This window comes from Eucalyptus grandis, chromosome 10, assembly GCF_016545825.1.
Source record: "Eucalyptus grandis isolate ANBG69807.140 chromosome 10, ASM1654582v1, whole genome shotgun sequence".
Taxonomy (NCBI): Eukaryota; Viridiplantae; Streptophyta; class Magnoliopsida; order Myrtales; family Myrtaceae; genus Eucalyptus; species Eucalyptus grandis.
In genome coordinates, this window is record NC_052621.1 from 10,937,223 (window position 1) to 10,993,587 (window position 56,365).

Here is a 56,365-nt window from a genome sequence, read left to right on the forward strand (position 1 = left end):
TCTGGCAGCGTGTGGCTTTCCCTGAAACTCACCTTTGCCATGGTGGCTCGAGGCCCTCTTTGGCCTGAGGCTCTTTGGTCTGACTCTCTTGCTTTGCCAAATGCCTCAGCTATGATAGTTAACCAAAGATTAATAGTGAATCTCGATAGGAACTTCTCTTGAAGCAACCTGATTTCGCATAAAATTTTCTGCAATCCATGCTTCCATTCGTTGAATTGCCTGCGGCTCTATTTGAATATTGATCGCTGGATGCGACCATATGGTAGTGGTCCATGGACAGAGCAGAAAAATATGCTCTACTGTTTCTAGTGTTCTATTAAGACAGAGAGTGCACACTGGTTCTTAGGTTATTTTTCGATAAAATAGATTGGCTTTAGTGGGTAAGGCATTGTGGCATAGTGTCCAAAGAAAGATTCTGATTTTCGGTGCTATCTTCAACTTCCAGAGTTGTTTCCATAGCACCTCTGGGGTTTGGTAAGAAGACGAAGCTTGCTGTTGATTCTTGCTGATTGTTGTTTTCTTGAGTGCTTGATAACCACTTTTGACGGTATAGATGCCATGTGTGGTTTCTGTCCAAATCAATTTATCTACTGCATGAGAGGGACTTATCAGGATGGTAAGGATCTCCTTGACAATATGAATGTCATAGAATCTATGAAGTAGTGGAATATTCCAGGCATTAGCTTGCATATCTAGGAGTTCAACGACTTTTATAGGTTCATCGCGATTCGCCGGGCCGCCCAATATCCCTTTGGGTAACCAACGGTCTTCCCTGATTCTGATACTTTGCCCATCACCAACTGACCATTGAAGTCTTGGAAGAATTGAATCCCATCCTAATAACAGACCTTGCTAGCCCCAAGACGGTCTTGTTCCTTTATCGGCATGTAAAAAATCCCGAGAATGAAAATAAATACCTTTGAAAAGCTTGCTCCAGAGTGTCGTAGGGTGCTGAATTAGATGTCAGGCCTGTTTTCTGAGCATGGCCTTGTTGAAATCCATGAGGTCTCAAAAGCCGAGACCTCCCTTAATCTTGCTCGTCTTAAGCTCTTCCCATCGTTTCCAATGGATTCCAGACTTACTAGAATCATTCTGCCACCAAAACCACGCAATCTTCTTTTTAATGGATATACAAATAGATACCGGAATTTTAAATATGGACATAGTGTATTATGGGATAGCTTGAACAACGGATTTAATCAGGATTTCCTTTCCACCCTTGGATATTAAGTTTTCTTTCCATCCTTCTAGTTTTGTGTTCACTCTCCCCATTATCCAAGCAAACATATCCTTCTTGGATCGTCCCCAATCTAAGGGAATTCCCAAATATTTTCCAGTTCTGGCTAACACTAGGATTCTCAATGCATTTGCCAAATTTTCCTGTAAGGCAAGAGGACAAGCCTTGGAGAAAAATATCCCAGATTTATTCTTATTGATAGTCTATCCCGTAGATAAACAATATTGATTCAATAAATTGGCAAGATTTTGGCATTCCTGAAGTTTACCATCTAGGAAGAAAATGGCGTCATCAGTGAAGAATAAATGAGATAGGATAGGACATCACCTGTTGAGCTGAATGCCTTTGACATTGCCTATGTCGATAGCTTGATGTATAAGGATAGATAAAACATTTGCCAGGAGGATAAATAAATATGGAGAAAGTGGGTTGCCCTGTCTAAGGCCTTGGGTCGGATGGAAGTAGGTTAGCTACTCACCGTTAAATCTTACACTAAGAGAGACCGTTGTTATACATTGCATCACCCACCTTACCCAAGTGGTATGAAATCCTAACTTCAGTAGATAATCTTCTAAAAAATCTCACTCCACTCGGTCATAAGCCTTTTGCATATCCATTTTCAGTGATGCTTGAAATTTTTTCTTGCGTTTTCTAGTTCGCAGTTGATGTAGCACCTTCTAGACAATGAGAATGTTGTCTTGGATCTAACGACCGCTTACAAAGGCACTCTGTTCAATGAACCGTAGCCTATGTCTTGTGCTAGATTTGGAAAGCGCGGAATAACTTTATTTTCCGCCGCCAGCATTTGAATGCGCTTCAAGTTGTGGATACTGCCATAGCCAATGCTCGAACGACTTTGTATTCCAATCGCAATCTAGCAGACAAAGGCTGTCAGCAACTCAACCCCGACGAACTATGGAGACCTCCAAATCCGGTGTCTTCAAGGTGAATATAGATGGGGCTTTTTAGTCACACAACAATCAAGGGACAATGGCCAGTATTTGCCGTGATCAGAACAGGAAAATGATCGATGGCCTTACTAGGAGTTTTGTTGCATCTTCGGCATTGCAGACAGAGTTCATGGCGTTAATAATCACTCTACGCCATTTGCTGGAGATCGGCAGAGCCCATGATCAGTTGGTAATCAAATCAGACTGTTTGGTTTTGGTTGATTCAGTTCATGCTTCCACCCTGACGTCGTAGGAGGTCTGAACTATCTCTGAAGAAGCCAACCATCTCCTTCTCCGTTTCTCTCACATTAGGGTTAGACTGCTTGGTTTTGGGTTGGCAAATGTTGTAGCTGATTGGGCTGTGAAGGCCCATAGAAATGGTACCCTACCCAAAAATTGGGCCATTTCGCCTCGTTCCATTTTGCTAGACCTTCTTGTTTCGGATGCTTTAGCAGCTGGCTGTACTTTTCTTTTATAGTGAATGTATTTCCCTGTTATGATAAAAAAAAAAAATGTTGGCTCATCATTGCTTCTCTTGCATTTGATTATTTGAATGTGAAGGCCAAATTGGATTTCTTCTCTTCTGCTGACTTTTGTTGTTTTCTTTTTCTGACCGATTGTCAGAGTTATTCAAGAAGCAATCAAGTGCAATATGGACTTTGCAAGCTGGCGCCTACTTCTTGGCCGCTGATGGAGAGGTGTAGAGTCTCCAACAGAGAATCCCTGGAATCGAAGCTCCTACGATGATCCAACATGACACACAACCTCAACATGCAGCAGGGAAGCCAATTTGTTTAGTCACGTTAATGAGCAATGTCGTGAAACAATTGGGACCCTGGCAATGAAAGCAATCGTTGTCTGTGAAAGGCTTTGGACCAAACAATGTCCGCAACTGGCAACTGTACTACTCACTCCTTAAATAGTTGTCAGTTTTTTCCTGATGTGTATGGGGTGTGGAGTTGCGTCTCTGCATTAACTCCTTATTGTGTGCTTAGAAACAGTTGATTTCATCCTCAAAGTCGGTAGCGATTGTGGATATAGTAGAGCGACTGTCGAATTCAGGTACAAAGAAGGTTCCAGACTGGGTACATTGTCTAAAGTCGAATGGGCTATAACTGGTTAGATCTCAGCTGAAACGACAGGAAATGCTAAGCAACTTATGATAATCGAAACGGTAATGACCAGCATATGCGATGCCTTTTCACTATCTTGTAGAGAAATCTTATACGGTTAAAGATTAATCAGCAATCTCATTATGTACTTCTCATGCAAAAAGTCTAGTCCTAGAGAAATAGTGTGAGGACCGATTGCGGCATTGCTTGATGTCCTCATGGTCGTGGAAACTCCTTCAATCCCTGGTCAATTTAACCAATCAAGAATTCCAAAGAGATGCGGAAAAGGGAGACTGTGTAGTGTCTAAAGAAAAGAGTTAGCAAGGGCTAACGTTTTTATTTCTCTCGATTTTTGTTATTTTGTTCTCGAAACAAAAAAAGAACAAAAATTCATTGAGTAACGCCAATATATTTTTCTATTTTTCATAATAGAAAAGTGGTAGAGAATAGATTTGGAACAAAAACAAGAAAAAAAATAGCTTATTTTTCCAGGAACAATTTCTAAAAATAAATCATTTTTTTCTTTTGTTTTTCTTTCTTGTTGTGGCCACCGCTAGCCGCTTGCTAACCGCCGGTCAACTTCGGCCGCCTGCAGCCACCGTCGGTTAACCGTCGCCACTAGACCACCACCACCGCCTGATCACCGGCGATCGTCATTGGCGCCTCTTGACCATCGACGATCGTTGCCGTTGCCCACAAGTGCATTGGTCGACGATCGCCACCGACCATTGTCAGTCACCGCACGACCACTAGTCACTGTGGGGCTGCCTCCTGATCGCCGGCGACGGTCGTTGCCACCCATAGTGCACCAATTGACGACAGCCACCTACCATCGCCGCCATCGCCTGATCGTTGTTAGCCTACTGTTGTTGCCGCTGCCAATCGTTGCCTGCCGCCGCACAACCATTGGTGGCCGGTGGGCTATGGGCGGCCGTCTTTGCTATGGCGGTTGGCGGCGACGGTTGACGGTTGTGCGGCAGCAGGCGGTGGTTGGCGGTCCGTGAGTAAGAAAAAGAAAAGAATAAATACAAAAATTTATAAATTGTACTAAACTCATTTCTATTCTTTTTTTTTATTTCAAGAATATAAATTTTGCATAGTTATTAAATATCTTATTTTACTCAAAAATTGTTCCTCGGTAAAAATAGAAGATAACTATTTCTGAAAAGAAATAATTTTCAGAATAGAAACGTTGTTATAAGTACCCCAAATTTTCATCTTACCACGCTGTCATCTCTGAAAATATGGCCCAGTTCGGGTCCCACAACACTTCCTTGTACCATTATAAAAAGGAAGTCATATCGACACGCAAGCACACATACACACACAAGACCCGGCACACACCAGTAAAAAGCAGAAAACAAGTTTGTTCATGGAGGATCCGAGAATTAGTCCGGTGAAGCCGAGATCGGGCCGTGAAATCGTCCTCTTCCCACTTCCCTTGCAAGGCCACATAACTCCAATGCTTCAGCTTGCGAACATCCTCTACTCTCGAGGCTTCTCCATCACCATAGTCCACACCCACTTCAACTCTCCTAAATCCTCCAACTACCCTCACTTCAACTTCCAACCGATCCCGGACGGCTTGCTGGAAGGCCAGGCCTCGACTGTGGACTTCATAGCTCTTGTGACGCTGATGAACGTTACTTGCGTGGGGCCGTTCCGAGATTGCTTGGCTAAGCTGTTTTCTGATGCTTCAAATGATCGGATTCCATGCTGCTTGATAACTGACCCGGTGTGGCACTTCACTCAGGCGGTTGCTGACGAGCTTAACATCCCAAGGATGGCGCTGCGGACCAGCAGCATCTCGTCTTTTCTCGCATTTTGCGCAATGCCGCTCATGCGAGAGAAGGGTTACCTCCCGCTCCAAGGTAAGCTTCTCCCACATCTCCCCACATAAATCCCCAGAAAAATGAACTTAGTCCTCTTATTATGTGTACTAGATTTAACTGTCATTTGTGACTGAGTTTAAATGACTATATGGCAAATTGGAAGGCCATGGATCTATTATTCTTCTGCAGACTATAGAAATTTCAAACCAGAGCATGATTCTTTCTGATGTACGAGTGGTCTCTCAGATCTTTCAGTTTGCAGAATATCCGCTGATTAATTCTTCAGTCATCATTATTTAAGTGTTTGAGCAAACATAGGATGGTTACCTTCGCATGCACTTGAATGTCCAAGTAACAATTATTTCCCCTGTTGAAGAATGAAGAAAACACAAATCATTTGATTCATGAAGATTTGGATGGTCATTTTCCATGGGACCTAGTAGAAACATTATGAGCATTGTCCTGATGCTCCACTGCTTTAGGATCAACTTGAATTCGTGCAATCAGTCTGTCCCCTCTGCTTGTCGGATTTCGGTGCAAGCCCTTGTGTTGTCTGACTCATTTACGTACTGAGGCATCGCATCAAACCTGACATATCCACTGCTGAGTGCTGATCAAGAAATTGTTGAACATGGACAGGACAATTTTCATACGCCCTTGTGCTCGAATTGGCTTTAGCACCTCGGTCTGTCGCCATTGGGCGTAGATATTTTATTAGATAACGGGAATCGTGAAGAGACGTTGATAAATTACAGTGTTATCGTATTGTTAAAATTCATTTCCCCGTTAATCAAGATCTTTGGTATTTGGGTGGAATCTGATACTTGTTTGATTGTCATCATAAACTATTATGGTCTTTCTTATTTATGTCATTATCTGTGGCATTACTGTTTGCAATTTTGTGAAGAAATAAGATGCTTTTCGGCTTGTGGGGCCTGTGGTCGTGGGAAACGGAGAGAGCCCCGTCCAAAATAATTTTTTAACCTAAACTTGGAATCAGCTTAACTGCTATTGTAAATTTTCCATGTCGCCTTGCTGGAATGGATTTGTTATTGATGTGGAAATGCCTTGTCAAGTTGGGACCGGATGACGGGGTATATTTGAGAATATATTAAAAGTTGATGATTTTTTTAGACAAAACAAAATTAAGGATAAATTTGAGATTAAATCTGAAGTTTGGGGTTTCTTTCTAAGACAAAAAAAGAGAGTTTGGAACAGATTTGTGATTGGATCTAAAGTTAATAATTTTTTTCTAATACCAAAAAAGGTTTGGGATAAAATTAAGATTGAACTTAAAATTTGAAGTTTATTTTTTTATTTATTTATAGAATTAGGCCTGTAGATTCGGTAGCTCTTGTTTTATAGGAAGCAGACTAATGTACAGTTAAACAGCTCTGATGTGTCCCCGAGGTTTCATCGTTTTCTGCATTTCATTCCACACAGACTCCCGGCTAGAGGAAGCAGTGCCCGAACTTCCTCCGCTCAAAGTGAAAGACCTGCACGTCATCAACTCAAAAGACCCCGAGGATGTCCTCAGGCTCATCATCGCCATGGCCGAAACGATGCGGGCCTCTTCCGGCCTCATCTTCAACTCCTTTGAAGAGCTTGAACCAACCAAACTGGCCGAATGTCGCCGACGCTTCCCGGTCCCAATCTTCACGGTCGGCCCATTCCACAAGCAGTCCGTAGAGACATCAACCAGCTTGTTGCCTCAAGATAGGAGCTCTATTTCGTGGCTTGACAAGCAAGAAAAGCCCAAATCTGTCCTCTACGTGAGCTTCGGGAGCCTCTCTATAGTCAGCGAGGCCCAATTCCTGGAAATAGCCTCGGGGCTTGCGAACAGTGGCCGGCCCTTCCTTTGGGTGGTCCGGCCCGGGTCGGTCCGTGGCTCAGAATGGCTTGAGGCCCTGCCGAGTGGGTTTCTAGAGGGCCTGGATGGGAGGGGCCACATCGTAAAGTGGGCCCCGCAGCATGAGGTCCTGGCCCACCTCGCTGTTGGCGGATTCTGGACGCACAACGGGTGGAACTCGACCCTAGAGGCCATCTGCGAAGGCGTCCCGTTGATGTGCATGCCGTTCTTCGGCGACCAGAGGGTGAACGCGAGGTATGTATGCAACGAGTGGAGAGTCGGGTTGCATCTGGAATACAAGGTGGAGAGGAAAGAGATTGAGGATTCGATCAAGAGATTGATGGTGAGCGATGAGGGAGACGAGATGAGGGAGAAGATGAAGTCTTTGAAGAGGGAGGCGGACGAGTGTCTCCAGGATGGTGGTTCTTCATACCGGTCCCTTCGGAAATTGACTGAGTACTTAGTCTCATTCTAGGAAATTCCTAGATTCTCTATTTCTATCTTTGAATAACGATCCTAATGGGATTTTCCAAATGTTGATTCATCACAAGGGCAATTGAACTTTAGTTGGTGAAGATTTGATCATTGACTTCTTAATTGGACACTAAATGCACTGTTCTTGTCCCTTCGCTCCATTCTTGGATTTTTACTGACATGATCTTAGTCCTTTAATAAAAATGTCTGTGGGTAACATATTTTATTGCAATTAACTCATTGTGTTTGTTCACAAGATTGGACCATCTTTGGTAAACGAAATGGCAAATTCCTCAGTACATGATCACCTCACCTAACTTTCATCACTGAGGGCCGCTCTCAAATGCCAACGTAGATCGTGTTTATCTTCCTTGTTCACCACCCTGTGAATAGAGGACAGTAAAACCAGTGGATAGGAGAGAGTGAGCGACGCTCCCGATTAAGTCTAGTGATCAACTGGGATGTCGCTTGATGTCCTCGTGGTCGTGGAAACTCCTTCCAAGGATCAAGAAAGCCGAAGAGATGCAATGAAGCGAGACTAGGAAGCGGAAGAAAAGAATCACCAAATTATCATCTTGCCACGCTCTTAACTTAATCATGTATCAATTAAGAAAAATGATTGTGTGATAATCTTTAATGTACTGTGAGAATAACAATCTATTTTGGATTACAAAAAATCAAATCACAAATACTTATAGATTATCGTAGGATTTGTGACTTATAATAGATTATTATTCTCACAATACCCAAAATAATTGATATGCTAGCAAAATCCATCAATTAAATAGTCACAACGTAACTTTCTATATTTCCCCTTATGCCATTGTATAAAGAAAGTCATATCAACACGCACACAAGACATACAACACCCCAGAAAAAAGCAGCAAACGAATTTGTCCATGGAGGATCCAGTGAAGCCGAAATCAAGCCACAAAATCATACTCTTCCCACTTCCTTTGCAAGGCCACATAACTCCAATGCTTCAGCTTGCCAGCATCCTCTACTTTCAAGGCTTCTCCATCACCATAGTCCACAGTCCCAATCCACTTCAACCCTCCTAAATCCTCCGACCACCCTCACTTCACCTTCCTACCGATCCCGACTGGCTTGTTAGAGGGCCAAGCGTCAACCGTAGACTTAATAGCTCTCGATAAGCTGTTGAACTCACTTGCGTGGGACCATTCCGGGACTGCTTGTCCAAGCTGTTGTCCGAAGCCTCAAAGGATCGGATTCCGTGCTGCTTGGTAACGGATCCGTTGTGGGACTTCACTCGGGTGATTGCCGACGAGCCTCACGTCCCAAGGATGGTGCTGCGGACTAGCAGCATCTCCTCTTTTCTCGCTTTCTGCGCATTGCCGTTCATGCAAGAGAAGGGTTACCTCCCACTCTAAAGTAAGGTTCTTCCGTATTTCCGCCACATAAATTCCTAAATATCTTAACTTAATTCTTTTATGAAGTGTGCCGGATATTACTTCACGTCATATGTAACTTGACTTTAAATGGCTGTACAACAAATTGGAAGGCCATAGATTTATTATTTTCCTGCAGATAATGCAATTTCAAGCCAGAGTACGATATTTTCTTTGAAAACGACTTCGAAAGAATATATTTTCTTTTATGAAAGTTTCTTACCTACTGCTGATGCATGTGAGGCCTGACATGGACTCCACCTAATAAGAGGATAAATATAAAGTAGGGTTCGCTCAATCAAACCATGCAAGAACGGCGTACCCAGTCATTATCTTTGGCATTGCTGTTCGTCATTTTGTGAAGAAATAAGATGCTTTTTGGCTTGTTAGACCTTGCGATCGTGGGAGATGGAGAGTGCCGCGTCAAAAATGCCTTTTCACCTTAGCTGATTTGTGAAAAACTATATGGCAATAATAGCTTTGTGTATGACAAGAAAAAATAGAGAAGAAAAACAATTGATAATTTTTATGTGAAAGCCTTTCCCAAAATCAAGAAGAGAAAAACCAGTGTCACACAAGGCAATCTCTTCACTAGCTGTATTAGTATTATAAGCTTTAGGGTTACAAGCTTCAACGTCACAACTATAAAAGATTTTGCCCCGATATATGGAGGGAGGAATTTAGGGCATACATAATTATGATAGAAACTACATGTATGCCATTAACAACAATAAAAACCCTATTATCTAATTTAGCATGACAAGATAGGTGACCTACAGGGAAGTACTTGCTGCCAACAAACTATTTCTACACTTGAACATTATTTTCCTCTATCAAATTTCACAACTCCATCAATCTCTCATTTGGAGGCTAATCTTCAAAAAACAACAATAATCTTTCACGGTCTGTCTTTATAAGCCGATTTCTCCTAGTGCGGCCCCTCTCATCACTTACCATGGAGGCCAACTGAGGCAATGCATAGTCTTAGTTTCTCAGTGGTAACAACCTTTGTTAACATATTTGCCAAATTTTCTGCACCAAGAATTTTCTTCAATGACAATGTCTCGTCATTTATCAATTGACAAATTTGATGATATTTTAACTCAATAGGTTTTGTCTTTGAATGAAATATAGGATTTTTTTGCAAGACAAATAGTACTCTGTCATTGAAAAGAACACTATTATCCTACTTCTTGCCAATGCCTTAGTGGTTGAGAGAGACACATATGTCTAAAGTCTAGACATCCAACTGATTGCAATGCCACCTAAGATAAAAACGTAACCCTAGGTGCTCTTCCTATGATCTAAGTCACCACCAAAACTTGCATCAATAAAGTCTTGTAAAGTTATACCATTTTTTTTATAAAACATAATGACATATCTAAAATGCTTCTCAAGTATCTTAATAATTACTTTACAGATTTTGAATGCTTTATTCTCGAATTTTCCATGTATCTGCTTACAACTCTCACTACATGAGCTATGTTTGGTCTGGTACACACCATAGCATACAATAAACTACCAACAACTGATGCATAAGGTACCTTAGCCATATACTCTCACTCTTCATTTGTCTTTGGTAATTGCTTTTTTGAGAGCTTGAAGTGGCTTCCTAAATGAGAACTTATGGGCTTTGTATTATGAACACTAATTATGTCTAGCACTTTTTTGATGTACTTTTCTTGAGATAACTTTAAAATTCGTTTGGATATATCTCGAGTGATTCTCATCTCAAGATTCTGATTCGCTAAATCCAAGTCTTTCATCTCAAACTCTTTTGACAATTGCTACTTCAATATGTTCATCTCCTTCATATTGGATCCTACAATGAACATATCATCCACATACAACGGCAAAATAATATAGTAGTCATCAAATTTCTTGAAATAATAACAGTGATTTATATCACTTCTAGTGAACTTGTTGTCACACGTAAAAGTGTCAAATTTCTTGTACCATATTAAGAGCCTGTTTCAAGCCATATCCTTTTCTTCAATTTGTAGACATAATTTTCTTTTCTAGAAACTTGAAAAACTTTTGGTTATATCATATAGATATCCTCCTCCAAATTACCATGGAGTAATGTAGTATCAATATCTAATTGCTCTAGATATAAATTTTCAGCAACAACGATACTTAATATTAGCTTGATAGCAATTAATTTTACAACTAAAGAAAAAATCTATTTGTAGTCAATTCCTTTCTTTTGCTGAAAACCCTACTAGCCCTGCTTTATACCTCTTATTGCCATCGGGTTCTTCTTTGATTTGATATACCCACTTGTTCTACAATGCCTTCTTCCCATCTAGTAACTGAGTTAACATCTAAAAATTATGTTCTTTTCAAGTGAATTTAACTCTTCCTGCATTATTAACTCCCACTTAACAGAATCGTTAGCCTACACTGCTTTAGAAAAATTTTCTAGTTCGCCACCGTTAGTCAAAAGCAAATAATGCAATGACGGAGAATAGGTGTAGATATTCTATTAGATTTTCTTAAAGTGGGTTCAGGTGCGTGTGCTTTTTGTTTTGATTTTTTTTATCAGAGTCTACAATAATAGTTTCATGAATTTTAACTAGCATACTCTCAAAAACCTCCCCTATTTCAATCTCTCTAATCTCCATTGTTTGTTTCTTTACACTAGATTCTACCACAAATTTATCCTTATACAACATGTTTTCATTGAATGTAACATTAGCAGTCCTTTTTTTTTTCCTATTTTGTTCATCCTAAAATTGATAGTCAAAATAATCAGAACCATATCCATTGAAAAAAAAAATCTTTTAACTTTTGCATCAAGCTTATCTCTATTTTCAGAATCTATGTGAACATACAAAACACAACAAAAAACTTTCAAATGAGAGAGATTTACCTTCTTTCCGCTCTATTCTTCTTCTGGTAGCTTAAAATCAAGTGGAACTAAAGGTCATCTATTAATCAAATATGCTATTATATCAATTACATCCACCTAAAATGTCTTGGGTAATCCTGCATACATCCTCATACTTCTTGCACGCTCATTTAGAGTTCTATTCATCCTCTCGGCAACTCTGTTATGTTGTGATCTGTTGGTAACAATTATTGTCATTCCGATTCCTTTTTCTATAGAAAATTGCTTGAAAACCTTGCTATCATACTCACCACCATTATTGAACCTTAAACATTTAATCTCTAGGCCGATCTCAATATTCGCCTCATCTTTTCATCTCTTAAAAGTAGCAAACGCGTCAAATTTATTTTTAAGAAAATAAACCCATACCTTTCTGGTGGAGTCATTAAAAAACGTGACATAATAGCACGAAACTCTAAGGGAATGCACACAAGCTGGTTTCCACTCATCCGTATGCACCAACTCTAATTTTTCTTTCTTTGGTTCTTTCCTAATTTTTGAAAAATTGACACGTTTCTACTTACTCATAACACAATCTCCACATAGACCAATATCTATGGACTTCAAATCAAGTAGTTTTCCCTTAGATGCTAACAACTTCATCCCATTTTTGCTCATGTGCCCAAGCCTATGGTGCCATAATTTGGAATCGGCTTTTGACTTAGCAACTGCTGCGATTTCTCTTCTGCTTTCATTTATGTATAACATTCTTGACTTTATCCCCTGTGTTACAATCAAACCACCTTTAACTATTTTCCAAAGTTATCATCAAAAATAGTTTGTATCTTGTGCTATCTAATTGACTTATAGAGTTCAAATTTCTCTGAAGACCTAGAACATATCTAGCATCATGCAACTTCCATTAATATCCGTTAGTAGATTTTATGTAATCATCACCCCTTCTCATAATATCCAAAGGTTTATCATTAGCAAAATAAATCTTTCCAAACTTTCTAGCAACAAAATTGTGCATTAATTCTTTGCACGAAGTAGATTGAAATGACACACTTGTGTCAAGAATTCAAGACTCAATTGGATTGTCAATGCTCAAAATTAAGGCATCACTATTTTGTGTTTCTTCAAGAGTTGTGTTCACAGATTTCTCTTCATCTTGATTTCGATGTTGGTACTGAGTTTTCTTTTTGGGGGTTCTACATCTCGTTTCAGATGGCCCTTCTTTTTGCAATTCTAGCAAATAATTTCACCACATGGTCTAGATTTGCTTCTCCCTCTAGACTTCAATTTACCACGATACTGGTTTCGCTCTCATTGATTGCTTCTCCCTCTACCTTTGGTATTTAAAGCAACATCCAAAAATTCACACGATTCTCTTCTGCAAATATCCTCGCTAATAAATCAAATCTCGGATTGCTTAAAGCTTCGACATTTTCTTACCGGACAAACTGCTCATTGTAGTCACTGTTGCACTCTAGCTTTTAGGAGGAGAAGATAATAAAATTAAAATTTTTACGTCGTCATTGAATTTGATATCTACTGAACTCAACTGATTTGTGATCATGTTGAATTCATTAATGTGATTTGTCATGGAAGCACCTTCGTCCATCTTCAAATTGAAAATAGGATGCATCAAATATACCTTGTTTGATGCAGAAGGCTTCTCGTACATGTTGGACGACACCACCATCAAATCCATTGTTGTCATCTCATTGGCAATGTTGAAAGAAACGTTCTGTGTCAATTTGAGACGAATCAAACCCAAAGCTTGCCGATCTAACAATTCCCGCTTTGCTTGTTGCATAGAATCTGGCTTCTCTTGAGAAAGAGGCTGATGCAAGTCCTTTTGATGCAACATATCCTCAATCTGCATCTTCCAAAAATCAAAATCCTTGCCATCAAATCAATTGATCTTCATCTTCCCTTTGTCCGTATTTGCTCCCACTATTTTGCCAAAACCAGGCTCTTATACCAGTTGTTAGGAACACGAATATATGAAGAGAAAAAATAGAGAAGAAAAAAAATGAGAATTTTTATGTGGAAAACATTTCCCAAAATCAAGATGGGAAAAACCACGGTACTACACTACGCAATCTCTCCATTATTAGTATCAATGTTACAAGTCCTAGGGTTACAAACTTCAACGTCACAACTATAAAATATATTACCCCTATATAGCAGGAGTCTAGGGGAGACATAATTATGACAGAAATTACGTGTATGCCATTGGCAAAAGTAAAAGCCATATAATATGTTTTAGCATGACAGTATGGGCGACTTACTAGGAAGTGCTTGCCCCCAACAAATTGTTTCTACACTTGAACATTATTTTCCTTTATTAGGCTCCACAACTCCATCAAGCTTTTATGTTTTAGGAAGTAGATAAATGTATACTTCAAACAGCTTTAATGTGCCTTCAAGTTTTATTGTTTTCAACATTTCATTCATCATAGATTCTCGATCAGAGGAGGCATGCCTGAACTTCCTCCGCTCAAAGTGAAAAACCTTTACATCTTCCTAAGTAGTACTGATATTGACACGCGACACATAACACGATATGCCATGACACGCTAATATGTCGTTTCTAAAAAAATAAAGAATTCCGATACATTGGGACATGTTGTATATCAACTATACATTTTTATATATACATAATAAATTATCATTTTTATGATTATTTCAATCAAATTAATTTGATTCAAATTCACAATAAATAAATAATAAATAAAGCTTGGAATGGATTTATACTAAAAATATTAATTCATTATTTATTAATATCATTCATTGTTTCAATTTGATAAATTCAATTCCATTCTAATAATCCATAAAACTTGGAAAAAATAAGTAATTCATATTTTGAACTCACATGCCATATGTGTTGAAAGAGAAAAGCAAAAAATAATAATTAGAGAGTGAATTGTGTATCACAGGAAGTGAGAGCTTAAAGAGAAGAGAATATTATGTTTTTCTTCTTTCATTATTTATCATTATTTATTATTATTTTTAATTTTTTCACATATATACATTTTGCCCCCCATTTATTGAAAATTTTTAAAATTGATCTAGCATGTTGGAATCGCGTGTTAGAAACTCGAATGTCAAAATTCCGACTTAAGTGTCAAAAAGTGTCGGGAAAGTTGAACAAGTGTCGAATTTTTCCAACACGTGTTGACGGAGTGTCAAATGGTGTCCGAGAGTGTTGGAGAGTGTGAGACACGTGATGGAGTGTCGGACACGACACGAAGGCTCCCGGAGAGTGTTGGTGCTTTTTAGATGTCTTCAACACAAAATACCCCGAGGATGTCCTCATGCTTATCATTGCCATGGCCGAAACCATCCAGGCCTCTTTCGGGATCATCTTCAACTCCTTCGAAGAGCTTGAACTGACCAAACTAGCCAAATGTCGCCGGCACTTCCCTATCCTGATCTTCACGGTTGACCCATTCCACAAGCTCTTTGTAGCGTCATCAAGCAGCTTGTTGCCTCAAGATAGGAGCTGCATTTCGTGGCTTGACAAGCAAGAAAAGCTCAAACCGGTCCTCTACATGAGCTTCAGGAGCCTCTTAATAGTCAGCGAGGCCCAATTCCTGAAAATAGCTTGGGGACTAGTGAATAGTGGCCAGCCCTTCCTTTGGGTGGTGCTGCTTGGGACGATTTGCGGGTTGGAATGGCTCGAGGCCCTGCTTGGTGGGTTCCTAGATGGGAGGGGCCATATTGTGAAGTGGGCCTTGCAGCATGAGGTCTTAGTCCACCCCGTAGTTGGCGGTATTTGGACGCACACCAAGTGGAACTTGACACTGAAGGTTGTTTGCAAGGGCATTGCCGATGATGTGCATGTTGTTCTTTGGGTACCAGAGGGTGAACTCGAGGTACATAAGCAATGAGTGGAGAGTCGGGTTGCATTTGGAATACAAGGTGGAGAGGAGAGATATTAAGGATGCGATTAGGAGATTAATGGTGAGCTATGATGGAGAGGAGATGAGGGAGAAAATGAAGGCTTTTGAAGAGGAAGGTGGACGAGTGTCTCCAAGATTGGTGGTTCTTCATACCAGTCTCTTCAGAAATTGACTAAGTACTTAAGACGCGTTTGATAACGATTCTGTTTCCAGGAACAAATTCTGATCTGAAATGATTCTTTTTTATTTTGTTCCGGAAACAATTTTTAAGCATTTTAAGCCGTTTGGTAACTGTCCAAATTTTTTTATTCTGGAATAGAATTGCGTTTGATACCTTGTGCTCATTGATTCTATTCCAAATCAATTTCTTTTAATTTTTAAATATTTTTTTACTTTTTTTTTTTTTCCTTTTTCTCCTATTCTTCTTCTTCTTCTTCTTTTGATTAGCCATCGACTAGATGAGGGCCGGCAACCTCACCGGAGTGTCGTCGGCCCTCGGCGAGGTCGGCCCTTATCGGTCGAGCCTTGCCGACAGCTGGGCGAGGCTTGCCCAGCCCCGCCGAGGCTCAGCCTCGTTGGTGGCCAGGCCGGCCTCGCCGAGGCCGGGTGAGCCTTGGCGGCGGCTAGGCAAGGCCCGCCCTGGCCACCGGCGGGGCTAGGCGTCGTGAGGCAAGCCCGGCCTCGACGAGGCTAGGTGAGCCTCGTCGGTGGCCGGGCTTGCCTCCGGCGAGCTTGCCAGACCTCACCCTAGCCGGCGAGCCTTCGGTGATCTTGCCGGACCTATTTCGGCAACCGGCGGGGGTGGCGGACGGCGGTGTACGATGGTGGACGGCGGCGGATGGTGGCGGCGGGATGAAGAAGAAGAAAAGAGAAAGAAGACAAAATAGAATAATAATAAAAGTTGGTTTTGATTTTTAGATTTGTTCCCGGAACAATAATCAACTTTTTTTGTAATTCTTGATTCTGTTCCAAATCTACTTAGGGAACAAAAAAATAGAAATTTATTTTCGAGAACAAAAATTTTACCAAACGCGATTTTATTCTAAAACTACTCCCGGGAACAAAAAATCAGAATCGAGTACTGTTTGGATGGTTACCAAACAACCCCTTAGTCTCATTTTAGGACATTTTTAGTGCTTATTTAGTAACCATCCAAATAGTGGCGATTCGATTTTTTGTTCCCTGGGAGTAGTTTGGAAACAGAATCGCATTTGGTAAAATTTTTGTTCCGGGGAACAAATTTCTATTTTTTTTGTTTCAAGAAGTAGATTTGGAATAGAATCAAGAATAAAAAAGTTGATTCTTGTTCGGGAACAAATCTAAGAATCAAAATCAACTATTCTTCTTCCATTTTCTCTTCTTCTTCTTTGACCGCCATCTTCGCTACTGCCCGCTATCGCCAGTCATCGGAGGCAAGCCCGGGTGGGCCTCGCCCAGCTATGGTGAGGCTCGTCCAGCTCCGTCGTTGGCCAGGCAGGCCTTGCCAACCTCGGCGAGGCTGGGCGAGGGCTGGGCAAGCCTTGCCTAGCTGCTAGCGAGGCTTAGTCGACGAGGGCCGGCACGACACTCCAGTGAGGTCATCGGCCCTCGTTTAGCTGGTTGCTTGTTCGGCAATCGGCCTAAAGAAGAAGAAGAAGAAGAAAAAAAAGAAAAGAAGAAAAGAAAAGAAAAAAAAAAAAAAAAAAAAAAAAAAAAAAAAAAAAAAAAAAAAAAAAAAAGGAAAAAGTATAAAATTATTTAAAAATTAAAAGAAATTGATTTGGAACAGAATCAATGAGCATGGTACCAAACACAATTCTATTCCAGAATAAAAAAAAATTTTGGACAGTTACCAAACGGCTTAAAATGCTTAGAATCTATTCTTGGGAATAGAATAAAAAAGAATCATTTCTGATTAGAATTTACTATCGGGAACAAAATTGTTACCAAATGTGCCCTTAGCTTCTTTATTACTATCCTTGAATAATGATCTTGATGGGATTTTCAAAATGTTGATTCATCATAAGGGGCAATTGAACTGCGGTTGGTAAAGACTTGATCAATGACTTACGATTGGATACTAAATGCATTATTCTTGTCCCTTCACTCCATTCATGTATTTTATTGACATGATCCTGATCCTTTTATAAAGATGTGTGTCGGTTGACATATTTTGTTGCAATTAACTCACCATGTTTATTCACAAGATTGGATAGTATTAGGTATACCAAGTTCCTTTGTACATGATCATGATCTTGTGTATGAAGTACGGCAAAACCAGAGGACAAGAGAGTGTGAGACAGACTCCAGATCAAGTCTAGGGTTAGAGAAATTGTAGTTCTTTAGCTGGTACGCCCATGATGGGGTGCGATTGGAACGCACCGTTTCGTCTTGATGTGTTACGATGGAAAAACACTAATGGAGGGGTACGAATGGAGACGTATAAAAGGCTCCCGAATACAACCGTTGGTATGGTTGGCAATTCATTCGCACCAGATTTTCTCTCCTTTTCCATCAAAGAAGAAAAAAGGAATTCCATTTCACTTTTACAAGAACGATCGGCATTTACACTGTGGAAATCGGGTGTTTTTCTTGTGATTGCATCCAGACTAACGTGAGGAAGTGTTGATTGTGTTTCATCGGCAATTCAACGTTCCTTCCGGGGCTATTTGTTGTTTGCGCATCGGAATCAAGTAAGTCGCTTCCGCCGACTCGAATTCCTACATTGGTATCAGAGCTCGGTCGTGATTTCTGTCTTATTTTTCATCGAGTTTTCTCATTTACCATTTGATATTGAGATCAAGAGATTGTATTCTACATTGTCTGGATCTCTGAAAGTCGGAATTGCTATATGAAAAACTCGAAATTGAATCGGAGCAAAGAACGGGTTTGGGGTCGCGTGCATCCGTGAGGTTTTGGCCATTTTTCGAAATAATTTTTTGGTCAAAATTAATTTTTGAACAAATAGGGTGAAAGAGCACGTCGAGACGAGTCCGGCGATGGGTTGAGCGCCGTCGGGAGACATCGGATGCGCCCACACGCGTGGCCAGAAGCCGTTGCACGTGGGCGCCACACGCCTGAAGCGTTGGCACAGCTAGTGCGTGCACCACACGCACTGGTCAGCGAACCGGCATGTGCGCGATGCGCGCTAGCTGGCGAACCGGCGCGTGATGACGTCACCCAAAGGTCGGTAACCGTTAGGATGACGTCAGCGCTAGCGACAGTTGGCCAGCCGGTCACCGGTCGGCGACCCGACCCGACCTGGCGACTCGACCCGAGACCCGACCCGACCATTGATCGGTCAACGGTCGGACCGGTCGGATCGGTTGGTCCAGTTGGACTGGTCACCGGTTGGACCGATCGGACCGGCCAGGAGCTGTTTGGCTCGCTGGCATGTGTGCAACTCAGGCGGCACGTGAGGGTGCATGCGAGCTTCGATTGGAGCGTAGTCGGTGGCGTTTGGTTCGTATGAGTGTTCTCTACACAGTGGTATAATTATTTTATATTTTTGAATTTTATAAATATATAAAAATGCGTAGGAAACCCTATGTACGCGTATTTTTGGGGTTTAATGCAGCTTATTCATTTGTAACTTGTATTTTCTGTGATTAGGGAAATACAGTAGCTAGCTTGTGTACAAATGATGTTATATATGCTGTGTAGAGCTTGGTTCAATGATATGATGTATATATTTTAATATACTTGCAATTTTCTAGCTGCTAGAAAATTAGAACAATGGTAGGAAATCTATTACATGTTGAATTGCAATTTTAATTATAGTTGAAGCATGATTGTTGTTTATACGTTGATTATTATCATGCTATGTTTTTGTGTTAAGGAAAAATGTAGAAATTACATAAGATCATGTAATTATTTTTCCTAGTGGGAGTTCATAGGTTGGTAGAATTGAAAGAAGTTCTCACCTAGAACTTAAAATTTGCGTAAATTAAATTAATTAATGATAATAGAACAGTTGTACATAGAAGTTGATTGGGAACATTGTGAACTTTTGTTTTTGTGTCTTTTGTTGAATTATCATTAATTTAATTTGTCTTTGCTGCAAATTAAATATGTGTGTTACTCTGTATAGTGTGCTAGTATTGATTCTGCGTTTATTATGTCAATGTGTTATAGCAATTGATTATGGCTTCGGCATCCAAAACCATTGTGGCTAACCTCAATAAGGGTGATAAGCTAAAATGTGACAATTATGATATTTGGCATTGAAAGTTTCAATACATCCTTGAGGAGTAAGAGGTTTTGGAAACCCTCAACCATACCATGGATGAACCTGAGCATGGAACTTCAGCTCAACATAGGAGAGATCTGGAAGCTTATCAAGCTTGGAAAAAGAAAGATAGCATTGCTCGCATCACGTTGCTGAGCTGTATGCAAGATGATCTCATGTGTGAGTTTGAAAGTTATGATAAAGGTCAAACTATGTGGGTTGCCTTGAAGGATAAGTTTGGGGGTACATTTGCCACTAAACTAAGGAGACTCACCATCAAGTTTGACACATTTCGAAAGAGCCCAAATGTAACAATGAGGCCCAAATGTAACGATGAGGCAACATCTTCGGGAGATGTCAAACATGATCTGTGAGCTGAAGTCGGCAGGTCACTCCCTTACTAATGAACAGTAAGTTCAGGCTGTTATAAGGTCTCTTCCTAATAATTGGGAGCATATGAAGATCAATATGGCGCATAATGAGAACATCGTCACTTTTGATGATATTGCGCGTCATTTGGAATTAGAGGATGAGCGCCTAGAGGCTGCGAGATCCTCTACCCATGCTTATGTTGCTGAATTGAGTTTGCGCAAAGCTTTGGGTTTCAAGCGCAAGAGGAATCTTCAGTTCAACAATAAAGGGAAGATGACTGATCAGGGACCCAAGAGGGCTAAGACCTTCCGATGCAAGAAGTGTGGTGGGAAGAAGGACAAGGCCGAGATGGAGTGCCACAATTGTAGCAAGATGGGTCACTTTGCTCGTGAATGCACTGAGCCGAAAAAGGTACCCTATTACTCAATTACTTTGAGTAATGCTTTTATTTCTAGTATTGTAATGCTTGCTGAATCTCATCCAATGTGGACTGTAGATTCAGGAGCAACAGACCATGTAACTAGAGACCGAGAAGCATTTGTGGAGTATTGTCGGATACCGCCTGGAAGAAGATGGATATATGTTGGGAATAACTCAAGAGTTGAAGTGAAAGATATCGGCACATGTAAATTAATCTTATGTGGTGGTCGAAACTTATTCCTGCATGATGTCCTTTATGCTCCAGATATTCGACGAAACTTGGTTTCTGTAGTTGTTCTTCTTAACTTAGGTTATGTATTGAATTTCCATGGTGATTGTGTTGACATTTTGTATGGAACAGTTTATTATGGTTCAGGTCGTGTATTGAATGGTTTTATGGTGTTAGACATTGACTATGATTAGTACAATGTTAATGTTGATGGTTGTTTTTCTTTAATTGCGTCTTCTAATAATGTTGAGATTGATGCAAGTACTTGGCATGCTAGATTAGGTCATATTGGATTGCAAAGATTAGCTAGAGAAGGCCTTTTAGGGTCACTCACTAATATTAGTCTATTCGTATGTGAACATTTTATGGCGGGAAAAACAACTAGAAAACCATTCGGTAAAGGGACTAGAGCTGAATCTCCATTGCATCTTATACATTCTGACATTTGTGGTCCTTTGAATGTGAGGGCGAGGCATGGAGCCTCATATTTCATCACTTTCATAGATGACTTCACATGTTTCGGTTATGTCTTTCTGATCTCCCAGAAGTCAGAAGCATTAGATTGCTTTAAACGATATATAGCGATGGTAGAGAATCAGTTGAACAAAACAATAAAGGCATTTAGAACCAATCGTGGACGTGAGTATCTATCGGAGCAATTCAAGACTCTTTGTGATGAAAAGGGAATTGTACGACAATTGACTATTCCTGGTACTCCACAACAAAATGTGGTAGCTGAGAGAAGGAATAGAACTCTATTGGAAATGGTTAGGTCTATGATGGCGCAAGCAAATTTACCTATCTCCTATTAGGGAGATGCATTATTGACTGATGCCTATATACTTAACCATGTACCCTCAAAATCGGTCACTTCCACCCCTTATGAATTATGGACTGGTAGGAAACCAGACTAGAGTAGTTTACGTCCATGAGGATGTGCAGCTTATATTCATGATTCTTCCCATAAACATGGCAAATTAGGTCTAGAGGGAAGAAATGTATCTTTATAAGATATTCCGAACACTCCAAAGGGTACGTGTTCATAGGTGAATAAGCTGATGGAAGTGTGACCGAAATGGAGTCACGAGATGTCACGTTCTTGGAGAACGATTTTCCTAATAGATGCGAGATTGATAAGGACTTCCAATTATATGAGATGGAAGATCCTAATAACATGCCCACTGATATTGTAGAGGGAAATGAAGATTTATCTCAACACACAAGACCTAGTGGGAGTGTTGCATCACCTGATGAATTGAATTCAAGAGAAATTCAATTGCGTAAAAGTAATCATAAAAGTATTCCCTGTCGCCGTTTTGAGATTGAAGGGGAAGCATTCATGATCGCTCAAAAAGACGATGCCAAGCCTAAGACTGTTCAAGAGGCTCTCTCGTCCTCTGATAATGAAGAATGGAGAAAAGCTTTGGAAGATGAGATGGAGTCAATGAGGGCAAACCATGTCTAGGACTTGGTTGATCTACCACCCAATCGTAAGGCCATTGGAAACAGATGGGTCTTTAAGATTAAGCGTAGGGCGGATGGATCTATTGAAAAGTATAAGGCTCACCTTGTGGCAAAAAGTTTTACTCAACAAGAGGGTATAGACTATGAGGAAACTTTTTTCACCAGTCATAAGGTTTGCCTCAATACGCCTTATTCTAGCCATCGTTGCACATTTGGATCTTGAATTATATCAAATTGATGTAAAGACGGCATTTCTCAATGGAGAATTAGATGAGGAAATTTATATGAAACAACCAATAGGTTTCATAGCTAAAGGTCAAGAGCATAAAGTTTGTAAACTTCATCGCTCAATATATGGCCTTAAGCAATCATCTAGACAGTGGTATCTTCGTTTTCATCGAGCAATAATAACATTTGGTTTCACGATGATCGAAGAAGATCACTGTGTATATGTCAAGCGGTCCAAAGATAAGTTTGTGATTTTATCACTTTATGTGGACGATATTCTGTTGGCTGGAAATGAGAAGGTTTTGGTTATCACCATAAAAGAATGGTTGTCCTCCAATTTTGAGATGAAGGACATAGGAGAAGCTACTTATATATTAGGAGTTAAGATCAAAAGAGATCGATCGAGAAAACTCCTTACTTTATCACAAGAGTCTTATATTATGAAGATTCTTGAGTGTTTCAATGTGTAGCATTGTAATCCCATTGATACCCCTGTCATATAAGGTGAAGGCTTAAGTACTGAGATGTGTCCTAAGACTTTAGAAGAAATTAAAGTGATGGAAACTGTTCCTTACGCTAGTGCAGTAGGAAGTCTGATGTATGTTATGATGTGTACTCGACCCGACATATGTTATGCCGTGGGATTGGTGAGCAGTGTAGATGATCATTGATTTATGTATTTGTGGACAGATATATTGTACTTGTTTGTTTATTAGTGATTTGATATTTTATCAATAAGTACAAATCCACTATGAGACTAGCACAAACATACATATTATTGAAAAGTATGTCAGTAGGCAATGATTGGCTCACTCACACGTGCAATCGCCTCAAGTGCTTTAGATAGCACGTTGGGATGAGACGTTATGTACAAATAAATGCTAAAGAGCAAGTTTGGTACATAAAATATGTCGCCTTGATTGAAGTCAAGATGGGATCTGTGAATTGTTTATAATAAGAGCGAACATGATAGTTCCACAATCATGTATGCCTGAAAGATGCCGAATGCGAGTACTTAATTGGGCGCTATAGAAAGCAAGCTGATATAGCACTCGGGCTAAACATGAGTACATGAGAAGCACGTGACTATGTTTAGGCTAAGATCCGTATAGTGGATATATTTAATAAATAACATACGCTCTTATAGAAAGAGTAATCCACTATAACATGTAATTCATACTACATGTGCATTATACGATCAACAAGGGAATGTGAGTAAAATTATCCCTATTTACTCATCGTGTGAGCCCTTGAGGTAATTTATAATTTACCTCAATTTTGTGCCCTATGTTACTTCTGACTATGTTCTCGAAGTGAAAGATCAATGTTGCTACTTTAGCATGTTACGGGCAGACATGAATAGATATGGCCTATGGGACATGTCTAGGAAAGTAGTTGTTTTGAAATTGAGAGAGACATGAGTGCGAAGGAAGACTATTGTTGTTTTACATTTATCACGTGTATTTACTGGTCGACCAATTATATCGCCCTATGTGGTTGCGGATGTAATTGTAAATACATGGTGTTTTTTTTTTTTTTGAATAGTCAAGTATAGCCTTTAAGGGATAGGTATACTTGGACTGATATAACAAAATATGTCTGGGGCACTATGAGACATCGATTGTTTATTTCTTTTCGGGGTTGTAGCCATTATGTCATCCCTAACAGGTGTATAATTAGAGCTCCCAAGTGTAGGTGTACTTACTGGTTCGCACGGCTTATTTGCCAGTATGAATTGCTTTGTAAAGTTGATGAATGTTAAATGCCTTATATTCTTGATAGAGCGCTATCGAGTGGGAGATGTAGTACTTTAGCTGGTACGTCCATGATGGGGTGCGATTGGAATGCACCGTTTCGTCTTGATGCGTTACGATGGAAAGACACTAATGGAGGGGTATGAATGGAGACGTATAAAAGGTTCTCGAACACAACCGTTGGTATGGTTGGCAATTCATTCGCACCAAATTTTCTCTCCTTTTCCATCAAAGAAGAAAAAAAGGAATTCCATTTCAGTTTTGCAAGAACGATCGACATTTACACCATGGAAATCGGGTGTTTTCCTTGTGATTGCATCCAGACTAACATGAGGAAGTGTTGTTCGTGTTTCATCGGCAATTCAACGTTCGTTCCGGGGCTATTTGTTGTTTGCGCATCGGAATCAGGTAAGTCGTCTTCCGCCGACTCGAATTCTAACATAAATAATGCTTGGGCTAACGGACAACGGGGACGTTGCTTGAGTCCTCTTGGTCGTGGAAATTCCTTTCGACCATTGTCCGTGTAAACCAATCAAGAAAGCCAAAGCGATGAGATGAAGCGAGACTATGAAGTGTCTATAGAAGAGAGTTACCAAGTTATTATCTCGCCACACTTTCACTGAGAGAATGACTGATCTCGTGTCTATCTAAACTTAATCATGCATCAATTAAATAGTCACAACGTAACTTTTTATGTTTCCCCTTATGCCATTGTAGAAAGAAAGTCATATCAACAGCCACACACAAGGCACACCATACACCAGGAAAAAACGGGAAACAATTATGTTCATGGAGGATCGGAGAATTAGTCCGGTGAAATCGAGATCAGGCCACAAAATCTTACTCTTCCCAGTTCCCTAGCAAGGATACATAACTCCAATGCTTCAGCTTGCCAACTTCCTCTTCTCTCAAGGCCTCTTCATCATCATAGTCCACACCGACTTCAACTCTCCTACATCCTCCGACTACCCTCAATTTGCCTTCCAACCGATCTCGGACAGTTTGCTAGAGGGCCAGGCCTCGACCCTAGACTTAATAGCTCTAAGGATGCTGATGAATGTTACTTGCGCGGGGCCATTCCAAGACTGGTTGACCAAACTGTTGTTCAATGCTTCGAATGATTGGACTCTGTGCTGCTTGATAACTGATGCGTAGTGGCACTTCACTCAAGCGGTTGCCGACGAGCTTAACATCCCAAGCATGGTGCTGTGAACTAGCAACATGTCATCTTTGCTTGCTTTCTGTGCATTGCCGCTCATGTGAGAGAAGGGTTACCTCCTGCTCCAAGGTAAGCGTCTTTGTTGGTATCTATGGAAGCTAGGTGTTTGATGTGTGTATGCACAAGTGAGTGTTTGTGTGTGTGAAATATGGCAAGGGATCCACAAAGGAACAAAGATCAAGAGACCAGTGAATAATGTTGAGGGAGTAATGTTTACAAGGCTAGGTTATGGGAGTAGAAAGGGATAGTTCATGGAAAGTGTTTTACAAGGTTTGAGGCGTGAGAAGAGGTTTTTGAACTTGGTTTGTTCAATTTTAGAGATTCCGCGGAAGCATGATTTTGGTATATAGTTTTTATTTTAATGCGCAAGCGTGTGTTGGACATGTTTGGTAGAGGATTGACCAGAGGACAAGGGGATATAGGCTATGGAAGATAGTTTCATTAATTTATGGAAAATGGAATAGTAATGTGGTTGGAGAAGTAATGGTGGAAGAGTACAAGAGATGGAGGCTATATGAGCTCTACTCCTCACGCCAACTTACACGAGCGACTCATTGCCATTAATGGGCAAGTTGCACCGATTAAGTCACGGCCAGAGATTTTTCTGTATCGCTTAAGCCTCAGCTAGCTCTACCATAGAGCTTCCTAAACCGACTTTCAAGGCAATATCTCTGTTATTTGCAGGGATGGTTTTGCGGACTTTCCTACGCAAGTCTAGTGGATTCCAGACATTTCTTTAGCCGGCTTGCTTGCTTTCATTCGGCTTGACGAAGAAATATGTTTTTAGATTTTGTTGACAATGGATCACCGATTCCCCATATTCTTCCACATTTCCCCAACACAGACCCCTAAATAAATGAACTTAGCTCTCTTAGGACACATACTGTATTTTACTATGTGTCTTGTGTTAAATCACTATGTAGCAAATTGGAAGATTTGTCGGCAGATAATGCAATTTCAAGCCAGGGCATAATTCTTTCTGATGTAGAAGTTGTATCTCAGAGTCTTCGTTTCATTGAATATATGCTGATTAAGCCTTCAGTCACCAGCCTATAAGGGTATGCGAGGATGGTTATCTTCACTTAACTCTAATGTCCTAGGAATAACTATCTTCCTGTTGAAGAAAATAAAAATACAAACTATTACCATCATCATCTTTTTGGTAGAAGCAAAGCCCTAGACGCCCTAGACGCCAAGGATCGGACTGATCTTTGTAGCACGTCATGTGCCCACTGGTTCACCGAAAGTTAAGGAAACTAACTATTGGTCAGGAGAGAGCCCGTGAGACTAAATTGATGCCTTCTTTATGCAAAATTTGCTAACCAATCAGTGACATTCATTTTATATCACTCCATGGCTTTCCAATCAACTTGAATCTATACAGTCAGATTGGATGCATTTGTTTGTGTTTGTGTTCAAAAATTGTTCCAGGGAACAGAAATAAAAACTATTTATGTTTTGGGGAATAATTTTTTACCAGAAAAACACGTTTGGTAAACTTATTTTGGGAATAAAAAAAAGAAACACACTTGGTAAATTTGTGTTCTTTTTTTGTTTTTTAATTTTAATATTTTTTTCCTTTTTCTTTCTTTTTTTAATATATCGCTCCATGGCTTTCCAATCAACTTGAATCTTGTGTTCGTTTTTTGTTTTTTTTTTTTGAACAATTTTTTAATTTGGTTTTTAAATATTTTTAATTTTTTTTTTTAATTTTTCCTTTTTTCTTTCTTTTTTTAATATATCACTCCATGGCTTTCCAATCAACTTGAATCTATACAGTCATATTGGATGCGTTTGTTTGTGTTTGTGTTCAAAAATTGTTCTAGGGAACAGAAATAAAAACTATTTATGTTTTGGGGAACAATTTTTGACCAGAAAAACGCGTTTGGTAAACTTATTCCGAGAATAAAAAAGAACCAAAACACGCTTGGTAAATTTGTGTTCTTTTTTTTTTTTTTTTTTTCCTTTTTTTTTCTTTTTTTTTTTTTTTTTTTTTGGCCGGTCGCCGGCCTCGGCCATGGTTGGCGACCGACCGATGAGGGCCGGCGGCCTCACCCAGCCACGGTGAGGATCGTCGGCCCCGGCGAGGTCGAGCCTTGCCCGCATCGGCGACGCTCGGCCTCGCCAGGGGTCGGCGATGCTCGGTGAGGTCGCCGGCCCTCAATGGCATCGCCGGCCCTCAACGGCCGGTCGCCAGTCATGGCCGAGGCTGGCAACCGGCCAATGAAAAGAGAAGAAGAAAGAAGAAAAAAAAAAAAAAGAGAAGAAAAAAATAGGAGAGAGAAAATTTGTTCTTAAAAATTATTCCTGAAACAAGAAACAAGTTTTTAGGAGAGAGAAAATTTGTTCCAATTTTGTTCCCATGAACAAAAAAACAGATTTTGAACAAAAACGCAAACAAACGTGTTTCGTTCTTTTCTTGTTCTCGGGAACAAAAAAACATAATTTTTGTTCATAAAAAAAAAAAAAAAAGAACACAAACATGCATGCCCACTGTCTCTCTCTATTTGTGTTGTTTTACCCAGCAAGTTGTTGGAAAAATAAGGAGAAAAAATATGGAGACTATAAGTGCGATAACTTACATACAAAGCTCACACATGAGTGCCTTGACTCCTTAAAAAAACTTTAATTGAGTGTCATAACTTTCAATTAATCACTTGAATACTATGACTTTTTAAAATGTTTGTTCAAAGTGCCATGCCATAGCAGATTTCCGACAGTGAAATGAACATTTTTTAAGAAGCTATGGTATTCAAGTAATCGAAAAAAAAGTTATAACACTAAAATGATTTTTTTTTAGAAGTCAAAGCACATAAGTGATCAAAAGAAAATTATAGTACTCAAGTGAGCAACATACACAAATTATGATACGTGGTGTCTTTTTTGCAGTTGTCAAGTATCTAATCACCCTAGATATTTCTATTGCTAATCAAAAATGGTTAAACATGGATAAAACAATTTTCATGAACCTTTGGATGCGCATCCATCCCCATCCGATCTAGAAACCGGACCAAATTGAATTGAACTAGTTGGTGTTTTAGGTAGTTCTTGGGAGGACTGGTCTAGTTCTCGGTCTTGAAAATTTGGAATCAAGAATAACTGGTCTAGTTCCTAGTTTCACATAAGGAACCAGACTGACCGAATCGCTCAAATCTGATGGATGCACTAACCAAGATTCCCTAATTTTTTTTTTTATTCTAAGCTAACCCTAGTTAGTAACTTTTTATTTATTTTAACAGTGGGATACTCCCACTTGTAAGAAATAGAAGAAAAAAAGAAGAAGAAGAAATCACCGGTTTCAAAACTAACCTTGGAACCGAATTGGACCAAGTGGGCCAGTTCCTAATTGCACAAACTAGTAATGACCTTGCATGGTCCAATTCCAAGTCCAAGGAACCCACCCTTGGAACCAGTCTCCCCCACATGCACCCTTATGCTCAAATTGGCTTCATTGTATTGTTCTATTTCTATGCAAATTATTGATGAATTTGTTTCACGAAAAATCAATGTTTTGGAATTTTTTTAAAAAAAAAAAGGTTGTTTGTATCACTTAAAAAAATGAATGAAAAATATTTTTATTTCCAAGAAATTATTTAGATGTAAATCTTTGTTGATAATGAAAATATCATTTGTTGACTAATTATTTTTGCAAATATATTTTTAAATTATTTATTTTTTGGAAAATAGACAGAGACTCACATTTCCAGGTGGAACATGATAACGGAGTCGCTTGGAATATTGATCCTTGAGTTGCCCTAAAAGTCTGCATACCTCATTTTGATAGTGGGTCCAACCAATCCAACCATAAGTTATTATATAAAATATTTAATTAACAATATTCGTCCCATACGGCATCCCCCTCAAGCATCTTGTCATTATCTCTGGCATTACTGTTTGCCATTATTAACAAATAAGATGCTTTTGGGCTTGTGGACATTTGTGGTCGTGGGAGACTGAGAGTGCCGTATCAAAACGATATTTTCATAGGAAAATGACAAAAATAATTTTCAAACTTTGACTCATATAATTTATAAAATTTTAATTTATTTAATATGATCTTTAAATTTGTGGTACATTTTTAAATCAGTTTTCGGATTATACGAGTATGTTCAATACTGTATTTAAATTTAAATTAATAAAATCATAACATTTGATATTTCCATATAATTTAAGGATTAGTGTGAATATTTATTAAAAGTTCAAAGATTACATGAAATAAATTAAAAGTTTAGGGACAACAACGTACGTTGGACTAAAATTCATAGATATATTGAAACAATTAAAAATTTAGGAGTCACATTATATATTGAGCTAAAATTCATATATCATTTGTGTCATTAGGATTTTTTATTTTTTTTCATTTAACCTGAATCTAGATCACCTTAATTCATTTGTGTGAAAAACTGTAGAACAATAGCTTGGCGAGTCACCGGTCAAGCTTAATCGTTTTCTGCATTTCCTTCCTCACAGATTCCCGCTTAGAAGAAGCAGTGCCTGAACTTCCTCCGCTCAAAGTGAAAAGAAATTCACGTTATCAACACAAAAGACCCTGAGACCGACCTTAAGCTCATCATCACCATGGCTGAAACCATCCAGGCCTCTTCAGGCCTCATCCTCGACTCCTTTGAAGAGCTTGAACTGACCAAACTGGCCGAATGTCGCCGATGCTTCGCCGTCCCTGTCTTCACGGTTGGCTCATTCCACAATCACACCGTAGCATCGTCAAGCAGCTTGTTGCCACAAGATAGGAGCTCCATTTCGTGGCTTGACAACCAAAACAAGCTTAATTCGGTCCTCTACGTGAGCTTCGGGCGCCTCTCAATAATTGGCGAGGCCCAATTCCTGGAAATACCCCGGCAGCTCGCGAATGGAGGACATTGCTTCCTTTAGGTGGTCCGGCTTGGATCAGTCCAGGCGTTGGAATGGCTCGAGGCCTTGCTGAGCGGAATCCTAGATAGCCTGGACAGAAGGGACTACATTGCGAGGTGAGCCCCGCCGCTTGGGGTCCTGGCCCACCCCGAAGTTGGCAAGTTTGGGTGCACATCGGGTGGAACTTGACGCCAGAGACTGTCCACGAGACCGTGCCAATGATGTGCATGCCCTTCTTCGGTGGCCATAGGGTGAACGGGTTGCATTTGGAATACAAAGTGGAGAGGAGAGCGATTGAGGATGCGATTAGGAGATTCGAGGGATAGGAGATGAGAGCGAAATTGAAGGCTTGGAAGAGGATAGTGGACGAGTGCCTCCCGGACGCTGGTTCTTCATATCAGTCTCTTCAGGAATTGACTTCTAGGAAACTTTTAGCTTCTCCATTGAAATGACAATCTTTATGGGATTTACGGCCGGGGGCAACTGAACTACAGTTGGCGTACTATTGACTTGTTGATCGGAAACTAAATTGGACCACTCTTGTCACTCCCCTCCATTGGGGGATTTTAATTGACAGGATGAGTCCTTTAATCTGCTGTCTAGTGGAAACATATTTTGTTGCAATTTGATTCATTGCGTCCGTTCATAAAATTGAATGGTCTTAGAAAATCAAATTCGTTCGCGCATGATCGCTTCCAATCATGGATTTTAAATTCCATTTTTTTTTTCAATTTACTTCTAAAAAAAGCGTTGTCCAAGCAATACATTAGCCTATAAGTCTAAACTGTAACATTTATGCTTATCACTCCCGATGCGTCCCATACAACATAAATGATAAGATGACCTATATGAATTCGAGAGTCGTGTGTATAATATATTGTTCCTCTACATTGCCATGCATTGGAACATCCATGCAATTTAACATATTTCACTAATATTTGAAATATTGCATGTATCTTATACATATCTTTCCATATAATTCTAGGGCTTAATGACTACCATTCCTTGTGTATTGTATTCCAGTAAAATATAGAATTCATTCTTTTGCATATGACTTATGAAAACAAATACAATGAAGAGACTATATTCGAAATGATCGACAACGGTAAAAGTATATGAGCATCAAGTAGGAATAAAATCATCCATGATTTTCTGATAGGGGGAAAGAGAAAGCAGCTTATTTTGGAAATCATAGTGGAAGACCTTGAAAAGTTACAATGGTGTGGTTCTAGTGCCTAGGAAAGTGTCTTTCCCCTCTAATTAAATTAAACAAAAGATTGTCTCTATTAATGTTCCCGTCTATCTACCATGTATCGACAAATAATCTATGGTTTTTTAAATGTAAATTTGTATTTAACTTTGAATCTTATAGCTAAATATATTAACGATTATGAGATTGAGACATTAAAAGAAACACCGATGCGTATGTCACTTGAACTTCTGGAATTCCAAGAATCCTCCACTTCAATTACAGAAGAAATTTTGACCCCAAAATAATAATAATAATAATAATAATAATAACAACAGAAGAAATCACAGGACAACGTTGGACTTCAGCTAGTGGGCTTCATGGACCTTATATCCTCAATCAAGCGGTCCAGATTATCCCACGAGGACCCACCTTCGCTCGCGGCGTTCCTCGCCCTCCTCGCCAAGTCGCCGGCCGCCGCTGCGAATTCCTCCTGCCTCTCCCCCATCACCTCGTTCACCATCCTCTCCACCACCTCCCTGTCGCACACGTCCTTCATGTCGAGCCCCACCTTCCACGCGTGGCTCACCAGCCGGCTGTTCACCTGCTGGTCCGCGAAGAACGGCCAACACACCATCGGCTTCCCGGCGACCACGCTCTCCAGCGTCGAGTTCCACCCGCTGTGCGTCAAGAACGCCGCGACGGCTCCATGGTGCAGGACCTCCTCCTGTGGGGCCCACCCCACGATGCACCCCCTCTCCGCCGCCGCCTCCCTCAGCTCCTCCGGGACGGCGCCGCTGCTGCCTTCGGCGAGGGAGTCCGGCCGCACGACCCACAGGAAGCGCCTCCCGCTGTTCACGAGGCCGTACCAGAACTCCGTGAAGTCGTGTCTGTTGAGAGTCGTGATGCTCCCGAAGCTCACGTAGATGACCGACTTCGGTGGTTGCTTGTCGAGCCAAGCGATACAACTACGGTCGACTTTCCAGAGACTGTTGCTTGCTGACGATGGTGACGGCGACGACGATGAGAGTCTGGATCTCAGGTGCGAGTGGAGAGGGCCGATTGTGTAGAGGTTCGGAATTGGGTTCGAATCTGGGAAATGGCAGGGCCCTCCAGTTGGTCGAAGGTGTTGAGGATGAGGGCTCGGGCTGCGGTGGTCTGGAGGGTCTGAGTCGTCACGTACTGGAGGAACTGGTCGGAGAGGTCGGCGACTCGGCAGAAACTCGGCAGGTCTCGGCACCGGAGGATGTCCTCCATGCCCGGCACGCTCGTCACGTCACGGTCCATGTCTTCGTCTCCTACAAAATAATAGAAGTCCAATTGCTTGATGAAATTCCTCAATGAGTTTCACTCCAACTTCTTATTTATTTTGTACCCTTTGAACACCATACCTTTATTTCGATCAAAAATAAAATAAAATACCTTACTGTTTCGTCAAGCTTTTCTCAAAATTGAACAGAATCAAGAGGTTCAGGGAATACTGAAGTGGGAGCATTACCTTTGAGGGGAAGGTCGCCACTCTCAATCATGCGCGGAATACAGAAACAAGCCCAGAAGGAACTTGCGCTTATCGTCCGGAACGCGATGACTGGAACTCCAAGGTCTCCAGCGAAATCAATGGTGAAGGTCAGGATCCCGTCGGCAATGATACAGGTCACGGGCCGATCTGGAGCTGACACCAACTCTTCGAACAGCTGCTTGGTTATGCTCTTGATGTAATTGAATGTGGTCATGAAGTGGTCCGGGGGCCTTGGGTGGTCTATCGGGAAGCCATCCGATATGATCTTGAATCGGAAGTCCGGGAAGGCAGCAAAATGGGCTTGGATGTGGGCATGCCGGAGGAGGCGATGGTGGATGTGTTCGGAGTTGATGAAGGTGATGCGGAGGCCGGAGATGGCGAGGAGCTCGGCGAGCTTGAGCATGGAGTTCACATGGCCTTGAGCAGCTAAAGGAAAGATGATGACATGAGGAGGAGGAACAGGCGGTGGATCCATTGCCGTCTTTTGGATCCTCTGATTGGATTCGTGTTCCACTTTGCTAGTGGAATGGTTAGCACTTATACCCTTACTCTTTAACGACAGAAAGGTTTGTTTTATAGTCGTCATCCTCTTACTACTGAGACGTGACTCATACGAAACAAGTGTCTACATTATGTTCTTATTATTGAATACGGTGATCTTGTCTAATTGTGGAAGCAATGCTAGGAAGGGTTGCTGTCACGGGACACTGCTGTAATGGGGTCTACTCTCATTTCGCTGAGCCGACGCAGTGTGCTTTTTTCTCTAGAGGGTTACCTCTTCTTACAATTCTAATATTAAATGAGGTAAATGGTGGGTGGGTCCAATACTCTTTTAAAATGGAAAATGACACAAATAATCTCTAAATGTTGATTCAATGTGCAATGTCATTAATGAATTTTTAAATAATTAATTGTTTGGTAAATGTTCAACCGTGAAAATAGTTGATGCGATCCTCCTGTTAATTCACGTTGTAAGTAGTTTGCTCATACTTATACACTCTTATTGCCAATTAGAATAAATTGGGAAAATTTTGGCCATTGAATATTTTTCCAAGATTGAATTTTAATCTATTGAAAGCCAAATTTGTGATTTTTTTTTTTTTTTTTGAGAATGAAGTAAGGCATCTATTTGTAACCCTCTTGAATCAAGCAACAAACTAATTGACCGACTCATTGTCATATTCATAGATTTTGGCCAAATTAGAAATCGATATCTCAAGTATTGTTCTATAAAAGTGAAAACGAAATTGTCTATCCATCTCAACCCAAATGCGATTTGAATTGGGAGATAAATTCATATACTAAGTAAAGGCAGTTTCTAATAAAGACACATGGAACAACCTAAGTCTAAGGAATTCATTTATTTCTACCTCTCCACATTAGGCAATAAATGATAGTTGATTGGTCATCTTTGCTAGTGAAAATAGTGAAGTCAGGAGTTTTGAATTCGCTTGGATAAGGTGTAGTGTTAACCCAATTAGGATGTGGCTTCATATACTGACCTGACCATTCCTCTATCGGTACCTAATTATTGCAACACAAGTTCAACCACTTGACCAGGATTCACAATTTGACATTTATCCCACCTCCTAGTTTCAAGGTAGATAGATGAATAAACTTGGCATTTTTGCTCCCTACGTTTAGGGTAGATAAGATTTTTAGGCTTTTATAAAATCCTCATTGATAATGGAATCGCTTGGCCTAAATTATTTCCACCATCCAATTGATTAAGAGTTGGAGGAACATACACGAAAGCCATTATGTTTTGTTTAAGAGTTGGAGGAACATACACGAAAGCCATTATGTTTTGTTGAATCGGCATGGACTCATTGAATGTCTTGAGCCTTGACATGACATCATTGATTGCATTGATGACTATAGACCTAACCATGTTAGAAATATGTCTTGCTATGTGATTCTTCATCTTATTCCATTATTCTCTTCATGATAACCACCAAAGTAAGCTTCCGTGCTAACTCTCTTATCTGCTTCTCTATAAAGTGCCACGAGATTTTGATGTTGCCTTCTTGGCTTGACTCTATTGCTGGAGCAATTCAGGTCTCGGATTGGGTAGTCATATTGCTAGGGTTTGTTGTCCATAGCATGATCAGGTTCTAGATGATTCCTTGTTTTTCAGCGTCGTAGTTCCTTAATCGACCACACTCTTCCCATCGGGCATACAAAAAAAGATGTGCTGGAATTTGGCTCCACAATGAAATATCTTTCATAAAAAAGAGGAGATGGTTTTGTGGCGATTTTGGACAAGAAATATCATATATAGATAATAGAATGATAACTTCATTGCGAAAGGAATTGAACGTACACAAATTGTGTCGAAATTTAATCAACGACAAAGCTTGAGAACATAATTAACTTAAATGGAACCAAAAGTACACATATTATGTCGAAATTAAGTTGATGACAAAGCTTGAGAACGTGAAGATGCAATGCCATAATTTAATGGATATGAGGCATCTGAAATATATAGCAGAGAGATACATATTGAAGTTTAACTGATGACACGGATATAGATACTATAATTAAGAAACACATTGAAATTTAAACAAAGTTTATGACTAAAGTGCAAGAATGAAAAGATAACATGTTTGTGTATTTGTGTGCCACGAGCTCTAAAGGGTACCCTTTAACATTACAATTGATGGTTGTCAACAGAAGTCATAAATGGAAGTTGCAAATGGGGATTGCAAATGATTATCGAACAGTCACAATGACTCAACTATCTTGACAATTTCTTTGACTTTACTATCTTAATGGTTGCTTTATTTCATTAAGAAACACACAATGTGAAGAAACCCATTGCAAATATAGTAAAGAAACACACTGAAATTTAAGCGGAGTATATAACTAAAGTGCAGGAATAGAAAGATTACTTATTTGTTTATTTGTGTGCCAAGGGCTTCAGAGAGTACTATTTAAAGTTACAATTGACAGTCGTCAAGGGAGGTCACAGACGAAAGTTGCAAAGGGGAAAGATTACAAATGATTATTGAACAGTTACAATGACTCAACTACCTTGACAATTTCTTCAATGCCACTATCTTAATGGTAGCTTTATTTCATTATATTGACGGTTGCATCCGAGATTGTCAACTCCACTTTTTGTTAATTTTTTCAAATTGTCTATGATTCTGTCATAAATGACCAAACTTTACTCTTATCAATCTAGTCTATTACATTTTGATAATAATTAGAAAATTAGCCATATTTTAACGCGAGGTGATGGTTTTTTATTTTATCTTGGATACAAGGTGATATTAAATGATGGGTTTTTGTCCTTGGATCCTCGAATAGGAAGGTCATCGACATGTATATTATATTATTATAGCCGTCGACCGTCGATTTCCTCAAATTTACAATAATGACGACGACGACAAGGACAGCGATGATACTATTATCATTATTATTATTAATGGAAAAGATTACAAGTCACACTACCTAGTAGATCACTATATCACCTACCTTTTGTAAGTCACCAAGATACCTACCTTAATAATAATATTAATAATATTAATATTATTTATGGAAAAGGTTACAAAGCTCTAATCGGTTTCTTTACAATCACCTTTTTTTTAGAGTGATGCATATAATAAATTTGATCCGCTACATTGCCATTCAATTGAACAATTTATGCGGTTTATGGAATTTCACTAGTATTTAGAATATCTCGTGTATCTTATATATAACTTTTTATATAATTCTATGGTTTAACTATAGTCATTTTTTGTATATTATGTTACAATAAAATATAGAATTTCTTTTTTATTTATTTGTCTTAAACGAACAAATCCAATGAAGAGATGATATGCGAAACGATCAATCACATTATCGATAGATGAGCATCAAGTTGTAAGAATGAAATCGATGATGATTTTACGATAGAGTGAAAGAGAAAGCATATATTTTGGCGATCACAATGGAAGACCTTTTTTTTTTTTTTTTTTGGTCAATCCTACTCTTTTCCTACTTTACACTCATTTTCGATTTTCGCCCGCTCTTACAGGGCATGGAAGTCGAAACCCACTTCTGAAACTTACGCACCCCCACTTCATTCCCCCCTGAGAATGTGGGGATTTGAATCTCTTACCTCCCCCTTCCATGTTGGAAGGGTGGTCACTAAGGCGAATCACAGTGGTTACAATGGAAGATCTTGAAAAGTTCAATTGTGTGGCCTTAGAACCGAAGAAAGTACCATTTCCTTATAATTAAATGGAAATAAAGATTGTCTCCATTAATATTCGCGCGTCTATTTACCACCACAATATTATCTAAATATATTAACGATTATGAGATTGAGACATTAAAAGAAACACCGATAAGTATCCATTGGTGTATGTTATTCGAACTTTTGGAATTCTAATAATCCTCTACTTCAAAAACAGAAGAAATCAGAAGACAACGTTGGACTTCAGCTAGTGGGCTTCATGGACCTTATATCCTCAATCAAGCGGTCCAGATTATCCCACGAGGACCCACCTTCGCTCGCGGCGTCCCTCGCCCTCCTCGCCAAGTCGCCGGCCGCCGCCGCAAATTCCTCCTTCCTCTCCCCCATCACCTCGTTCACCATCCTCTCCACCACCTCCCTGTCGCACACGTCCTTCATGTCGAGCCCTGCCTTCCAAGCGTGGCTCACCAGCCGGCTGTTCAACTGCTGGTCCGCGAAGAACGGCCAACACACCATCGGCTTCCCAGCGACCACGCTCTCCAGCGTGGAGTTCCATCCGCTGTGCGTCAGGAACGCTGCGATGGCGCCGTGGTGCAGGACCTCCTCCTGCGGGGCCCACCCCACGATGCACCCCCTCTCCGCCGCCGCCTCCCTCAGCTCCTCCGGGACGGCGCCGCTGCTGCCTTCGGGTAGGGAGTCCGACCGCAAGACCCACAGGAAGCGCCTCCCGCTGTTCACGAGGCCGTACCAGAACTCCGTGAAGTCGTGTCTGTTGAGAGTCGTGATGCTCCCGAAGCTCACGTAGACGACCGACTTCGGTGGTTGCTTGTCGAGCCAGGCGATACAACTCCGGTCGACTTCCCAGAGACTGTTGCTTGCTGACGATGATGGTGGTGACGACGGCGACGACGATGAGAGTCTGGATTTCAGGTGCGAGTGGAGAGGGCCGATTGTGTAGAGGTTGGGGAAGTGGGTTCGAATCTGGGAAAGGGCGGGGCCCTCCAGTTGGTCGAAGCTGTTGAGGATGAGGGCTCGGGCTCCGGTGGTCTGGAGGGTCTGCGTCGTCACATACTGGAGGAGCCAGTCGGAGAGGTCGGCGACTCGGCAGAAACTCGGCAGGTCTCGGCACCGGAGGATGTCCTCCATGCCCGGCACGCTCGTCACGTCACGGTCCATGTCTCTGTGTCCTATAAAATAATAGAAGTTCAGTTGCTCGATGAAATTCCTCAATGAGTTTCACTCCAGTTTGTTATTTATTTTGCACCCTTTGAACACCACACCTTACTTTAGGTCAAGCTTTTCTCAAAATTGAACAGAATCAAGAGGTTCAGGGAATGCTTAAGTGGGAACATTACCTTTGATGGGGAGGTCTCCACTCTCAATCATGCGGGGAATACAGAAACAAGTCCAGAAGCAACTTGCGCTTATCGTCCGGAACGCGATGACTGGAACTCCGAGATCTCCAGCGAAATCAATGGTGAAGCTCAGAATTCCATCAGCAATGATACAGGTCACGGGTCGATCCGGAGCTGACACCAGCTCTTCAAGCAGCTGCTTGGTTATGCTCTTGACGTAATTGAATGTAGTCAGGGCGTGGTCGCCGGCCCTCGGGTGGTCTATCGGGAAGCCATCCGATATGATCTTGAATCGGAAGTCCGGGTAGGCAGCGAAACGGGCTTGAATGTCGGCATGTTGGAGGAGGCGATGGTGGATGTGTTCGGAGTTGATGAAGGTGATGCGGAGGCCGGAGAGGGCGAGAAGCTCGGCGAGCTTGAGCATGGAGTTCACATGGCCTTGAGCAGCTAAAGGAAAGATGACGACATGAGGAGGAGCAACAGCCGATGGATCCATTGCGGTCTTTTGGATGCTATGATTGGATTCGTGTTCCCCTTTTATAGTGAAATAGTCGCCTCCTTACCCTCTCTTTGGAAGTGGAGATGAGTTCCGGAAAGAACATTATTTTCTTCACTTTCAAGAGACCACCGCAAGACAACCGCACGACAAGGTCCGCTCCCTTTGGAACAATTATCAAAAATATGTTGGGAAATGCGTAGCAAATTCTCTAACGTAGGATTTTTCTAACACAATCCTTTTTTTTTTTGTGGTAAAATTCTCTAACACAATTCTTACTATTGAACAATTTGACAATTTGACTAGATTTAAGTAAAGCCCAACACCCTTACTTGTGATTGACAACCTTGTCGGCTTAGAGTTGAAAAAGAAAAAAGAAAGAAAAGAAAAAAAAGAAAAATTAAAAAGAAATTGCAAAAATTGGTCATGTCAACAATTTCTAAGGATTACGATGGTAAATTATCAAAATGTTTATAATTGAATTGGCCAAATTGAAATATTTCGTATTGAATTGTTCGCCATACAAATAAAATTTTAGATTTTTTTTGGAAATTTTCCCTGCTGTCTTGTTGAGCTTTTTCTTTCATGTTAATGGGATAGTTATGAAATTTGCAGCTAATGTATCGATTGCCTAAAGTTATCATGGCTTCCACGAGGATACAGAATGGCCGTTAGAGAATCATTCTCCGATAAAAACCGGCTAATGCAAATACATGCAACAAATGACAGTTCTCTCCATTATGGCGTGAAATGAGTGATTCCGTGGAGTCGTGACGATGTCTAGAAAATTGTTGAGAAAACTATGAAACTCAGTCATGTATGCTTTTTAAAAATTGCCGCCGCAGGTGAAAAAACATTCATCAACCCAGGATGGAGGCCGAAGGGTTCGATTCCGTCAACTTTTCCTGCGAGATAATGACCTGATCATGACCACCCACGACACAGAATCATAAAACCGATTCCGCTGGGCGATTCTTATCGGCTTTCTCGCCCTTTTTCTGACAAATTCTTTGTTTTTAAGCCGCCGTCCTTATACGACGCCACATGCTGCGGCGTGTTCTTGTCCTCTGAGTTCAACCCCAACGCGTGACAGGCTGCCCTCAAATTCCTGGTGTGCAGCTTGATTAGGCGAAAGCTTAAAGTTGATTGAGATCTGCGTTAGGCCAGAGACTTTCTTCAAGATGTGAATTCTGTTCTGATGCATCCCCTCGAAACAATAATAATCGCGAAACCTCTGTGATGTTGGAGAACTGATCTTCCTTGGCAAGGCAGCATATTGACGGATCAACATGGGATCATCATGGTATGGCCATGCATCTGCTTGATTTTGTCGATTTTGCATCATTGCTGATGGAATGGAAATTGGAATGTTACGTAGCAGCAAGTTCAAGAACACGAAAGAGAATCAGGGTCTAGTCATCTTGCGTAATGGATGATGTTTTTCTTTGGTAAGGTATGTAATCGATGATGTTCCACGCTTTTGTCTTAAGAATCTTTTGTAGCTCCATTCAAAATAAAAAATATGAGAAAATTAGGGAAGAAATTATAATGTTTGCCCTAAAAGTTCATCAAGCTCTAAGCATTTAAAAAAATGCAATAAAATCCTCAAGATTCTGTACCTGGTCGAGTTTCCTCCTTCCAGCAATAATTTACCAAGTTTTGTCGGTATTGATATGCCGGAAAGCCAATTTGGCCTTTTAGTACAATTTCAGCATACGCCTCGTGATGCGGTGCCCGTGTCCCGGAGTTTAAACCCAGCAGGTCAAGGGCGGCCCTGAGTTTTTTTTCTTTGACGAGGGCGGCCCTGAGTTTACTCGGCAGTTTTATTACTTGACTGTATAGACCACGAAAACACTTTTGCTATTGACATCGCATCACACGTGAAAAAAGTGTTTTAACTTTATTTCCGTATTGGGTTTGTGTCTTTCTTAACATGGAGTTTTTTTTTTTTGGGTCAGATTATTAACATGGATCGACGGACCCTAATTCTACAGAAAAACACCTTAATTATAAAGTGAGAAACGCTCACTGTGCCTCATGAATTTTGCTATAACTTTATCATGTATTATTGAAGCAATGCAATGAATGGTTGCTATCGGGAGACACCGCTGTAGTGGTGTCTACTCTCCTTTCTCTGACTTAACGCGTTATTTCTTATTTTGCTGTGGTTTTATTGTTGTTTCTTTGAAAGAAAATTATTTTTGGGAATTTATTTTTTGACTTTTAGTGTTTGGATGAGGGAAAACTAATCCAATCTATCGAAAACATTTTCCATGGACTGAAAATAATAAATTTTTATTGGGACAAAATGATTTTCTCTTCTAGTAAGAAGGGAGCCTTAATCTTCTCTAAAAATTTTAGTGAAAAATTTTCATCATCCATGAAAATTTTTGGGTATAAATTGTTGTTAAAATTAAAACATTTTTCATTGACTAATTATTTCAAGCAATACAAATCAATTCTTAGAAAATATTTTTTAAATCATTTTCTTTTATAAAACAAACGAAGCTTAAGAAAAGTTTGTTGTGGATGCTTAGGAGGTACTACATGCTAATGGCCTTAAAAACTTTGACATCTTCAGTTAAGAATGTAATTTGCGTACATTGACGGGAAATTGTCAAATCAATCTAAACTTATTGTATGGATGTCAATTCAATCCTAACTTTTTTAATTTTGTCAATCTAATCTTAGACTTTTGTACAAAATTTTGATGTAATCCCTCAAGTCAACTTTTACTAGAAATCGTTGATGTAAGAGTGTGCCCGTAGAATGGTCTACAATGATTAAACCATCATGTTAGCGATTTTTAACGAAAATTAATTGGAATAATTATATTTGAATTCTGTGCAAAGATTTATGATTAAATTGGCAAAATTAAAAAGTTTATGATTGAATTAGCATGTGTATAATAATTCTAAAGTTGATTGGGTTCAAGTAGCATTGTTGTTGTGTGGTCACCTCTCAAAGATTGAACGTTAGAACATATGAGGATATCAACACACCACTGTGCGGAGGCAAGGATCCTTCCCTTCTAGTTTCATGATTTCTCTGTTTTAATTTTCTCCCAAATTTCTTTTCACCATAAAAGTCTGGTGGTAACTTAAATCATCTTTTGTGCACCAGATTTTAAATCCGCCTTCTGAATCCGACCAAATATAGGTCATCCACATTAGAAGATTCACACGGAAATACTTCCTCGTCACTCACTCGGCCGCAAAGGACTACACCGAGTACGAATTGAATCCGAGATCTCATGCCCCGATTGAAATGCATAGTTTTGATACTTTCTCTCTCTTTATTCTAGCCACCGCTAGAGGTAGCTACATTTCCTTACATCTCGAGTATGTGTATTTCAATAATCATTCGAATTCGTGATTCAATTTTGATGAGCTGCCCTGTTCTTGATATCCAGGATCAACCTCTTCAGATGGCGATACGACAAGCCTCCGAAGCTCGAACTGGTTCTGGCAAGCTTCGCCATCTTCTCTGCAGAATCTCTGATCTCACCGTCGTCCCGCCTCTCCGGATCCATCAGATCTCTCACTGCCCTCTCGTTCGCAACTCTGTTGCACATGTCTTTCGCATCTGCCCTGTTCCGCCACACCTGGCCCACGAACCTGCTCTTCAGTAGCTGGTCAGCGAAGCATGGCCAGCAGATCATGGGGATGCCGGCGGCTACGGCCTATAGGATCGAGTTTCACCTGCCGTGGCTCAGGAAGCAGACGATGGTCCAATGCGCTAGGACCTTGTCTTGCGGTGCCCACTCCTCTAGATACCTATTGGGAACACGCGACGCGATGGTGAGCTATTTTCAGAAGCGATGCATTGATTTTTAGCAGAGAACTGCCAGCTCAGTATGGCAATGGCGCAAAGTATCTGTCACTAAAGTTTCATATGATGAGAAAGCTTAGCTAGATTCCTCATGAGAAGATCGAAAATTCAACGGTACCCCCTCTCGCTCGTTGCCTTCGCGAGCTCAGCAAGGATCCGGTCACTGCCGTCTTGCTCGGCCACCGAGTCTGGCCTCAAGACCCACAAGAATCTCACCCCACCGTTGACCAAACCGTGCCAGAGTTCCATGACCTGGTCCCTAGTGATCACCACAATGCTCCCGAAGCTCACGTAAACCACTGACTTCGGCGGCTGATTGTCGAGCCAATCCATGCAGCTTCTATCCTCTCTCAAGATCCCATTATTTCTCGAGACCAGCACATTGGCTCTGGCCGCCGTTAGTCTCAATTTGAGATGGACGTGGAGGGGTCCGATGGCATATAGTTCAGGGAGTGAGCCTCTCCATCACGGTATCAATAAATGGGCATTAAGTAGTGGGAATGAAATTGACGATGATTTTATGATAGAGTGAAAGAGAAAGCAACATATTCTAGCGATCGTAATGGAAATCTTGAAAAGTTCAATGGTGTAGCCTTACTGTCTAGGAAAGTGTCTTTCCCCTATAATGAAATGAAAATAAAGATTGCCTCCATTAATATTTGCGTCTATTTACCACCACAATATGATCCAGATTATGAGATTGAGACATTAAAAGAAACACCGACAAGTATCCATTGGTGTATGTTATTCGAACTTTTGGAATTCTAGGAATCCTATACTTCAATAACGGAAGAAATCACAAGACAACGTTGGACTTCAGCTAGTGGGCTTCATGGACCTTATATCCTCAATCAAGCGGTCCAGATTATCCCACGAGGACCCACCTTCGCTCGCGGCGTCCCTCGCCCTCCTCGCCAAGTCGCCGGCCGCCGCCGCGAATTCCTCCTTCCTCTCCCTATACCCGTTAAACGGGTGGGTCGGGTCGGGTTTGGGTCGGGTCATAAATGGTCCGACCCAAATCGACCCATTAACCCATTTACCCGTTTATTACAATGTAAAATTTTTGACCCATATCCGACCCAATCCATACCCAACCCAAACCCGACCCATTTAACTAAACTTAATTTATTATAGATATATATTTAAAAAAATGGTATTGCTAAAATAATTTTATACAACACAAATTTAATGGACAATTTTTATAATTTTTAAAATAATTATTTTTAAAAATCGAATTTTAATTATTTCTTTTTAAAATAAATTATTTTTTTAAATATAATTTTTCTTTGTCCTTTTATTTTTCTTCTCCTTCTTTGGCCGGTCACCGACCACGACGACGGCTGGTGGTCGGACCCACGGAGTGCACTGCGTTGAGGAGAAGTTACTGACCATCAAAATGAAATGGTCATCAAAATGATTTAAAATCAGGAGACCTTCCCCAGACAATAACAGAGCTTCATTTAGACATTTCTGCAAACACACGGAGTGCACTGCGTTTAGGAGAAGTTACTGACCATTCTAAGGCCAGAACTCAGATCTAGACTTGTGACGCCGAAGAAGTCAACTCAGTTGGACATGGAACCCTCAAGAACCGGAGAAACCAAGCCCGGCTTGTCCTTTAAACGGAACAAGGTAGAGCTGAAGGGGCTCGTGTGGGTGACCGTTCAACGAGGAAGTCCCTACCCGGCTATGAGACGACGACTAGAGGGCGAGTTCGAGGTGAACCGCGACTCTGGCCGGCTCCAAGCCAAGATCCTTGGGAAAGAGCGACTCAAACTAAACAACCAAAGAGCACTCGCGAGATGCGGGCAGCGACTTAACGGAGAGACGACACCCAAAACGCCGAGAGCCCCCTACCCGAGATGGTGACAGTGGAAATAGAAGACCAGGTTCATTCCATACACGAAAACGAGATGAACCGTTCGACCCCGTCAAGCCCCGAGATCATCGGAAGACCGCACTGACGACGACGACGACGACGACCAGCGATTCCTTTAAAGAGCAACCAACCAACGATTCCTTCTCCTCAAGGACCACGCCCCCATCCTCTCTGCTGGTCGCCTCCCCGACCAAAATTCTCACTTGACAATCGCCGCCGCAGCTGCTGCAACGTTGTCTCTCCCGTACAAGCGTCCTTCCTCGCTCGTCTCCGCGAGCGTGAAGAAAAAATGGGGAAAGAAAGAAAAGGGGTAGTCAGGCGTAGAGAATCGAGGTCGCAAGACGTGGGTTAATCAGATGAACCCATCTTCAGACTTTAATGGGTTTGTAAATGGGTCTTAAATGGGTACCCATTTAAGACCCATTTATTTTAGTTCTTTTATTTTTAAAACCCATCAGGGTGTCTTAAGAAATGAGGCCGGCCCATTAACGACCCATTTATGCTTGAATGGGTCCATAAATGGGTTGCATAACCCATTTAACACCTCTACCTCTCCCCCATCACCTCGTTCACCATCCTCTCCACCACCTCCCTGTCGCACACGTCCTTCATGTCGAGCCCCACCTTCCACAAGTGGCTCACCAGCCGGCTGTTCAACTGCTGGTCCGCCGAGAACGGCCAACACACCATCGGCTTCCCGACGACCACGCTCTCCAGCGTCGAGTTCCACCCGCTGTGCGTCAGGAACGCCGCGACGGCGCCATGGTCCAGGACCTCTTCCTGCGGGGCCCACCCAACGATGCACCCCCTCTCCGCCGCCGCCTCCCTCAGCTCGACCGGGACCGCACCGTTGCCGCCATCGGCGAGGGAGTCCGGCCGTATGACCCACAGGAAGCGCCTCCCGCTGTTCACGAGGCCGTACCAGAACTCCGTGAAGTCGTGTCTGGTAAGAGTCGTGATGCTCCCGAAGCTCACGTAGATGACTGACTTCGGAGGTTGCTTGTCGAGCCAAGAGATACAACTACGGTCGACTTCCCAAAGACTGTTGCTTGCTGACGATGGTGGTGGAGACGACGGGGATGACGACGAGAGTCTGGATTTGTGGTGCAAGTGGAGAGGGCCGATTGTGTAGAGGTTGGGGAAGTGGGTTCGAATCTGGGAAATGGCGGGGCCCTCCAGGTGGTCGAAGCTGTTGAGGATGAGGGCTCGGGCTCCGGTGGTCTGGAGGGTCTGCGTCGTCACATACTGGAGGAGCCAGTCGGAGAGGTCGGCAACTCGGCAGAAACTCGGCAGGTCTCGGCACCGGAGGATGTCCTCCATGCCCGGCACGCTCGTCACGTCACGGTCCATGTCTTCGTCTCCTATAAAATTATAGAAGTCCAGTTGCTCGATGAAATTCCTCAATGAGTTTCACTCCGATTTGTTATTTATTTTGCACCCTTTTGAACACCACACCTTACTTTTAGGTCAAGCTTTTCTCAAAATTGAACAGAATCAAGAGGTTCAGGGAATGCGTAAGTGGGAACATTACCTTTGATGGGGAGGTCTCCACTCTCAATCATGCGCGGAATACAGAAATAAGTCCAGAAGCAACTCGCGCTTATCGTCCGGAACGCGATGACTGGAACTCCGAGATCTCCAGCGAAATCAATGGTGAAGGTCAGGATCCCATCCGCAATGATACAGGTCACAGGCCGATCCGGAGCTGACACCAACTCTTCGAACAGCTGCTTGGTTATGCTTTTGACGTAATCGAATGTGGTCAAGAAGTGGTCGCTGGGCCTCGGGTGGTGTATCGGGAAGCCGTCTGATATGATCTTGAATTGGAAGTCCGGGTAGGCAGCGAAACGGGCTGGGATGTCGGCATGTTGGAGGAGGCGATGGTGGATGTGTTCGGAGTTGATGAAGGTGATGCGGAGGCCGGACAGGGCGAGAAGCTCAGCGAGCTTGAGCATGGAGTTCACATGGCCTTGAGCAGCTAAAGGAAAGATGACGACATGGGGAGGAGGAGTAGGCGGTGGATCCATTGCGGTCTTTTGGATCCTATGATTGGATTCGTGTTCCCCTTTTCTAGTGAAATAGTCGCCTCCTTACCCTCTTTTTGAAGTGGAGATGAGTTCTGGAAAGAATTTTATCTTCACTTTCAAGGACAAGATCCGCTACCTTACGCAAAATTATCCCAAAAATGTTGGGAATCGCGCAGCAAGTCGCTCAGTGTTAATGTTTGAATGTGTGGGAGTAGAAGTTAGATACCTTCACGTGGAAAGATGGACAAGTGAAAGTCTGAGTTTGAGCCCATTCATATTTTTAGTTGGACTTATTTTCATTTAAAAGCTTAAATTAATGAAGGGAAAAAGCCACTTAAAAACCCCGAACTTTCGCCCCAAAGCCGACACATTTACCCCAAATTTTTTTTTTAGACGTGAAAAACCCCGAACTTTGCCAACCGCGACACATTTACCCCAAACTTTTTTTTGTGACACCAAAAACCCTGAACTTTTGTTATGTGACACATTTGCCCCAAAATTATATAGCATTTTGGTCTTTTCATTTTTTTTTTCTTTTTTTTTCGTTCTCTCTTCCCTCCGCCGGCGTCGGGCGGCCCTCGCCTGCGCCTGGCGAGGGTCGTCCTCGCCCGACGCCGGCGAGGTCGGGCGAGGGTGTCCCTGCCCTTGCCGGCGTCGGGCGGCCCTCGCCTGCGTCTGGTGAGGACGAACGCCGGCGAGGGCGACCCTCGCCGGACGCCATGGCCGGCGGAGGGAAGAAGAAGAAAAAAAGAAAAAGGAAAAAATAGAATAAAAAGACAAAAATGTCCTTGATGGGGTAAATGTGTCACGGTTTGAAAAGTTTGGGGTTTTTCACATCACAAAAAAAAAGTTTAGAATAAATGTGTCACTTTGAGTAAAATTTAGGGTTTTTCGTGGCTTTTTCCCATTAATGAATTATAAACCAGTTATGATATATTAACAGCTTTTCATCATATCAATTATTTGATATGGAATTTTTTTTAACACAACTTACTTATGTGTACATCCTAACAAAAAAATTATAAACTTATTATATGACGCCAATTCAATTTTAAGCATTTTTATTTGGCCAATTTATTTCTAAACATTTCGACAATTTGTCAAGATAGTAATTTTGATAAATTTTTGTCGTAAATTATTGGGGTAGATGTCGTTTGTCTTACATAGCATAGCTTGCATTTACATGGATAATTTTTAAGAATTTTAAAATTTTGGGCTAAAGAATTTTTAGATGTCATTTGTCTTACATAGCATAACCTGCATTTGCATTGAGCTAAAGGTCATTAGAGCCATTTGGAGATACAATTACATATTGTCAAAATCGCCCAAAAAGTCGAACCAAACGCGTTTGCATTTGGCCAAGACTTTGGCTGCGTTTGGTTCAAAGATTCAATGGGCTTTGAGTCCAATGCAAATGCTGAAAGCCCAAAGCTACTTGGGAAAAATGCAATGGTGTTTGGTAAAAAAATTTTGCAAATGGACTTTGAGTTGAATGTGCGTTTGGTAAGAAGAACTTTCGCAAGGGGCTTTTGATGGGTATAATGTGTGTGTGTATATATATTTTTTTTTTTTTTTTTTTTTTTTAAATTCGGCTAAACTCTTCGCCAGGACCGGCGGGGCTGCGGCCGCGGCGAGCCAGATCTGCGCCGCGGCCGTCAGCGAGGTCGCCGAGGTCGGGCGACCTCCGGCGAGGGTCGCGACCCGAAGGCCGCCTGAGGTCGCCCGAGCCTCGGGCGACTCTCAGCGAGGGTCGCGGTCGCGCGACCCAGCCGACCGCCGCTGGGTCTCGGGCCGTGGCGAGGGCCTCGCGACCCGGGCGGCGGCGCGGGGTCGCGAGGCCCGCTGCGGCCGCGAGACCCGGGCGCGGCCGCTGGGTCGCGCGAGGTCGGGCGACCTTCGGCGGCCCTCGGCTGGTCGCCCGAGGTCGGGCGACCTCCGGCGGCGCCCTCTACGGGTCGCGCGACCCTCGCCGGAGGTCGCCCGACCTCGGGCGACCTCGGCGACGGCCACTGGCGCCAGATCTCGGCTCGTCGTGGCGGGCGCCCTTCGCCGGCCCGGCGAAGGGCTACCTTTTCCATTTAAAAAAATAAATAAATACAGGAACAATAATGGAAATATGAAAAATTAATAAGGATAGTTTAGGAAAAAGAAATTCTTTCAAAGCATTTCCAAGGGAGGCTTTTCGTTTGAAAGCTCCTTGAGGGTTGCCAAACACCCCATTTTTAGTGAAAGAGCTTTGGGACGTGGATGGGCTTTCTAAATGCCCATCCAAACGCACCCTTTAAAGTCCCAAAACCTCTTTTGAAAGTCGAACTAAAGACGGTAGTCTAAGGCCCCCCAATTCTTAGGATACTGACCCATTACGGAATAAAGTTAGAAAACTTTCTTAAAAACCATGTTTTTGTGGTCTACACAGGCCAAGGTATAGGTAATCTCAGGGCCGACCTAGACCTGCCCGGTTAAAACGTTGGGACGAGCATCGCATCGTCTGGCATCGTAAAGGACAGCGACTTGATAACAAATCGTCCGTAGGACAGAGCAAGGCAATGGTTGAGAATCGTTTGGCAGGATCGTACCCCTCGGCCTTTATCCCGAATTGGTGAATATTTTACCGACCGCGGTGATTTTTCGAAAGCATATCCTTTGGATTCTCCTGTAGGGTGGGCGAGGAGGAGCGTCTAGCAATGCCGACCGCTACATAAGCCACCAGAGACCAAGAGAAAGCGAGTAGCGCCTTGTATAGGATAGGTGGAGCTTGAAGAAACGAGCCCCTTTCGGATAAAGTCACTGTGCATAGCCATAGCGATCTAGGAGTCCTGTCCACATTCTCACTCAGGAGATCGAACGTATGCCGGGGATAATAGGCTAATGACTCCCAAGAGCTCTCATCGGCAAAGTGGTTTGGCACCCCATAATTTTCTCAATAACTTTCTAAACTTTTAGGCCACGAATTTATCGAATCACTCTTTCACTTCCCAATAGCGGTTTTTCGGACAAGGATTATCTAAATCCTTCGGTACCCTTTCTTCGGTATCTCAACAACTTTCAGCTATATATTCAAGTTACAAATTTCATAACCAACCTGTTCCGTAAAGGGAATATTAAAAATTTCTGAATGTCAATGAAGTTCAATAAATTACATAAATCATTTGACTAAATGACAATATAGCGGATCAAATATATTATATATATGTCACCCTAAAAAAAAAAAAAAAAGTGGTTGCAAGGAAACTCACTAGAGTTTGGAATCAAGTTTTGAAAGCAGCCTGGATGGTTAAATTTGATGGATCATGTAATCTTACTCTACATATGAAAATGTTGGCTAGTCATCAGTCACCCATGGCTTCGTTTGGAAAAGGAAAGGCAATAAAGGATAACGAAAATAAGTGAGATTTTGAAATTTTTTGTAAGAAGGAAATGGAGGGAACATCTGGAAACTGGGGCATTTTCTCCCAAATTCTATTCCTCGTGTGCTCCCAAACTTCCTCGTGATGTCTGGTCATGCGCACACTCAGTTTTCTTATGATTTTGGGAATGCATGTTCATCTTTTAGCTTCGTTTTCATATTTGTCCGGCCTCTTTTGGGAAAAAGAATTTCTTCCAAATGACTATCTACCTTCAGCACATGGGCTCATATGCTGTAATCGTACTAAAAGACCAAATTGGCTTTCCGACATGTCAATACCGCCAAAACATGATAAATTATTGCTGGAAGGAGAAAACTGCACCAGGTACGGAACCTTGAGGATTTGATTGCATTTTTTCAAATGCTTGGAGCTTGATGAACTTTGGGGCAAACATTTTTTTTTTTTAAATCGTAATTTTCTCATTTTTATTTTTATTTTAAATATCACGTGATCATGGATGCTCAAGCGTTTATGCAGAAAAATAAAAACTACAGTTGAATGAAAAAAGGAAAGCTTGCGTTCCCTACTTTGGAGCTACAGAAGATTCTGAAGTCAAAAGCATCGGGACATCGATTACTCTAGATGACCAGATCCCGAGTCTCTTTCGTGTTCTTGAACTTGCTGCTACATAACCTTCCAATTTCCATCAGTAATCGATGCAAAATCGACGAAATCAAGCAGTTGCATTGCCATACCATGATGATCCCATGTTGATCCGTCAATATGCTACCTTCCCAAGGAAGATCAGCTCCCCAACATCACAGAGGTTTCATGATTATTGTTGTTTCGAGGGGGCCGAAGAGGGTAGCCAAGGGAGTGTTTCCACTCGATGGGGGCCATCTCCGGTAGCCTCTCAGTGAAGGGCCTGGCATTCCTTATTTTTACTTATCGGTGACCGCAAGCGTCATCCTTTTATTGGAAGTGAATATTTTTCTTCCCCACTATTTGGGAATACTAATGATTTTTATACTAAAGAGGAACAAATGTTGATAACTCTTCACTTCAAGTCATCGTTCTCCTTGAAGGGCAATTGAATGTGTAGAGAATCCAAAGGATATGCTTTCGAAAAATCACCGCAATCAGTACAATATTCACCAATTCGGAATAAAGGCCGAGGGGTACGATCCTGCGAAACGATTCTCAGCCGCTTCCTTGCTCTTTGCTGTCGGACTATTTGTCATCAAGTCGCCGTCCTTTGCGATACCACGCGATGCGGTACTTGTCCTCGAGTTTAAACCCGACGGGTTAAGGGCGGCCGTGAGATTACATGGTAGTTTTAGGAAAAAGCTAAGGTGACTGCACCGTTACTCCGTCCAGAGTAACGGTGCAATCTCCACCCAGCATTTTCTCAAGGAAACCGGATGACTTTTTTGTCCCTTGGGAAATCAAAATCCCAGTAGTTGGGATTTGATTCTATAAATAATAATTTTTTTTTGCTAAAAGTAATTTTAAAAGAAAATAAAAACCTGAAAATATTAATGAACAAAATTCAATTTGCTTCCCAAGAATGATTGTGAGGACGCGATATTTGCAACGCCCTTTTGAAGCTTACATGGATTGACAAACACCAAATCTATAGAAAAACACCTTAATTATAAAGTGAGAAATGCTCAATGTGCTTGATGAATTTTGCTAAAACTTTATCCTATATCATTGAAGCAATGCAATGAATAGTTGCTATCGTGTGATGCCGCTGTAACGGTCTCTACTCTTCTTTCTCTGACCTAAGGTGTTGTTTTTATTTTAGCCGGGTCTTAGGATTCATTTTTGAACAAAATCATTTTAGGGAAATTGTGTTTCCACTTTTTGGTGTTTAAATGATGGAAAACTAATCCAATCAATGAAAACGTTTTTCATGAAGTGAAATAACAAGTTTTGATTGAGAAAAACTGGTTTTCCCTTCTAGCAAGAAAAAGGAACCTTAATCTTCTCCAAACATCTCAATGAAAATTTTTATCTAGGAAAATATTTGGGCATAAATTTTCATTCAATAATGAAAATATTTTTAATTAATTAATTATTTGAAGTGATACAAGTGATCATTTTTTGGAAAATATTTTTCAAATAATTATTTTTTTTATGAAACAAACGCAGCTTAAGAAAAATTTGTTGTGGATGCTTGGGAGGAACCGCATGCTAATTGCCTTCTAAACTTGACATCTCCAGTTAATAATGTAATTTGCATACATCAACGGGAATTTGTCCAATCGGTCTTAAACCTATTGTATAGATGCTGATTTAGTCTCAATTTTTTTTTTTTAAATTTTATCAATTTAATCATAAACCTTTATGCAAAATTCTGGTATAATCCTTCCGGCCAATTTTCACCATATATCGTTGATGTGGTGGTGTGCCACGTATGAGAAGCTACGATGATTATATTACCACGTCGGTGATTTCCAACGAAAATTAATTGGATGGACTATCTTAGAATTCCAAAGATTAATAGGCAAAATAAAAAAGTTTAGGATTAAATTAGTATCCGTACAATAGATTTAAGATTAAATGGATTTAGGTAGCACTGTGATTGTATGATCACCTCTCAAAGATCAAAGGTTGGAACATATGAGGAGATCAACACACCACTAAGGAGAGGCAAGCATTCTCTCCTTTTAGTTTCGTGATTTCCCTGTTTAATTTTCTCCCAAATTTCTTTCTTACCATAAAGATTAGGCCATCCACATTGGAAGATTCCTAAGAAAATACTTCCTTCTCACCCTCACAAGAGACTATATCAAGTATGAATTGAATCCGAGATCTCACGCTTCTTTAAATACATAATTTTGATAATTTTTCTCTTTATTCAAGCCACCACTAGAGGCATCTACATTTACTTATATCCCGAGTAAGTATACTTCAATAGTGTTTCGAATCAGTAATTCAAGAAGCATCTAACTTTATCAAAACTACGAGGAGCATAGAGGAAGTGGAGAGAGCCATGGCTAAGTGCGGCGGGTTCGAGATCTAGCGGATGGAGTATTGGTGGATCAGGGAGCACTCCGAGGAGAAGCAGGAGGAGTGGTCCCGAGACCCGGCCTCGTGCGGCAGGTCCAAGGTCAACCTGGTCAGGGCCACCCTCGGGCCCATCGTCAAGGCCCACCTCGGCTGGCCACTCGCTCGAGAGTCTTCAACAGAAGGCGAGTTTTTTCCGATCTTGGCCTCCTCGTGAAGAGGGTCATTGTGGTCTGTGCCGTTCGGAAATCAAGACGGTCGAGCTTGGTTTATTTACGAAAACACTTTACTATTGATATCACATCAAATATAAGGAAAGTGTCACTTTATTTCCGTATTGGGTCGGTGTCTTTCTTAATATGGATTGCCAGACACTAATAAATCTGTAGAAAAAACACCTTGATTATAAAGGGAGAAATGCTCAATGTGCTTGATGCATTTTGCTAGAACTTTATCATGTATCATTGAAGCAATTCAATGAATGGTTGCGGTCGTGTGACACCATTGTAATGGTCTCTACTCTCCTTTCCCTGACCTAAAGCATTGTCTAGGTTATAAGGTTTGTTTGTTTGAAAGAAAATTATGTTCAAGAAGTTAGTTTTTCGACTTTTCGGTGTTTGGATGACTGAAAACTGATCTGATCGATGAAAACGTTTTTCATATTGGGAAAGACTGATTTTCCCTTCTAGCAATAAAGGGAGCCTTAATCTTCTCTAAACATTTTGGTTAAAATTTTTCATTGTCCATGAAAATATTTGGGGATAAATTGTTATTGAAAATAAAAGTATATTCCATTGATTAATTATTTCAAGTGATACAAGCAATCTGTTTTCGCAAAATATTTTTCAAATAATTCATTTTTTATAAAACAAATGAAGCTTAAGAAGAGTTTGTTGTGGATGCTTGGGAAGTATTACATGCTAATGGCCTTACAAACTCGACATCTCTAGTTAAGAATGTAATTTGCGTACATCGAAGGGTAAATTGTCCAATCAGTTTTAAATTTATGTATAGATGTCAATGCAGTCCAATATTTTTCAATATTGTCAATTTAATCATAAAAATTTGTGCTTAAGTCCGATGCAATTCTTACGGCTAATTTTTATTAGAAATCGCCGATGTGACGGTGTGCTACGTAGGACGATTTACGATGATTAGACCACTATGTCAGCGATTTTCCGACAAAAATTGATTGGAATAACTATATTAGAATTTTGCACAAAATTTTATGACAAATTGACAAAATTAAAAAGATTAGGATTTAATTGACATATGTACAATAAATTTAGGGTTAATTGAGTTTAGGTAGCACTATTGTTGTGTGGTCACTTCTCAAAATCTGGTGCACAAAAGATGATTTAAGTGACCACCTAACCTTTATGGCAAAAAGAAATTTGGGAGAAAATTAAAAAAAGAAATTATGAAACTAAAAGGGAAGGATATGCTTGCCTCTGCATAGTGGCGTGTAGATGTCCTCATATGCTTTGCCTTCTCAATTCGATCAAAGATAGGTTATCCTCCGGATAACTTTGCACCTTTGTTGTTGTAGGAGCACTAACCTGCAAAACAAGGTTAGCATTCTAATGTAAGAATGAGGGTGTGTTTGTTTCACAGAAAACACAACGTTTTTGGAAAATTGTTAGTTTTCCTTTATTTGGTGATACGTGACTGAAAATATTTTCTAGTATTCTGATCGCATATGAAAAATGATCTAACAATTGACAATAGTGTGCCTCCTACTTCCAAATTAATTTGTTGAGTCCATGTTACTTTATAAACGGATTTTTCTCAATCAATTTAGTAAATCTAGAATTTGAACTTGCAAAATAAAAATGAAACCTGAATTCATGCATGTATTTTTTTTTTTCTAGAAATGGACATGATTTTTAGTTACAAGAGCAAGTCAAAATGATATCATTAATCGCTTCAATACATTTGGCTCTCTTCATATAGATGCGCCTCCCATGCGTGATATTAATTAATTTGATAAAAATTAATAAAAGATAAATTCATTATAAATATACTAGTTTAGAGGTTCTTTGTGATAAAAAATTTAATTTATAATAAATTTATAATAATTATATCGATTTGAGATCTTTTATATATAACATTATATTAATTTGTATTTTTCATGATATTAAGTAGGAAGTAAAGAAAGCGAAAAGAAAGAAAAAGGAGAAAGGAGGAAAACATCACCATCTGTCCATATAATCAGCATTAGCAAGCTAAAATCTCTTTCTTTCCTTTTCTTATTATATATTTGAATGTTTCCAAAGGTTGTGCTTCTTTTTAAATAAGAGGCAAGAAATTTGGGAAAATAAATAACAGAAATACATCTAAAAGGAAAATAAAAAAAATCTTAGAAGAAACAGTCCTTTTCCAGCAGAGACATAAATCGATCCCCCAAATGTGAAGCCCCCGCTCGCGCACAACCATCCAAAATCAAATCCATTTTCTGCTCAAAATTACCAAAAAAAACCCACCAAATAAAAAATTAAAAAAATGGGTTGTACACACACCAAACTCCCTCTCTCTCTTTCTCTCTCTAGCTCGACGACACCCATGGCCAACCCGTCCTCCTCGCTGCCCCCTCCTTCGATCCCTAGCCTCCTCCTCCCGCCATACTCGTCGCCGCCTCCGCCCCCGGCCCGGCGGCCCAAAGGTGCGTCGCGCGTTGCGGCAAAGAGAGCTGCGGATCCTCTTCTCGTTCCCGAAGCGGCCAGCCCTCCGAGTCACCTCCGAGTACAATAGTGATAGCTCTGTCTTCCTCCAAAAGATCTTGTGCAAGCTCCTCGACGGCCTCGCCAAGCTCAAGTTCTCCTTCCGCAATGACCAGAAGGGTGAGGTCATGGAACCCCAGCTGGCCTTTGTCTCCAAGCACCTCTCTCTCCATTATGACGTCGAAAAAGTGAAAGAACCCGGAATCGTGTTGAGCGTCGTTGAAGAAGAGCCAAACCTTCAATGATGAAGAAGAAGATCTGGACGTTCAACGGCGAAGAAGATGCGCATCGTTGAAGAAGAGCCGAAGAAGAAAGATGAGAGAAAGAGTGATGGGAGAGAGCGGTGTACCTCAAAGAGAGGAAAAGTGAAAAGTCAGAGAGAAAAAATGAGAAGGGAAAGTGTTTTCACCTTATCAGGCGGAGGAATTCGTTTTCCTAAAA

The 56,365-nt window shown here is 41.0% G+C and overlaps 5 protein-coding genes across 5 annotated transcripts; 2 read left to right on the forward strand and 3 right to left on the reverse strand.

Moving 5' to 3' along the window:
* The first annotated feature begins 4,628 nt into the window (after nt 1-4,628).
* LOC104421706 (UDP-glycosyltransferase 76B1) lies at nt 4,629-7,565 on the forward strand. The gene is made up of 2 exons (XM_010033764.3): nt 4,629-5,170; nt 6,575-7,565. The coding sequence occupies exons 1-2, from the start codon at nt 4,672-4,674 to the stop codon at nt 7,453-7,455; spliced, it is 1,380 nt and encodes a 459-aa protein (XP_010032066.2). The 5' UTR covers nt 4,629-4,671; the 3' UTR covers nt 7,456-7,565.
* Nucleotides 7,566-15,031: 7,466 nt separating this feature from the next.
* Nucleotides 15,032-15,776, forward strand: LOC104423518 (UDP-glycosyltransferase 76B1-like). Its single transcript, XM_039302804.1, has 2 exons — nt 15,032-15,511; nt 15,564-15,776. Exons 1-2 carry the CDS (start codon nt 15,032-15,034, stop codon nt 15,774-15,776), a joined length of 693 nt encoding a protein of 230 aa, XP_039158738.1.
* A 15,994-nt stretch (nt 15,777-31,770) lies between these two features.
* On the reverse strand, nt 31,771-33,653 carry LOC104421707 (7-deoxyloganetic acid glucosyl transferase). The gene is given in 3 exon segments (XM_010033765.3): nt 31,771-32,638; nt 32,641-32,853; nt 33,054-33,653. Coding segments are annotated over 3 exon segments (1,428 nt in total). The 5' UTR covers nt 33,550-33,653; the 3' UTR covers nt 31,771-31,919.
* A 3,705-nt stretch (nt 33,654-37,358) lies between these two features.
* Nucleotides 37,359-39,241, reverse strand: LOC104421708 (7-deoxyloganetic acid glucosyl transferase). Its single transcript, XM_010033766.3, has 2 exons — nt 38,613-39,241; nt 37,359-38,444 (listed from the first exon to the last, which is right to left on the reverse strand). The coding sequence occupies exons 1-2, from the start codon at nt 39,106-39,108 to the stop codon at nt 37,501-37,503; spliced, it is 1,440 nt and encodes a 479-aa protein (XP_010032068.2). The 5' UTR covers nt 39,109-39,241; the 3' UTR covers nt 37,359-37,500.
* Nucleotides 39,242-43,570: 4,329 nt separating this feature from the next.
* On the reverse strand, nt 43,571-47,078 carry LOC104421709 (7-deoxyloganetic acid glucosyl transferase). The gene is made up of 3 exons (XM_039303698.1): nt 46,350-47,078; nt 45,369-46,179; nt 43,571-43,888 (listed from the first exon to the last, which is right to left on the reverse strand). The coding sequence occupies exons 1-3, from the start codon at nt 46,843-46,845 to the stop codon at nt 43,756-43,758; spliced, it is 1,440 nt and encodes a 479-aa protein (XP_039159632.1). The 5' UTR covers nt 46,846-47,078; the 3' UTR covers nt 43,571-43,755.
* Nucleotides 47,079-56,365: the final 9,287 nt, after the last annotated feature.

Coding starts and splice junctions, on each gene's coding strand:
- LOC104421708 (XM_010033766.3), bottom strand. CDS start 39,108: ATGGATCCATCGGCTGTTGCTCCTCCTCATGTCGTCATCTTTCCTTTA. Junction 38,445..38,612: donor TGGAGACCTCCCCATCAAAG/GTAATGTTCCCA, acceptor ATTATTTTATAG/GACACAGAGACATGGACCGT.
- LOC104423518 (XM_039302804.1), top strand. CDS start 15,032: ATGGCCGAAACCATCCAGGCCTCTTTCGGGATCATCTTCAACTCCTTC. Junction 15,512..15,563: donor AGTGGAACTTGACACTGAAG/GTTGTTTGCAAG, acceptor TTTGGGTACCAG/AGGGTGAACTCGAGGTACAT.
- LOC104421709 (XM_039303698.1), bottom strand. CDS start 46,845: ATGGATCCACCGCCTACTCCTCCTCCCCATGTCGTCATCTTTCCTTTA. Junction 46,180..46,349: donor TGGAGACCTCCCCATCAAAG/GTAATGTTCCCA, acceptor ATAATTTTATAG/GAGACGAAGACATGGACCGT. Junction 43,889..45,368: donor AACGAGGTGATGGGGGAGAG/GTAGAGGTGTTA, acceptor GTATAGGGAGAG/GAAGGAGGAATTCGCGGCGG.
- LOC104421706 (XM_010033764.3), top strand. CDS start 4,672: ATGGAGGATCCGAGAATTAGTCCGGTGAAGCCGAGATCGGGCCGTGAA. Junction 5,171..6,574: donor GGGTTACCTCCCGCTCCAAG/GTAAGCTTCTCC, acceptor CATTCCACACAG/ACTCCCGGCTAGAGGAAGCA.